The sequence below is a fragment of the Spea bombifrons genome, chromosome 11, assembly GCF_027358695.1.
Source record: "Spea bombifrons isolate aSpeBom1 chromosome 11, aSpeBom1.2.pri, whole genome shotgun sequence".
Classification (NCBI taxonomy): Eukaryota; Metazoa; Chordata; class Amphibia; order Anura; family Pelobatidae; genus Spea; species Spea bombifrons.
In genome coordinates, this window is record NC_071097.1 from 4,214,370 (window position 1) to 4,276,727 (window position 62,358).

Below are 62,358 nucleotides of genomic sequence, written 5' to 3' on the forward strand. Positions count from 1 at the left end.
TCGTTTTCCCAGGCAATCGAGAGGGATGACTGATCGCATTATTCTGCACACGGCAGGGCGGCAACGCCTTAAAGCTCAAAAATAAATAATAATAATTGCCAAATAACCACAAGCCCTGCACTTATTATATGTTGTAATATTTAATATGGGCCTTGTTTATAGTCACATTCTTTGAAAGCTGTCAGGGAGATTTATGTACTTACACACTGAGCGAATGAATCACCCGGGGGAGGGCTGGCAACCTTGTGGCCTGAGAGGCCAGGTAAAGCCCATTGGCCCCCTTGCACACATACTGTATGCACACACACACTTACACAAACATACACTAACATATACTTACTCATACTCAACACACACTTACACTCTAGTGCTAACACACACTCCCCCTCACATACTTACACGTACACATTCATGTTCACACACTTACACGTACACATTCATGCTCACACACACACTTACATGTACACATTCATGCTCACACCCACTTACACGTACACATTCATGCTCACACACACACACACACTTACACGTACACATTCATGTTAAAACACAAACTCACTTATACATACAGTACATTCTCATTCTAACATACATTCATACATACATACTACATTCATTCATACATATTCCCTCCACTGCACTCCTTCGCACTCACTCCGTCCCTCCATCAGGCCCTTACATTGCAAGCAGTTTTCCTTTTCACGCTTGCGCACTTTGCAAGCAGCCTCGCTTTTGCCTTGCGTTAGGTGTCCCTGCCTCTCCAGAATTGCTTACAAAGGGCTGGTCCGGGGCAGGTCGGACTGGCCCTTTGCGAAAAATGTTGGAATCGCCCGGAGGGGGGGGGCAATTGTCTGCCCTGGGTTTCACTTATGGTTAGGCGAAAGTATTTCATTTTTGGGGTATTTTTCCTATAAAAGCCCTGAAACGATAAAAAATCTTCAGCATATCTATCTTTTGCGTTCTTTTGTCCCCTGGACAGCGCTCTTAAGGGGGTGAGAACAGCGAAGGGTCTGTCAAATAATTGGGGAGCCAAGTCATGGCATTTACGTGTTAACCTGCCTGCCGGGAGTGATCTCAGCAGCTGGCAGCAATGTGTCGGAGTGGCTGGTTAATTGGTGAACGAATGAAAGTTTAACTTTACTGTGAGGGTTATATATAAGTGGAACAGCCTTCCAGCAGAAGTGGTAAAGGTTAATACAGTAGGCATACTACGGCCTAAGTCTTTACAGAGTGTAATTATCTCTGGTTATGCTGGATTGGTCACAGATTCCCAGCACGCGCAGTTATCCCAAAAATGTACATATAAACATATGACATATAGACAGGTGAGCTGCAATAAAACGTCCGTATGACATCACATGAATAACAGCACAAACGATGTCACGCCATTCAAAAAATGATTCGGTGTTGGCAGAAATGTTCCGCACAATCACAATGACTTCTTCCCTCTGAAGGTTTAATCGCATCATCTTTTAATGAAACCTTTCCAATTTCCATGGCAACGCCCTATCAGTGCCTGCTTTTGTGTCACATGACAAATTACGTCTTCCTTTAAAAATACAAATGTGACAAATGTTACAAGATCATATTTACACATTCCTCCAGTATGACGTGCTGTTACCTTGTTGAAGTCAAAAAAACAGGTTGGGGAAGGGGAAGGAGACCATCTGCCACACAACAAGGAGCCATACCTGGGAACTTTGTGGCTTTGGTTACCCAGAGCCCACTCTTGTGGGATGCGGGGTCCCGCTGACGTCAGTGAGAGGCCCTGTGATGTCGTTGTGAGACGCACGCAATTGTGAGCAGGGACCGGGAAGTCCGGCGACCCAGAGACTTCCTGTAGTGACATGGAGAAGTGGCTGCTCACCTGGGGCCTTACCCAATGGCAAAGCCTCCATAGTTTACTTCCACCCGGCGCTGCACGTCCTTAAAAAGAGGAGAGCAGGGATATGGAGCTTCCCTGAGGGCAGCACTGATGTCAAACATGGCCCTGATAATTACATGTAAGGGGAACCAGTGGGTCCAGTGGGAATGTCCCTGGCCGCCATTGCTGCCTTCTTTGTATTGAAAGCTGGATACAAGATGGGTAGCCGCTGCGGTGCTCGTCTAGGGAAAAAGGGTCTCCCAAAGAACCGGACCACCAGTCACGGCGCGTCACACCAGTCTCCTGGTTCCCGTAACCCTGCCGTTCATCTTAATTTCGCCTGTGACCCCCCTCCCCGCCGCTGTCTTGCTATTTGCTGTCACGATATGACATCATATTCACACATATTACACAGCAAAACTATTTAGCCCTTTTTTTGTGCTAATGGGCCGGTTGGGAAGTCTTGTTTTTCAACCAGCCTTTTGCTGATTCGCAGGGAGCCTTGGCTCTCCTGGACGTACCGCCCTGGGCCTAGCTGGTCTAGGCCACAAACGCTAGGTTCCAGTCTAAAAAGACCCATAACCATCCACCAGAACCGCCATGGTTATCATACCATCAATGCCAATCACACAACCTAAACCAACTGAACCCAAGAAAAACCTATGGTAGAACTCCCCCCCCGCCTCCAAATCATCCAACCAATCCGAGATCACTACCATCATCAGCTATAGATGGGGACCTCTTCCTCTGTCCGCCAAAAACCCTATCCCTTCAGAATCATACGTTCTCCACTCCTAATCCAGGCCGGACCATGCCACCCTTTCCCTTGTGCCTTCACTTCCTTCCCTTTCGAGCAAAAAGGTTCTCTCCAGGTTTCGGCCAGACACTCCCTGTGAATTACTGCTCCTCTGCGTCTCCGGGCGACCATGGAGAAACTCAGGCCCACTTCCCCTCCAAAAACCTGCAGCTGTCAGTGGGGCCAGCCGCCGACGTCAGCGGGACCGCCTACTCGCAATTTAAGGCCTTCTCTGGACACCAACAATGAGGCACCTGGGTGGGAGGAGAGGCCGCTCAACTCTAAAGTTTGGTCAGAACCTGCAAAAATGCACCAAAAATATACAAAAATAGGGGGGGGGGGCGCACAACCAAAAAAAGCATAAAAGGTTCAGATTCCCGGGTTCGGAGCTAAAGAATGGGCTGAAGGATTTACGACACGCTCGCAGGATCATGCATCAACCAGCAGAGGGAGCTGTGGATCTTCGACCGGATCAATCAGAAATGTCGGCCATCTTAGGTCGGTGATTACCTTGTAGAGCAGGTACGGTTGGATGCTTTGGCCTCCTTTCACACACGTTATACGAGAGAAAAAAAAATGTCTTTGTTGTCTTTAATTCCTGGAATTATTTCGGGGAGTGGACCTATTCAACCAGAACGGAATTAGACTTAAATGAACAGATAATAATAACTAAAAAAGTCGAATTTGAGCGATTTCATATTTCATCCCTGCATGTTTTTCTCTTTTTACTCCACTAAGAGGGTGGTAGATAAGTGGAGCAGCCTTCCAGCAGATGGAGTAGAAGCCAATACAGTGAGGGAATGTAAACACGCATGGGATAGAGACCAACCACTGATTAAGGTCTGAGTCTTTACAGGCAGACTAGGCCCCGAATAGGCCGGATATGCACACCAATAAGGAATAGTCATGGTCAATAAACGACTGTGAACTGTATAGCTGGGGTTAGCAGAGCTCGTCCGGCCCCTGCATTCTATAATACCGGCTTTCTTAATTTCACGGGGGATAAACTTTGGAATAGATCGTTCCGTTACATGCGCTGACGCGGCTTCCAATGTTTTATGATAAAAGAGACACGGATTACGCTCGGCTTCCGGGTGATCGGTGGGCAATCAATACTGCAGCGGCTTCCGGGAATGAAAGCTTTAAAGATTTGACCTTGAGAAAGCCTTTGCTGCACTAATTGGTTTTAAGGAACCCTCCGGCCATCAGATACTCAAGGTTTCCATGATTACAGCCATTTTGGCGAGGCTCTTCATGATGGGCTACTAAAGGGTTAATATTTCAAGAGTCAGGGTCAGCTCATTTACAAAGTTCCCATGTATGCTTATCATGTGACACATTACATTCCCCCCCCCCATCTATCCCGCGTGTAGTATTAACCAGGCCTGGACTGGCCACCTGGCACATGAGCGGGCTGGTGGCCGTGAAGGTCGTATAATTGTTGGGTGGTCGCGCTGACGTTGGCAGGTGGTCCACTGACAGTGGTTGGCATACCTGGGAACTTCTGAACTCCGGCTACCCAGAGCCTTCCCTTGCGGGACACGGCCAGGACTGCACACTGACGTCAGCGGACGGTCCTGTGACATCACGGGAAACACCTGCATTTAAAGGATAAATAGGTGGGGAGCGTTGCGTGTCAAGACCCCGCTCCCACGACCCGGAGGATTCGGGTGTTGACCAGGGGAACCGAAGAACGCGTGCTTCCCCCGGGTCAAATCCGGATTGGTTCCCAGGTATGGTGGGTGGTCTACTGACGTTGGGCGGGGCTAGCCTCAATCACATAAAAATTGAGAGTGGTAGGAGGGGAAGTGGGCGGGGAATGGGCGTGTCTACCGGAGATTCTCAGCAGTGACCCGGTGATCAATCAAGAGCCACCGAGCCACCCGTGATCCAGGAAGTACTCCATTTATATCCTGCCGACATTTAGGGATGAGCGCTGGCCGCCTGCGCATTGCACCGTGACACTCAATAATGACATCATATGTCACTGTGAGGAGATAAATGTCTGAGCTCTGATGCGTTCGCCAGACTGAACGATTCCGCGCATTTCTGTCTATGCAGCAGTTCTTCGGCTTTAACTAATGATCATCGAGCAGAGAAATAAAGACATACCATCCATCAAAAGATAACACACGCATGTTATACAGTGTCTGGGGCTACACAGGGTTAAAAATCAGGCTGCATTTAGATAAGTGCATTAGAAAAGAACAGAGTGATTAACCCAAGCCTGTCTGGAGTGGTTAATGTAATGGGGAAGGGTTTTACTGTCCATCTTATTAGAAGTCGAGGTCCCACGAGAGGGATCTGCTTTCTTCTATGACATCACTCTGCACCAGATAATAGCAATGGAGTCTTCAGTCAGATCGGGGGAGGGGTTAAAGGGGAAGTCCCACGGAAAAAATATCTTCCTCCTTGAACATAACCATACCTGGGAACCAAGCGCTCTATACGGTAATAACCCCCCAGCGCTGTATACAGTAATATAACCCCCCCGCGCTGTATACAGTAATATAACCCCCCAGCGCTGTATACAGTAATATAACCCCCAGCGCTGTATACAGTAATATAACCCCCAGTGCTGTATACAGTAATATAACCCCCAGTGCTGTATACAGTAATATAACCCCCAGCGCTGTATACAGTAATATAACCCCCAGCGCTGTATACAGTAATATAACCCCCAGCGCTGTATACAGTAATATAACCCCCCAGCACTGTATTCAGTAATATAACCCCCAGCGCTGTATACAGTAATATAACCCCCCAGCGCTGTATACAGTAATATAACCCCCCAGCACTGTATACAGTAATATAACCCCCCAGCGCTGTATACAGTAATATAACCCCCCAGCACTGTATAGAGTAATGTAACCCCCAGCGCTGTATACAGTACTATAACCCCCAGCGCTGTATACAGTAATATAACCCCCAGTGCTGTATACAGTAATATAACCCCCAGCGCTGTATACAGTAATATAACCCCCAGCGCTGTATACAGTAATATAACCCCCAGCGCTGTATACAGTAATATAACCCCCCAGCACTGTATACAGTAATATAACCCCCAGCGCTGTATACAGTAATATAACCTCCAGCGCTGTATACAGTAATATAACCCCCCAGCGCTGTATACAGTAATATAACCCCCCAGAGCTGTATACAGTAATATAACCCCCAGTGCTGTATACAGTAATATAACCCCCCAGCGTTGTATACAGTAATAACCCCCCAGAGCTGTATACAGTAATATAACCCCCAGCGCTGTATACAGTAATATAACCCCCAGAGCTGTATACACTAATAACCCCCAGTGCTGTATACAGTAATAACCCCCAGCGCTGTATACAGTAATATAACCCCCAGCGCTGTATACAGTAATATAACCCCCAGCGCTGTATACAATAATATAACCCCCAGCGCTGTATACAGTAATATAACCCCCAGCGCTGTATACAGTAATATAACCCCCCAGCTCTGTATACAGTAATATAACCCCCAGTGCTGTATACAGTAATATAACCCCCAGCGCTGTATACAGTAATATAACCCCCAGTGCTGTATACAGTAATATAACCCCCAGCGCTGTATACAGTAATATAACCCCCCCAGCGCTGTATACAGTAATATAACCCCCCCAGCGCTGTATACAGTAATATAACCCCCAGGGCTGTATAATAACCCCCCAGCGTTGTTCCAATAAACTCCCTTTATCTGCAGACCTGGAGCCGCCGTTGCTGTCAGTCATGTGATATTTTGAGTGACTTTTCCTGCTCAAACACCACACTGAGCTGATGCTTTACGGCAATGCTAACGAAGTCCGTTCCTCCATAGACTTTCACTAGTAAGTGATTAAGACTGAGCCATTCTATTGTTCCCCACAGGCAGTATGATAAGGAGTCGGGGTGTTTAGTAGATCGGGGGTCAGATAACAGAGAGAGAATCATACAAACGGCTGATAGGCAGCCGCCTGAAATGTTATATTATGTAAAAACATACTTTTGATCTGTCGCTAGTAATCAGTGGCATAGTCTGGTCTCTGCTGCCCCTCTGCTGCAAAACAGGGATCCAGTCGCCCTATTGGACGATCAGGCTCCCTGTAGCGCCATTGCTCAATGGGCCAGTTAAAAGAGAGATCACCGATCTCCTCAACCGACCCATTAACTCTACGGAGGGCCGTGCTGCTGAGCCAGTCCCACCCGGCACAGCCTCTCTTTAAAAAGTGGAGTGCGGGATATGATGTCATACATCAGCAGTAACTACAACAGCACGGGGGGGGGGGGTTGGGGGTTTGCTCGATGCCATCCAAAAGCAGCCGACAGCCCATGTTGTCGGGACTATCCAGGCAAAATTCGGGACTGTTAGCACCCCCCCTAAACGACCCTGACCCATAAGTATTTTTTTAGGATCAGCTATCATTTGGCCCCCCCAGCAAGCGCCCACTCAATAGTACCCAATAGCACTAATAGTAAGAAAATGCATCCCTTTCTCTGGCCAATAAAGGGTTAATTCTGCATTGATAACGTGCACTGATACAGAGCCCTGGCTGCGGTGCATGCATTTTTGTCGCATGCCATGCAATTAATCAGAAGCCGCGCTTGTGTCCTAGAGCCCCAATGAGATGATTGTCCGATGACCGACCCCCTCCCCCCCCCCCGGTTATTTGAGAAGCTCGTTTTATTCTATTTTAAATTTTTTTTTGCAATAAAAGATTGCGACCGCCTGCGGAATATTTCCTACGGATCACATCTTAAGGCTGGCAGGTTCTGCGTGCGCAGCATCTCCCCACATCCGCTGCTTGTCCTTGAGTGGATGAAGTATAATGCAGCAAAGCTCGGGAAGTGGCTGGATCAATTACGGAGTCCCTTTTTTTTTGCATGTCCTCTCCCACCCCATCTGTTCTCCACATCTTCGACCTCCTCCTCCTCCTCCTTCTTCTTCTCCAGCCCCCATCCCAACTTGATGTACCACTCACATGCATATCATTAATATTTTAATGCTGGTTGCCGGCCCTCATTGGCCAGACTGCAGTGCAGCAATTTGATAAGAAGCTGGCTGAGAGTCTGATCTAGCCACCACCCAGCAGAAGACCTACGACGCAGCAGACCCTCCAAGCTCTGAGCCCATACAGCAAGCAAGCAAGCAAGCATGGACGTCTTTAAGAAAGGTTTCTCCATTGCTAAGGAAGGCGTGGTGGCTGCGGCAGAGAAGACCAAGCAAGGTGTGACCGAAGCTGCAGGAAAAACCAAGGAGGGGGTCATGTATGTAGGTGAGTGCAACCTCGAAACCACGAAGGGAAGTAGGACCTTGAGAACAGGGCAAGTTTTTCAACGCCTCACCTTCACGCGGCGCTCAAAGTCACATCCCTGCCCTGCCCAAAGTTTCTGGGTAGAAGAACACGGGCAGATTAGATGACCTCCTGTCCTACTCTCGGGTTTAAAAAAATATAGTGTCCTCGATACATTAAAAACAGTAGAAGACCTTAGAACCGGTGGGGGGAGGTCACACTGGATGGAGAGGGTCTTCTAGGTAGTAGAGCCGTATTGGTCCAAGAGAAGACCTTTAGTTGAGGTTGAGACCTTTTATTGGACCAACATAGGGTTTTGGGAACTCAAAGGTCTCGTCTTCAGAAGGATAGATTCCATCTGAAGAAGAGACCTCTCTGGCCTAAAGTAGAGAGAACATTCCAAAGCTTAAGGAGTCATCTGAAAGTGATAGATCTGGGGCTGTAGGTCTCCTACAGCCACTTTTAGGGAAACAACCCCAGTTAACGGGGGAGGGGGGCAAAAGAAAATGATGGGAGATATTGTTGATGTTGGTCGTTGATTGACACGAGCTCTCCATGGTGCTGATCACTCTATTAACCCGTTAGTGACTGTGATTGAGTATTTTGCATACTGGGGTCTCTAGGAGGACAGTAAAGTCAGATTTGAGTGAATAACCTCTTAATTGTATATATAAATCGTGTCCTGGGCCATAAACGGGGATAAACGACGCAAAGTCATATTTTTATTAGCATTTTAGCTCCTCTTTATTTAAAATAGGTAATCTTTCGCAAAAAAAACATCCATCGGAGTCACATTCGTTTTGATGCTACCACTTCTGCTGGGAGGCTGATCTTGGCACATGCGACAGAAAGAACTTATTATTTGGAATAGAACCATGAAAGCGGGTTTCTAACTGAGTTACAGGAAACAGAATTACGGAAACTTTTTTTCATTTCAACATTATTTCTGGATGTTGTTTCGTCTATTCCGACAAAAAAATAAATAAAAATAAATAAATAAATAAATAAATAATAAAAAAAAAATTTTTTTGCATTACGTAAGATGCTGGCATGTTCTTTTAGGTCATTGGGTGTGGCAGCTCATCAATAATGACCGGTTTAAGAGCGGGTGTGCCGCGAAAAAAAAGGGCGTATGAGCATTTTCTTCTTTCGGAATTCGAAATGAAAAATTTCCATCGAGAGGTTTGAACCTCAAAGGTGAACGCACTCAGAGCAAGACGTTCTAGTGAAAAATAATCTAAAACTAGTGTTGAAGGTGGTAGATAAGTGGAACAGCCACCCAGCAGAAGTGGTAGAGTTTAATACAGTGAGGGAATATAAACATGAATGGGATAGGCATGCGGCTCCTGAATCTAAGAAGACAACGGAATAAAAAGGGCCGACTTGGCGGCCAGAATCAGGCTGATTTGCCACCAAATTCCATGTAGAGCCTTAAAGTTCTCTTTATTTATATTTTCAACGTTTTTTGGGAGAATTTTGTTCATTCGCCTACAATATCCTCCTTTAAAATCTAACTTTTCGTAACATATAATTAAAAAAAAAAAAACAACTAAAGTTTATTGGGCTGAAAAATACATTTTTTTTTTCCTTTAACAGATTTGGAAGTAAATTTTAAAAGCGGCAGGAGATGTAAGGGAAGAAAAATAGACTATATTCCCCTAAACTTTACTAAAAATGCTATTTTTGTACCTGGGGTCTAAATTCACCTTTGACTTGGGTGTGGCAAATCAAAACTGCCACCGTCTCCCCCTAGTGGCGGAAGATAAAAGTGCAAGGAAGATTTTGTTGTGCGTAAGGATAAAGTATTTTTTTTTTTAAAGGTTTTTAGAACTATTTATTTATTTATTTGAAGTTTTAAAAATGTATTTCATCAGAATTACAAAATATATCAAAAGAAGAAGAGAATAAAATACTGGTAGCTTTGGATATACATCAATGTATACAGAAATGAATACATGAATTATATTATATTATTATAATATTATTAATATATCAGTTATACAAATGTTTAAAAAGAAGAAAAAAGGCAAAAAGAGAAAGAAAAAAAGGAAAGGTTTTTAGAACTATATTATGACAGGCTTATATTATGAGTTTTTCATCATTTTTGAGCCATGGTTTTAGGAAATAGAGGGTCGAATAGATCCGTGGCCCCCTAGTGGCCGTTATTATGTACAGCAAGTTTTCTTAAATTGCTGTCTCATTGCAGCTATCGCTTCTCTCGCCTCTTCTTCATATCATTTGTTTTTTTTTCTCCCCATTTTTGTTCTATTTAAGTAGCTGCAGGTTTTCCATAAATTGTAAAAATCCCCAAAAATGTATTTATTCTATTAATATAAAATATATTTCCTAAATATGGTATATTTATATAAATAAATAAATAAATATGTATATATTTCTTTTTTTTTATCAGGTTAGTAATAAACAATGCCTGCAGTATTACCATTTAACCCTGTTTAACTCTTTCACTGCCAGGGTGTCTTATGATGACGCATGAATTCCGTATAACTTCCGTATACGGATGGCTTCCGTGTAACTCCAATATCTCCGGCTTAATGCCTTAAAATAATTTCAAGGATTCCAGAGAATTTCTATAAATATAATAATATTTTGGTAAAAAAAAACCCAAAAAACGTAAGAATTCTCCACTATATATATCAATTTTATTAGCGTTATGTTATTTTTTTTTATAATAAACGGTCTAGTGCGGAATGGGTTAAATGCAGCATTCTGTAGCTTTCCGACAAGACCGAGCAAGTGATCTTTGGCGTCGTCAACGTCCGTTTGCAATCGAGAATTGGGCTGAATCGTGGGTGCGGCTCGCATGCCCCGTTTCGGTAAATTATCCCGCCGCGCCTAAAGAAAGTCTGATTGTTCTGTGGAAGTAGCGCAGGGCAGGACCTGTATGTAGGAGGCATGTATGCCAACATCTTGAGACATGTTCCACCTTAACACGTGACACAGGTCATGCCAAATTCATGCCAGTTTTAAAGAAGGCATTTGTACTGTTGGCCTGAAAATGTCAAATTTTGGACCAAATTGACAAGACCAACGACTGATTAAGACTAGATGGCTGGCTAGCGTTGGCCATGTGCCCAGTTACTTATATAAGCGGTAATGTACTGTCGTTAACTATACGTGGGAGCCTTAAACATTCTGTCACTCTAATACTCTTCAAACATAAAGCTTTTAATCGTCAATCAACAAATCTGTTCTAGAAAATCACTAATGGTGAACCTTCTGGCTCTAATAATGGTCTTTTTGAAAGCCATGACTTGTAGTAAGTTAAAACCAGCCCCCCCCAACCTCAACAGCTAGTCTGTGCCATCATTGCCCCCAAATAACTCGTCTGTGCCTTCTTTGACCTTTGCTACCCCCCTTCCAACATACAACATACGTAAACACACAAATCACACATACTCACTAACACACACACTCCATCTCACCCCACTTACAAACACCTACACATACATGCCTGCACACACACACACACAATTACACATCCATGCTCACACACACAAGTACACATCCATGCTCACACACACAATTACACATGCATGCTACCACACACACAAGTACACATCCATGCTCACATACATATAAAAATCTATATATATATATATATATATATATATACATACACACATATACATACATCCCACCGCCCGACCCACGCATACCTCTCACCGCTCCTGCAGCTTCCTCTCGGGCTGCTCACACACTGAGTGGGCAGCCTCGGTTTCAACACGGGGTCATGTGACCCCCCAATATGCTCCTCTCTCTGCGTGCCGGTTCAAAATAGTTTAGAAAAGGTCCCTTCCGACCGGGTGTGATTCACCAGTCGGGATAATCTGATGTGATTAAAATCAAAGTAGAATATGAAGGAGCCAGCTCACGTGGAGACTACTCACCTCAAGACCCGAAGGTTAAGATAAAAAAAAAAGCCTTAGAGTTCCCAGGTACATCAATACAGTTTAAAGAGTTTTTTGGGTTACTTTCATGCTTATTTAGTATAATTTAAGAAAACAGACAAAAAGAACATAGAAGTCAGTGTAGGTGGTACTCAAAAACAGGTCAATGTACCATTGAGTAGTTATTGGTAGATCTGCTTGGTTCTATGATATTTATGTTTTTATTTGTTTTTAAGTCGTTTCTTTATATACTTAGGTTTATTCTGCTACACTGACAGAGTCCCCCCCTTTCTTCTGCATTTACTGTCCAATCTACTCTACATATTGCTATAGATACGTCGACGACGCTTTGGAAATGTTGGCATCTCATGATGAGTGTTCTATGTGATGACACTGCATGTTTTGTCAGGTTGCATAAAAAATCCTGTGTATTCAGGTTATTCTACTAATAAGGGCTGTTATCCCAAAATTATATCCAAGTTGTGGTATCCAGAATTTCTACAATTGAGCAACAGTGATGACATTGTATCCAATTTTGTCCCGTAGGTGCCAAAACTAAAGAGGGAGTGGTACAGAGTGTCAACACAGGTAAGGAGCGGTCCTTACGGGAATGGTCTTTGTTCAAGGTAGTTGATACGTGGCGCTGAAGCCATTCTAAAGAGAGGGGGCTACGTTTCAGGTTGAGTTATTTGGAATACAGAAGGGCGAGCGGGAGTCGAAGTAAATTATGGGAAACGTTTAATGGAAATTATAGTGTTAAATGGAACAATTTCTATATTTTTATAAAATATTATAGATTTCTATGTCTTTAAGAATTTATAATATGAAGAATAGCCTCTTATCGTAAAGTAAGAGTCAAATATATACATTAAAGGCCAATTTATCCAATAGTATAAATAGTAATCCATCGCTATGGAGTCATCATCTTAACATTCTAAAATAGAATGTCGGTGCAGCCAATAGGAGCAAAGTCGATGGTATGTCACGTTGATCATGTGCAGTTCTGGTGATCTGAGTAAATTCAAGGCAGAAACATAAAATAAAAAATAAATAAATAATAAAAAAAATTTACCCTAATCCCTAAAAAAATATCACATTTTCAGTAAATGAAATGGGAAAATGTATGTTTTTTTTGTGCAGTTATTGGTGATAATTATTGATGCAATGAGAAAATGATTGGCACAGTTTAATAATAAAATAAAAATAATAATAATATTGATAAAAAAATAAAATAAAAAATAATAATGATTATAATAATAATGAAAATAAGAAGAAAAATACAAAAAAATAATAATGATCATAATAATGATAATTATAATAAAAAAATAAAATAAAAATAATAATAATGATAATAATAATGCTAATAAAAAAATAAAATAATAATGATAATAAAACATAAAATACAAATAATAATGATGATAATAATAATACAAAAATAATAATGATAACATTAAAAAAAAAATTAAAATTAAAATGATAATAATGATAATAATAAAAATAATGGCAACGTAGATTTCAAATGATGTCTTCGACATTAATAAAGGAAATTAGTAATAGACACAACATAATTTACGAGAGGAATACACTGCTGTGCGGAAAGGAAGCCTTTCTAAAAATATTTACTGTTTTCATGTTTTTTATCGTCATATTTAGTCGCTGAGAAGACAAAAGAACAGGCGAGTGCGGTGGGAGGCGCGGTGGTCACCGGAGTCAACCAAGTAGCTACGAAGACGGTAGAAGGCGCTGAGAACATTGTCACCACCACCGGCATCGTAAAGAAGGTACACTTTGAAAGGATGTTTTTTTTTGGGGGGGGGGTATTTTTGGATACAGAGGGGTTTGACTCGTCAAACAAAAACAGATCCAGCCTCGTCACGAAGCTTCCACCCATAACAAAGGAAGAGTATCAAAGACCTAGTAGGCTATCCGTCGGAATTCAGCCAGACGTTTCACGTCAACAAAATGCCACCCGTGGTCGCGTTCCAATTACGGATGAGCTTTAATCTATTTAGAAGTCCTTTGGCAGTTCGGCCCCATATGGCCCCCGTCTAGTCGCCCGTTTCTCCTGCTGTAAAGACTCAAACCTTAATCAGTCGTTGGTCTCGTCTTAGATTCAGAAACCATGTGCCTATCCCATGCATGTTTACATTTCCTTAGTCTATTAACCCTTTACCACTTCTGCTGGGAAGCAGTTCCACTTATCTATCTTACACATCCCATGTGCTTTTATGGTGTATAATAAGAAACTTAGATAACCCTTCAGCTGTTACTGGATCACAGCTCCCATTATTCCCGGCCATCTTTTGTTACGTTGTGGATGATGGGCGTTGTAGTACAGCTGACGTTAGACCAAGGTGAACAGATGTCACCAATTTCAGGAGAATTTGGGGCGTTTGACCCCATTTATTATTTGTTTCTACCCCATTAAGCCTAAAGGTAAATTATATTTTAAGGTAACCAGGTATGCAGCCTAAAGTGGCAGGGTCGGGGGGAGGCAGCCCCTCTGCCGCAAAACAGCAGGCCAGTCTCCCTATTCACTTATTCCATGAGGCAGCGATATGACATCACTTGTTCCAGAAATGACATCGCATCAAATTGCTGCTCCCAATTAATAAAATCCTCCCAATGATTGGAATAATAATCTTTACACAGTTACCAAAGTTTGTTAACTGCATAAAGGCTAACTTTGAACTAGGGTGACATAACTGCTCACTGCCACTAGAGGGCAGCATTGCAATGCGCCAGATCCATTTATATTCCGCACAGTTTTCGGTATTAATTTAGGGAGGTTTATGTTAAATCATCCCATTGATCTCTCTATGCATTATGCAGGGCCAGCTCAATCCACCTTGCAGGAGATGGCTTTATGATCTAAAACGTTAAGCATTAGAGGCTTAGATGTAATGCAAGGAAGTTTTACATTGCTGAGAGGGTGGTAGATAAGTGGAACAGCCTCCCAGCACAAGTGGTAGAGGCTGACGCAGTTAGGGAATAATAATAATAATGATAATAATAATAATAATAATAATAATAATAATGATGATTATTATATGATAATAATAATAAAAATAAAATAAAAATTATAATAAAATAATAAAATAAAAATTATAATAAAATAATAATAATGATAATAATATTAATGATTATTATATGATAATAATAAAAATAAAATAAAAATTATAATAAAATAAAATAAAAATTATAATAAAATTATAATAATGATAATAATAATAATGATTATTATATGATAGTAATAAAAATAAAATACAAATTATAATAAAATAATAAAATAATAATAATGATAATAATAAAAATAATATGGCTCCAGGATCTAAGAAGAGCCTAAAGATAGATTAAGGAAGATGGGCAGACTGGGTGGGCCAAATGGGTTTTATCTGTCATCAAACTCTATGTTCCTGTGTTAATCTAATAATAATAATAATAGTTTATAAAATGGGAAGATCAACTGAATGGATTTAATGGATCTCAGTCGTTATAATGCTGCCGGCTTTAAATCTGCCTCTCCCTTAAAGAGCAATTAAAATACTTTTATTTCCAGCTTCACAAAACATTTAAAAGCCCCCTTTCCTATATTAAAAGTGGCTTTTTTCCCCCTGTTAAAAAAAACCAGTGGATTTAATAAAAAAATAAAATAAAAAAAATAAAATATTCCTGGAAGATGCCTAGAGATGCGTGTGCGGTCATGGCTGGTACCTTTATGGTCGGTGACCAACTTTGCCCACCAGCAGCACTAAGAAGAAGACACTTTCCAGGAACTGAGCATAAACGTGCGTTATTGATGCTTTTTTAAATTACATTAATTTACATTTTTACGGGGCCCCTTTTAATATAATTAAGGGCTGTTTAAAGATTTTAGGAAGATTTGGTGGCTCTTTAGACAATCCTTCAGTCGTTGGTCTCGTCTTAGATTCAGGAGCCATATGCCTATCCCATTCATGTTTAATCCCCTCACTGTATTAGCCTCTGCCACCTCTGCTGGGAGGCCATTCCACTTATCCATCACTTTCACGGTAAGGCACTGGTCCCGTACGAGATACTACGGGACAAGAATTTGGCCAAAAGAGCGAAAATAAGTTGAAAGAATGGGGAGGGACAAATAAACCGGGTATAGATCGGGGAGGACCAAGACCAGGAACCAGACAGATGACTAAAGGAGATCTAAGGACACTTAAAAAACACAGACACGTCGGTATGTTCAGAATGAGCCTCCATAAATCAGAGCTAGCGATGCCGCCTGTCACTTTGCGGAATCCCCGGTGTGACATGTCATTAAGACGTGTCTGTAACGTGTTCCGCGTGGTACACGCCTGTGTTTGTCTTCACTAGAAATGGCACCTAGATTACAGAATGAAAGAGTTCTCGTTCCTAGCCTAGTGCGGAATGCCTTAAACCGGCAGATTGACGGATTCCGCTCCACCTGCCGAGCAGCGGCCACTCGGGAGAGCGAGAGGCGAGAGGGGGTGGTAGGAGGACAATGATTGCGCAATCTATTCTAGGAGCAGGAAATGCGGACGTTAATAGGCTTTAAAAATGTCACATTAATCCATCAGCAATTTTGTGGTTAAAGTTTTAAAAAAAAATAGCCAAAATTCTAAAAACCCAACTTTTTCTCCAAAAAAAAAAGAACATATTTACTTATGTCTCAAGATAACGTTATTTTGAAAGAAAATCTTTAGTCAAATTATATTTACTTTAGTCTAGAAGGTGGCCGAGATGGCTTTCTTCCTTTAACCCCTTAAGGACAATGCATTGTAAGCCCGTACGGGCTTTGTCGTGAACAGGGGCGGGCTGGGCCGGGGGGGGGTGGTTGATTGCCCCCCAGGCCGCCCTAAATGTTAGTAAAAAGGCCGGCCGAGTGGCTCGTCCAATGTCATTTGGTCTTCACTACATGGAATATGCTATAAAACGATGTCCCTACATGACCCATGATGTACCCGGTATGTCACAATAGGAAATTAGATTTAGGTTTAGGGTTAGGTAAGGGTTACATTAAAAAATGTAAAAAAAAAAAAATATATATATATGTAATTTAAAAATTTTAGAAAACTAAATACAAATAAATTCCAATCCGCAACACAACAAGGTATCATCAATATAAAAAAGGGGGGGGGATCCCAGTTTTTAAAAATCTTTTATTGAAAATTTACTTTTTTTTATTAAAAAAAGACAATAATCATCAATACAAAAAGGAAAAAAAAACACTTTTTATATGAATATGGTTTTTTAAAAAACAAACTCCTCCAAAACAAAAACAATATATATATATATAATTTGTGTATAATTTATAAAATATATATACGCAAAAAGAAAAATTACGGTTAAAGAAAGTCATAGCAAAAAACATAAAAATGATTTGGTCCTTCAAGGGGTTAAAAAATTGTACATGACCTGTTGACCTGTAATCCTCTTCCTAACTGTATATTTACATTGATTTGTCTATAGGATGAACTTGCGCGCCAAGCTGAAGACGTTGCTGCAGAGGAAGAGCCAGCAGTGGAAGCTACAGAGGCAACCGAGCAGGTGGGAATTTAAATGGTTAAAAATAAAACTAGAAGACGTTTCTCTATAAAGAAATATAACATTTGATGGCATAGAGTATGCCTATGCCATGCATGTGTAGAATCCCTCATTGTATTAGCCTCTACCACCTCTGCTGGGAGGCTGTTCCACGTATCTACCGCACTTTCAGTGCAGTAAAGTGTTACCCAGATACAGACATTGCTTTCCCTGAATAACTCATCACATACTGTGCACACATTTCGCTACGGTAGATACGGCGACAAGTCGTTTTCTGCTCTCGAACCAAATTTAAAGGAACATCGGTTTTTTCTTATTTGTATGTTTATTTTTTAATATTTAAGAGAATGACTCAGTCTTAATCACACACCGCTGGACAGTCTGGCTGCTTCCAGGTCTGCAGATAAATAGAGTTTACTGTATACAGCGCTAGGGGGGGGTATATTACTGTATACAGCGCTGGGGGGGTTATATTACTGTATACAGCGCTGGGGGGGTTATATTACTGTATACAGCGCTGGGGGTTATATTACTGTATACAGCGCTGGGGGTTATGTTACTGTATACAGCGCTGGGGGGTTATTACTGTATACAGCGCTGGGGGGTTATATTACTGTATACAGCGCTGGGGGTTATATTACTGTATACAGCGCTGGGGGTTATATTACTGTATACAGCGCTGGGGGTTATATTACTGTATACAGCGCTGGGGGGTTATATTACTGTATACAGCGCTGGGGGGTTATATTACTGTATACAGCGCTGGGGGTTATATTACTGTATACAGCGCTGGGGGTTATATTACTGTATATAGTGCTGGGAGTTATATTACTGTATACAGCGCTGGGGGTTATATTACTGTATACAGCACTGGGGGGTTATATTATTGTATACAGCGCTGGGGGTTATATTACTGTATACAGCGCTGGGGGTTATATTACTGTATACAGTGCTGGGGGTTATATTACTGTATACAGCGCTGGGAGTTATATTACTGTAGTGTATACAGCGCTGGGGGGTTATATTACTGTATACAGCGCTGGGGGGGGTATATTACTGTATACAGCGCTGGGGGTTATATTACTGTATACAGCGCTGGGGGGTTATATTACTGTATACAGCGCTGGGGGTTATATTACTGTATACAGCGCTGGGGGTTATATTACCGTATACAGCACTGGGGGGTTATATTACTGTATACAGCGCTGGGGGTTATATTACTGTATACAGCGCTGGGGGGTTATATTACTGTATACAGTGCTGGGGGTTATATTACTGTATACAGCGCTGGGGGTTATATTACTGTATACAGCGCTGGGGGGGTTATATTACTGTATACAGTGCTGGGGGTTATATTACTGTATACAGTGCTGGGGGTTATATTACTGTATACAGCACTGGGGGGTTATATTACTGTATACAGCGCTGGGGGTTATATTACTGTATACAGCGCTGGGGGGTATATTACTGTATACAGCGCTGGGGGTTATATTACTGTATACAGCGCTGGGGGTTATTACTGTATACAGCGCTGGGGGTTATATTACTATATACAGCGCTGGGGGTTATATTACTGTATACAGCACTGCGGGTTATATTACTGTATACAGCGCTGGGGGTTATATTACTGTATACAGCGCTGGGGGTTATATTACTGTATACAGTGCTGGGGGTTATATTACTGTATACAGCGCTGGGGGTTATATTACTGTATACAGCGCTGGGGGTTATATTACTGTATACAGCGCTGGGGGTTATATTACTGTATACAGTGCTGGGGGGTTATATTACTGTATACAGCGCGGTGGGGGGTTATATTACTGTATACAGCGCTGGGGGGTTATATTACTGTATACAGCGCTGGGGGTTATATTACTGTATACAGCACTGGGGGGTTATATTACTGTATACAGCGCCGGGGGTTATATTACTGTATACAGCGCTGGGGGGTTATATTACTGTATACAGCGCTGGGGTTATATTACTGTATACAGTGCTGGGGGTTATATTACTGTATACAGTGCTGGGGGGTTATATTACTGTATACAGCGCTGGGGGTTATATTACTGTATACAGCTCTGGGGGTTATATTACTGTATACAGCGCTGGGGGGTTATATTACTGTATACAGCGCTGGGGGTTATATTACTGTATACAGCGCTGGGGGGTTATATTACTGTATACAGCGCTGGGGGTTATATTACTGTATACAGCGCTGGGGGTTATATTACTGTATACAGTGCTGGGGGGTTATATTACTGTATACAGCGCTGGGGGTTATATTACTGTATACAGCGCTGGGGGTTATATTACTGTATACAGTGCTGGGGGTTATATTACTGTATACAGCGCTGGGGGTTATATTACTGTATACAGCGCTGGGGGTTATATTACTGTATACAGCGCTGGGGGTTATATTACTGTATACAGTGCTGGGGGGTTATATTACTGTATACAGCGAGGTGGGGGGTTATATTACTGTATACAGCGCTGGGGGGTTATATTACTGTATACAGCGCTGGGGGTTATATTACTGTATACAGCACTGGGGGGTTATATTACTGTATACAGTGCTGGGGGGTTATATTACTGTATACAGCGCTGGGGGTTATATTACTGTATACAGCGCTGGGGGGTTATATTACTGTATACAGCGCTGGGGGTTATATTACTGTATACAGCGCTGGGGGGTTATATTACTGTATACAGCGCTGGGGGTTATATTACTGTATACAGCGCTGGGGGTTATATTACTGTATACAGTGCTGGGGGGTTATATTACTGTATACAGTGCTGGGGGGTTATATTACTGTATACAGCGCTGGGGGTTATATTACTGTGTATACTGCGCTGGGGGGGTTATATTACTGTATACAGCGCTGGGGGTTATATTACTGTATACAGCGTTCGGGGGGTTATATTACTGTATACAGTGCTGGGGGTTATATTACTGTATACAGCGCTGGGGGGTTATATTACTGTATACAGCGCTGGGGGTTATATTACTGTATACAGCGCTGGGGGTTATATTACTGTATACAGTGCTGGGGGGTTATATTACTGTATACAGCGCTGGGGGGGATATATTTTTCCATGTGGCTTCTTGTTTATTAAAATCTTTCGTCCTTTAGGCAAATATAACTTACGTTGACCTGGTTGTTCCGGATAAATTATGATATGCCAAGGCAGAATGCTGAGCCGGAGATCTGGCATGGATCACGTTATTCTAAAACATGCGCAGCGACGCGAAGAATGTCTCTGTTATATCGGCGTATAATTCGGGGTTTTTTCCCGTCTTGCCTGCTCGGCACCCATAAGCCCGACGTATATACAGAATATGATTGCTATTTATCCCCCCTGCATGCATCATGCAATACAGAACCAATATTTGTATTCACCGAATCTATATCATTACAGGGTGCAAATAATATGCGGTTTGAAATGATTAACCCTTTAGGATCTAATCAGTGAATTACACCCAATTCACCACTCGGATTTCCCACAGAAAGGCGTTTTCAGTTAGCAAAATGAATACATAATATAATAATTAATATATAAGTGGTCCAAGGAAGGACAGGGCCATGGGCGGCCAAGGCTGGCCTGTGGGGCCAAATCCAACGGACGAGCTGCTGAAAGAGTTAATGCTGGTTCTGATAGAAAGGCGTCAAATCACTTCAAGAGGTATTAGGCCAGAGTCTCCTTAATAATTAAATTAGGCATGTTTCGGGGCCAGATCATGCCTTAAAGAATGAATCGTATTAGTATTGCCTGTATCTTTATTATATTTTTATGTCCAGGAAAATCGTACATTTAATAATCTAATTTTTTTTTTTCCTCAGGCCGCTGAGGGTGGAAATGAATGAAATCTTTGAAGAACTCGTCTTGCTAAGACCATGGCTGGGGAATCATTAACGCCACACGCTAATTACGGCTTAAGCCGTCACCGCCTTCCATTTACCGTTTGTCATGTATGTGTATGTCTGCCATTCATGCCCTGACTATGTATGTTCATCTGTGACTATCACGCATTATTCTATTTATATATATTTTTTTATATATATTTTTACTGTCTGTAATTACGGTTTATTTATATATTTTTTATTTTAACTTTTTTCCATTCGGCTCAATTCTTTTTATGTCACATAGTGTATTATCTTTATTATTTTTATTATTATTATTATTAATATTATTATTATTTGTCTATTTTCATATTCATGTTGGCACTTTAATTCCCTACTTGGAAATAATTTTTTTTTTAATAACAGAAATAAAATTGTGTTTCAGTTTTATGTGGATTTTTTCCATTGGTTATAAGGAAATTATGAAATTAATATTGTATTGAGCACAGAATAGTGCAAAAGTGACAACAGCAAATAATTTGACCCATACATTCGTTTTCAGGAACAATGCTTCCCTAGGCAAATCTAATGAGGGTATGGCTAATATGGAGTTATGGACTCTGTCCGACCATTTTATTTTGATGTAGTGGTCGCTGACCATTTCTGGTGCACATCAAGGCATGCTCCGGTCTACCGAGAGTCTGTGATATATTGTGCTGCCCGTTGGGTAGGTGAGGGACTAATGGTCCTAGAAGCAGGGGGAATGGGAGTGGACACTTGAACGGGGGAGATTGGGTTCATTAGGGTATGGAGTGCCAACTGGTAGAGTGGACAAGGTCAAATGGACGTTGGGACAGAAGATGGGGATGATCATTGGGACAGGTCCCATAAGCAATCAATCTATTCCAGACTGAAAACATCCAATTGCTTGGTTAATTTTATCTTCTCATAAGCTACCCTTAGCCTCCATGAGCGTGTACAAGTCTAGTAATAACCAGAATATCAGTCCCCTGGGGTAATGATGGTGCACTCACTGTTTGGGCCATACATGGAGTGGAGTGTAGTCTGTTGTGTCATGGTGTTCCTGGCGCTTTAAGGCTGACAGCCTCCTAATGAAGTAAATACGGCCATCGCCCCCTTTTATGGTTAGCACACAGCCAGGCTAGCCGATGGCCGCACACCAGAGCTTGAGTGGCAGATCAGGTGAGTATGGAGTGCTGGTGGCCAGATGGTCAGTCCAGGCCTGGTTACTAGTATCTTTTATACAGACAGGGGCTAACGGTCAAATGATCATCCAGTCACTTTCCTACAAATCGCACGGATTTTCTCCGGACCCTCTGCAGCTTCACAGGAGTCATCTTAGGACTTCTAATGACTCATTATATACTTTATATGCTCCGGTATTATTTATCCAGGCCTCATCGTCTATTAGCAGGGAGAGGAGTCGCGTGTCAGGCTCCGAGGCCTACACTCTGGGAATAGACAGCCATAGAGGATATCTTCTCCATTCACATCCATCCTTTAACATCTGGACTGTAACAGCAGAGGGAGAGGTCCAACCCTACCCAGTGCTCTATGATATCCAGTGTATCCATAGTAACTGGAGGTATATCAGATACCAGGAAACACATTTCCCTGCTAGTGACTGCTTAGGCCTAAAAAAAAGGGAATTCGGCCACAGCTTTATTGATAACCCACGAGAGACGGACAACCTACAAGCTGCAGAGCCTTATGACCATACCAAGGAACTTTATGGCTCCGGCTACCCGGAGGCCCCGCTGACGTTGGTCGGCGTTCCTGCCGACGCCGTGGGACGCACTGCTGTTTATGGGGGGAAATGGCGGGGGAGTGGGGTGAGTTTTTGGGCGAAAATTGGAAAAGTTTCCAGACAAGTGAAGAGTCCCAGCTCTATTGAGGACATGACTCCCCAATCCCTTCCTGGCAAGCACCTGGATGGAGAAATGTATCGGCGCTGGCCATGGGGGAACACAACAATGTCTTGTCCGGGAGCATTAAAACCGTTTAATTTTCTACATACAGGAAAGGCAACCAGAAGCTCTTCTCCGGCTGTTGTTGAACTACATTATTATCTACCTTCTTTCTAAGGCTGACTAGGAATCATGGGAGTTATAGTTTAGCAACGGCTACTGCCGTCACCGAGCATTTCCACTTCGGTTGGCAATGAATGAAGCCTTCAGCCATTGATGAACATGCCACCCAACAGGCAACTCCTCCAATCCAAGCCTCGCCTTAGATTCAGGAGCCCTATGCCTATCCCATGCATGTTTAAATTCCCTTACTGTATTAACATCTACCACCTCTACTGTGAGGCTTTTCCGCTTATCTACCACCCAGACACAATGCCTGAAAAAAGTCTAAATAAAGACCCATCTTCTAAGAGAGTTAGTAACATCCGCATGAATGGCGTGACCCAGCAGAACATATATATATATATCCGTGTTATTCACTTCACCTGTCAGTGGTCATAATGTTATGGCTGATCAGTGTTTATATATCAATAAGTGACGCAAATAATATTATGAGGTATACCGGATTATATGATCTTGCTCATTGCTATTTAATTGACACCTTTTTATTTCATAAGCGCTAATAAGTCTGAATAAGTACATGTCTGTTTCGGGGAAAAAAAAATAACTATGCACATTATTAGGAATAATTATAGCTAATGAGGTCTTTGACAATTATTGCTCAGTTTTAATGTGCGGCCTTTGTGTCATCGCGGGTGAAACGTGTAAAGGTGCATTTCCCCTTACACATCAATCAAATGTTTACCAGGGTTTTCCAGCGGCGTCCCAGAGACCCCGAGAAGCGATGCTTCTCCGAGTCTGAGGGGGACCCCGAAAGAGTTCCCAGGCATGCCTATCTGTGCCTGCTTTCGTCACATGACAACATTTTTTAGTATGAAAATAAAATTACCTGAAAAACATGTTCTGGGAAGGGTGGAGGCCAAAGCGCAGCCATCAGAAGGGTACAACCAGTACCCTTGTATGGGGCCCATGCAAGCAGGTGGGCCCAGCCTTCGTGATTTTCATAGCCTGGGTCTTCACAGCTTGCTACCTGTTTCTGGGCCCTTGTAGGCGTTAGGACCCAAATCTCTGGAGATTGGCTCCTGATGGCCCCTTTCCAGACATTAGAGTGTCTCGAGGCCCCATTGCAAGCTTAAGGGCCTGGTGGGATCCGATAGAGTATGGGACAAGGTGGCAATAGGAGCACAGGTAGGGATGGGGCAGAGGAGTCATCATTAAGTTCAAACCGGGCCTCAAGATGTTGGATGGTGTCCCTGGTTGCGACCTTCAGGAACCCTAGGAATGATGTTTCTAATGCTGGGGTTTGTCTCAAAAATGTTAAATTCAACAGCACTGTTAACTTTGAATCTTAAAATGACACAACCTCGAAAATAAAGCGGTTAAGCATTTAGTTAACAATACAAAAAAACCAACAAACCTTCAACTAGCTGGAAGCTGATTCCATAGAGTTCGCATGAGAGTAACATCTTTATAGTAACATCAAAGGACGTGTGTTTACCGCATGTCTTTCTCATAGAAGTATAAAAATCATAGCTCATTAAAAAGCAGTGTGTAATAAGAGAAGACCGAGGTTGTTCTGAGAAAACAAATAAAAAAGTTCTAGTTCCTTCCTAACGTCGTCTGCGGTAGGTCCTCGCTAGAACGGTCATGGATTTTAAGAGGTTCAGCCTTTGATGTCACCTCCAGAGCGTGTGATTCAGGACTTGCTATATAAACGTCTAGCGGTGAAGGTCCAAGCACATTTCGCAGAGCAACATTTAAACATCAGGTTTAGCCGACGCGTCAAGGTATCCCATCACCATGTCTGAATCCAGGAATGGCCAGAAACACTCCAACGAAGGTCGTAAGGCTGAGGATCCTTGCAAAAAGAGTAAGCTATGTCTATGTCGTACCACTAATGGCTTTCTATATTCTAGAGATCTCAACTGGGTATAGCTTGGAGGAGAGAAGGGATAAGATAGAAACATTTAAAGCAGTATAAAGGAAGAGAAACATTAGAACATGAGTTCATAATCTAAAACAAGATCAGAGGCCTACATGTAGTGTCCGGAAGTTTTACTTTACTGAGAGAATGGTTGACAACAGAGGATTCCGTAGCGCTTCTCCCCAGACGCTCAACTTTGTTATTTAGAACAATCTCTTTGGTAATTTCTCAAAAAGGGCTTACATGACATGTTTAGGTTGGGATTATCTGTGGTCAATGAGTAGGAAGTTAATTGGTTTAACATTTTGAGGACCTTTCGTTCTGCATGGTTTGAAACACAGTTGTCCAAAATGTATTTTGTTTTGTTGGGGGGGGGGGGGTTGGTAGAAGTCAGCAAGTTCAGTATCTGATGAGGCCATGTGGTTTTACTGGTCATCAGAAGTAGTATGGCCAATTTACTGACGGAGTGAAAAGCAGAATGATATAATAATAACATGAAAGGAGCTAGTAGAAGGCCTTGTTGTCTACTTTGTCTACGTCAGCAGCAACGTACCAGTGCAAAACATTGGTAGATATGGAGAAGATATACTTCATGCATCTCAAAGAATATCATGTCCCAAAGAAACAAATCTATTGGGTTTATTTGCTTAACGTACTAGAGATGGTTTGTAGAAGTGAAATAGCAACTGTAATAAACATGTGTCTATCGATTAATATAGCTAGTTAATGTATGTGTCATTATCCGCTGTACTTTTGTGCATAAGAGTGGCCAACTGGCCATCATGTTTTATTATGCCTTATCCTGCAGGGCACACGGAGGAAACAGAAACATAGAATTAGACTGGAGATATGAACCATTTGGTCCATCTAGTCTGCCCATTTTTCCTGATGTAAAAACTTAAACCTTAGTTTCAGTCCTACATCTTGCCTTAGATTCAATATATTGCCAGATGCCTGTCCCATGCATGTTTACAAAATGCTGGAGGAGACATTTCACATGGACCTTTTAAAGTCATGGGCTGCTAGGTTTTAGAGACAAAATATTATCTATCTAACCTCCGAATCTATGCAATAAAACAGTGGCTTTCTGACTCCCACATAGAGGCATAGTTCTAAAGAAGGAAAGACTACCAGTGGGGTCAGTCTTGTGGATTGCAATCTTTTTGGGGACATGTTCTATTTAATACATCTATCTACTAGTCATAATACTGATGGAAATTTAAAGGGATAGAAATTCTAAGTAAGTCAACCAAACGACTACTATATTCCAAAAACTAGTATTGATTTGGTTTCAAAAACTGTGAAACTGAAAATATATGTATATATGACAAATAATTGGTATAATTAATGCCTATTGGTTTTTGGGGGTTGTTTTTGGCTGCAGGCCACACACATGAAGAATATCATCCTCAGCAACACAAATGTGGTCCCCAAGAACATTCCCAGAAAGACAATAAGGCACATCGAGAAAATCAACAGCAACAAGAACATCCACAAAAGCCAAAAACAGGCTCCCAAGAACATGGAATCATTTCTCTTGACCACTCTCAAGCACAAAAAATAGATCACAAAGAAGGTCCACAAGAACAGAAGAGTCTTCAAGAACATCCTAAAGAACAAAAAACAGATCACAAAAACAGTATCCAGGAACACAACAAGGGTCACCAAGAACAACCTAAAGAACAAAAAACAGAACAAAAAGAAACTTCCCAGCTGCTCAACAAGGGTCAACAAGAACACCCAAAAGAACGAAAAATAGATCACAAAGAACCTTCTCAGGAAAACAAGGGTCACCAAGAAATACCTAAAGAACAAAAAATAAACCACAAAGAACCTTCACAGGAAAGCAGGGATCACCAAGAACATCCAAAAGAACAAAAAGTAGATCACAAAGAACCTTCTCAGGTACACACTCAGAATCAAGAACATCCCAAAGAACGAAAAATAAATCACCAAGAACTTTCCCAGGAAAACAAGGGTCAACAAGAACACCCAAAAGAACGAAAAATAGATCACAAAGAACCTTCTCAGGTACACACTCAGAATCAACAAGAACATCCCAAAGAACGAAAAATAGATCACCAAGAACTTTCCCAGGAAAACAAGGGTCAACAAGAACACCCAAAAGAACAAAAAATAGATCATAACGAACCTTCCCAGGAAAACAAGGGTCACCAAGAACTACCTAAAGAACAAAAAACAAACCACAAAGAACCTTCCCAGGAAAGCAAGGATCACCAAGAACATCCAAAAGAACAAAAAGTAGATCACAAAGAACCTTCTCAGGTACACACTCAGAATCAACAAGAACATCCCAAGGAACGAAAAATAGATCACCAAGAACCTTCCCAGGAAAACAAGGGTCACCAAGAACATCCAAAAGAACAAAAAACAGATCACAAAGAACCTTCCCAGGAAATCAAGGGTCACCAAGATCAAACTAGAGAACAGAAAATAGATCACAAAGGCAATGTCCAGGAAAACAAAGGTCTCCAAGAACTGCCTAAAGAACAAAACACAAGACATAAAGAACCTTCCCAGGATCACCAAGAACAAAAAGTAGATCACAAAGAACCTTCTCAGGTACTCAACAAGGGTCACCAAGAACAAGCTAGAGAACAGAAAAACGACCCCAAAGGCAATGTCCAGGAATACAAGGGTCCCCAAGAACAAGCTAAAGAACAAAAAACAAACCACAAAGAACCTTCCCTGGAAAGCAAAGATCACCAAGAACATCCAAAAGAGCAAAAAACAGATCACAAAGATCATATCCAGGAACACAAGGATAACCAAGAAAAACTTAAAGGACAAAAAACAGACAACAAAAACCATATACAGGAACAGAAGGATCACCAAGAACATCCTAAAGAACAAAAAGCTGATCACAAAGAATCTTCACAGGAAAACAAGGGTCACCAAGAACATCCTAAAGAACAAAAATCAGATAACAAAGACCATATCCAGGAACAGAAGGATCACCAAGAACATCTTAAAGAACAAAAAACAGATCACAAAGACCGTACTCAGGTACACAACAAGGGTCACCAAGAACATCCTAAAGAACAAAAAACAGATAACAAAGACCATATCCAGGAACAGAAGGATCACCAAGAACATCTTAAAGAACAAAAAACAGATCACAAAGACCGTACTCAGGTACAAAATCAGGGTCACCAAGAACATCCTAAAGAACAAAAAGCAGATCACAAAGAATCTTCACAAGAAAACAAGGGTCACCAAGAATATCCAAAAGAACAAAATACAGATCACCAAGAACCGTCTCAGGTACACAACAAGGGTCACCAAGAGCATCCTAAAGAGCAAAAAACTGAACACAAAGAACCTTCCCAGCTGCTCAACAAGGGTCAACAAGAACACCCAAAAGAACGAAAAATAGATCACAAAGAACCTTCTCAGGAAAACAAGGGTCACCAAGAAATACCTAAAGAACAAAAAACAAACCACAAAGAACCTTCACAGTCGCACAACAAGGGTCACCAAGAACAAGCTAAAGAGCAAAACCCAGATCACAAAGACCATGCCCAGGAAGACATTAAGGGTCGCCAAGAACAACCCAAAGAACAAAAAACAGATCACAAAGAACCTTCCCAGGAAAACAAGGGTCACCAAGAACAAGCTAAAGAGCAAAAAACAGATCACAAAGACCAGGCCCAGGAAAACAAGGATCACCAAGAACATCATAAAGAACAAAAAACAGAAGACAAAGATCCTTCCCAGGTGCCCAATAAGGGTCACCAAGAGCATCCTAAGGAACAGAAAATAGATCACAAAGAACCTACTCATGAAAACAAGGGTCACCAAGAACATCCTGAAGAACAAAAAGCAGATCAGAAAGAACATAAAACTGCAACTCAAGAGCAGCCCCAGGGCCATTTCAAAGAACAAAACAAGGGTCAACAGGAACAACCTCATGAAAACAAAAAAGATGCCCAAGACTCTAAAAAAGGTCAAAAAGAAGCTCCTAAAGGTAGGATACTTAAAAAAATAGATAAAACAGATATATTTTATTAAGATATCTGTAATATGGGCAAAAATATTGAGACACCTGACCATTACACCAATAGGGGCTTACATTCTAAATACATAGATACAAGTTGGTCCCCCCTTGCAGCTATAACGGCTTCCACTCCTCTGGGAAGGCTTTTCACAAGATTTTGGGGAGTTTCTGTTTTTTTGCCCATTCATCCAGTAGAGTGTTTGTGAGGTCAGGCACTGATGTTTGAGGAGAAGGCCCCGCTCGCAATCTCCATTACAGTTCATCCCAAGGTTGTTGATGGGGTTGAGGTCAGGGCTGTGTGCGGCCAGTCAATTTCTTCCACATCAGACTGCGAGAAGGGCCTTCTCATTCAACATCAGTGTCTGACCTCACAAATGCTCTACTAGATGAATGGACAAAAATGCCCACGGAAACACTCCAACATCTTGCCTATGTCTATGTCTATGTCCAACACTTGTTGGTGTTATGGTCAGGTGTCTCAATACTTTTGCCCATGTACTGTATATAATCAGCAACTGTGATATTTCTTCAGACCATGTTAAGCTGGGAACTACCATATTCCAATTAAAAGGATCTTCGTGAGTTGGTGGGCACTGCTGACCTAAAACATCTGGGTATTCTTCTGGTGTCTTGTAGAACTCAAATGTTGCAGTTCTCCATTTTATCCTCCTTTGTTTTTTTCCCATTGCCCTTTGTCTTCTCTGATTACGGTTTTGCTTTTCCGCACTACAATATTTTTTTTCCAGTCTTTAATCAAGAGAAGATAAAGATGAAGGATTTTTTTGTAGACAATTGTCCATTAAAAACATTAAAACGAAACACGTTAAGGAAGATTAATAATGCATCTTCTTTATTTTTGTTTCTTCAGACAAGGATCCATCACACGCCGGGCCCACCTCCAAGTGCATCGAAGACATAAAAAAGTGAACTCCGACAGCTGGGTGGCTTTCTTTCTATATGCATAGATGACCTATATCACCCATATGTATCTCCTGCAAGAACTCAAAGTGTCAACGTCACTTTAACGGCATCTTGCTACCTTTCCAAAAGTCTTTAATGCTTTTTCTCTCTTAAATATATTAAATATTGTTTTCAAAAGCATATCTTGGCTGATGGCTGCAATTATTATCACCAGACACCAGGGATCTTGATTATTTATTCATAGAATAAATGGACGCGCCTTCTTTTAATGTGTATTGTTACATCCATATCACACATAAGTCAAACAGTATTTGTTTTTAAAGGGGTTTATTCCCCAAAAACACTTTTGGCCACACCCACTCCCCACCCATTTCCCCTCCCATTCCCCGCCCATGTAAGACGTATGGGGTTAGCCAATCTCCCATGTACAATGAGTGCTGCCCCGTGCAGAGCTAACCCTGACCCCCTCTTAAAGTTACTACCTTAGAATAGAGAAACCTCAGGATTGCCTACCTTGGGTGGTTCCCAGGTTCGATAATGGGATTGGCCATATCTAAAGCAAGCTGGACCACACAACTATAGCAGTGTCCTCTGGGCCACCTTCAGGACTGGTGACCAGTATAGATGCCTGGGCCCTCCATCGAGTTGCAATCACTTCTCTTTCCCAGTCCCTTACTTCTGTCCCTCCAGTTTCCTTGCTTCTCCTCTCCAGAGTTCATACCCCTCTGCTACCCTTTCCTCCAGTGTCCTTGCCTTTCTGCCCCCCTCCCCATATCCATGCCTCTCTGTGTCTATCTGGGGTCTCTATCCACTTTGAATTGGAATTAAGGGTATGCCATGATGGTAGAAGGACTCATAAAGCAGTGTAAAGAACGCAATACAGAACAGCCATAGTAAATGAATAAACAAGCAAAAAAATAACATTAAATACCAACAACAAAAAACATAATGCTTAAAATTCCATTTGCGGTGTAATACAGCCTTTCCAATATTATTTTTATTATCATTTATCCTATTTGTACGGCGCCAACAATTCACTTAAACCTTCTCACAGTGCATACATTGAAAGGGTCGGACAAAACTAGAATTGACAGATGAAGACTTTAGACGATACATTCCATTATTATGTACTTTGTACACTTTCATGAAAAATGGATTCTGGGGTTTTCTTTTGAATATTGAAGGAATGGTGAAAGCCTGAGGTGAGGCGGAAGTGAGTTCCAGATCTGCATTATTTATTATGCAACTTAACCCCTTAAGGACAATGGGCCGTCCCTAAACACATGCACAGGCTTTGTCATTAAGGGGTTAATGGGGAAAAAAACAGTAATTCTACTTCCGCCTTCAGATGTAAATCAGCCTTTTGTACAAATTGCCTTCTTCCATTTAAATTCTTCGTTTGGCACATATGTGCTCTGATTTCTGTGTCAACACCATCCAATGGTATCACAACATACATTGCTTTAGAATCACACTGGAGTAATTAAGTGATTGGCTAATAAAGGTTAATTCATACCTACTATAATTTGCCTTTAAACAATAGTAATTATTACTAATAGCTAGCTGCACAAAAATCTACGGATCGTTATTTCATTGCTAACATAATGACGTTGCACGCATACCTGGCGGGGTTAAAGATTGTTTCTATGTAGATTGCATCCAGGTATGAGGACCACCTCTAAAGGAATGATAGTCCTTGTCACCCTAGATATTGTCGTCACATTAGGTGGGGGGTAAAAGAAAAGCACACTATGTCTGGCAGCTAATGTTGTGTGGAGGGAGGGGTGCTGCTGGACAATGTTGTGTGCAGGGGGATACAGACCTGTCAGGTATTGTTATGTATGAGGAGGGCAAAACACTGAGAGAAGAATAAGAAAGCTAGAGGGAGAGACAGAGAGATAGAGGGAAGAAAGGAATATAAGGAAGAGCATAAATATTAGGGCAGGGCTGGGTTAATGGTAGAGTACATGGAGCAATTGCTAAAAGAGCCCCCTGAGAGCCCGTGCACCAATTGCTCCTGGCCTTAGCAGTCTGACGAGCGCATACCTGTCCCACGAAGTGGCCATCGGGTCCTGTGACCTTCGGTAGTCATCCTCCCTCACAGACGCTGGGCACTTGGTAAAGACATCACTTCTCGGTGCACAGTGTCAGTAAGGGAGCTACAGGCCACAGGGGTCATACTGGCAAAATAAAGAACAGAACCGAAGGAAAAAACGCTACAAGAGGCAGAAAGCAGAGAAAAAAAGGGAAAAACAGGTTCCTAAAGGCAGGAAATCCAGAGATTGGCCCCTTCTGTATAATTGCTCCAGACCCCAAAGCACTTTCATTTGACCTTGTATTGGGGATACATTACATCAAAGTACCCAATCTTGGGGAGTCCTATATAATCCTTACTTGCCTATATTCCTGAATCAGTGACACTGCGTTACGTTCTAACCCTCTGAGACAATTTAACCCCCCTTTCTGACACCACTAATGATCTGTCTTAGGTGGGGTGCTTAACCCTAAAGTCCGGTCGAGACCTCAAAATATACACTAAAAACGCAAAAAAAGGGACACACACTCTAAGAATTTACTGATTTGGGGGGAGGGGGGGTGCTGAAATGCCCACTCAGCAAATACCACTTAAAAGCACCTAGTACAGACTATAAATATAAGGAGGAAACATAATTACTCCTTTCAATAGGTGTTGCCAAAATGTCACGAAAAGGCTATAAAAATCGTCATTTTACAACGACACGTCCTAAATTCAATCAACACAAAAACGTGAATCATCTTCCTAGGAGGGATGTTATGGCGGTAGAACAACGCGCTTATACTTAAAATAACAATTTTTCAAAAGGTATTTTTTTAATGTTTGCTCATTTTTAAGGGTAAAATAAATACCAGGGAAAAAAAAAGGGTAAAAGTGAGCGAAGGTCATATCAAGTGAGTTCTGCAACGGAATCGGGATCTTTGACCTGTTCCAAACAGCTTTAGGCTAGCTTTAGGCCAGTGACCATTGTCAACCAGACGGACTGGCATACCAGGGAAACCAGGTTCAGGTCGCGGGATGGGGGCCCTGACACGCCCCACTCTCCACCCATTTCCCCTCTTAAATGGGGGTGTGTCCCACAACATTGGCGGAAACGCCCATGACATCAGCGGAATGGCCCACCGATGTCAGTGGGACCACCCGCGACGTCAGCGGTTACTCTTGGCCGCATCCCGCAACGGTAGGCAGACCAGACGGGGCCAAAATGTTTTTTTCTGCCGTCACTTTCCTTGTTTCTATGTTTCGATCTGACAATATAAAAAAGAATATACCATGTCTGTTAAAAATAAAAATAAAAACACTATTGCACAAGTGAAATCCATTAAAAGAATCTAAGCAAGTCTGGAATGTGGATTTCCACAAGACACACCCGGTCTTCAAGGGAAAACAAACTATTAGATGCAAATTTGAATTCTGATGTCACATGACTCTTTTATATAAATATGATCCGTTTAGACACCAAGGACACAGCTGACATACTCTTTTGCCTCCTACGCTCCTCGTGAACGCTACCAAAGACAACCATGTCTGGAGTCAAGGGACAGAAGAAATGCCCAGACCCATGCCCAGACCCATGCCCACCATGTCCTCCACCACAACAATGCCAGGACCGTAAGTAATGTTTCGTCATCATAGTCTTTCTTTCGTAAAGCTTAGATTAAAATATAATTACCATGGCGATCTAGACAATACCGTTGACCAAATCTAGCGACTCAACGGCCAGGAAGACCTACAATGACCCAACCCACCGAGGAAAATAATGCTCAGGTTTTTTTCTAATTAAGAAATGGGTTGATATGGGAGGGATAAAAACATGAGCTGTATGTAATCACCTTTTTGTATGAATAATATTTTCTTTTGGAACAGAAGAATGATTGTGTTTTTAGATGATCTAATGATGTACTTGGCTTAGGCTTGCAAGTCCTATCAAGACATCTTCAGTTGAAGCCTTACAAATTATAACATCTGTAAAGATTAATTACTCAATCAAACGCTACAAATAAGCTTAATTAGAACAATTAAACCTGGCAATCTCACCATATCTGAATAAAAATGTCAAACTTCACGTCGCGTCATCATAAACAGTTATAAGAACATTCTATGGAGGTTTCAGCTTAACCATCGGTGAAATCTTCTTCTTCTTTTATAGCCTGCAAGCCATGCCCTGAGCCTCCAAAATGTCAAGGTAAGTTTGTCATTTAGCTGGTATGTCTCATGCTACAGGAGCTTAAGAAGACCAAAATTACTGTTTTTCCCCAATAGAGAAGACACGGTATTAGGGTTTTTTCATTAATGTATAGAACGTCTGGAATGTGATCTGGCTTTCATTGTGGCAAGCTGTTATTCAGGCTGGATCATTATGGAATGTTAGATGAGATATCTTCACCCCACTGAGAATGTAGACAAAAGAGATTGAGATTAGAAGAGATTAGAAGAGCCAAAGGGCCATCTTGAAAAAGGATGTTCTTCACAGTGAGGGTCTGGAAAGCTCTGAAATGCACTACTTAGGAAGGTGTTGATGAGCATAATTGAGAACTTTCAAAATGAGCTGAACCTGGGACTCTTTATATGGCCAAATGGCTCTAATATTGGTCGTAATGGAAGATACACTTAATTGAGTCACCTGCATTCAAGCAGGGATATCAACCATAACATACTGGGAGCAAAAAAAACCCTATTTGGGAGTCTTAGATATCATCACCGGTTCTTAAGAAGATATCTTGGAGAAGTTGACTATTGGACTATTAAATATGTATGTAGATAGCCGTATTAGTCCAAGATGGGTATGATTCCATATGATTGAATGGCCTCTGAGGTCCTAAAAGCTATGTTGGTCCAATAAAACGGTGTCAACTTTGACTCATAGACTTGCGCTGGAGATTGGAACGGTTAACATAGTGATTTGAACATTTGTGAGAATTTACCGTTGAGGTCTCATCGTAGTGTATCCACTTGCTTTTTTAGATCCTTGCAAACCTTGTCCCCCGCCGTGTCAGGACAAGAAATGTGTGAAGAAGTGAAAATGACATCAACGAAGACAACGTTGGAAACTACAATGCTGGGCAATGGCCCCCAACTGGATGATCTAAACACCTCTCTATTTAATAATTATATCATGGCTTTTTTTTCTGGTTTTCCTGGTGACAAATACACTTTGATATTGCTTTCTGAGATAATTAATTAAAATTAAAAAGCAGCGTGAAAACATACTTTTTTTGGTATTTTTTTATTTAAATATTGTCTCCTTTATCTTAAAAATCGTTATGCATAGAATAGGATGCATCCAATTTTCTAAAATGGTGGTACTGAGAGCATCGAACATTAGATAGAAAATACCCCATGGCGGACACAGATTCAATGTTGTGATGTTCCTTATCCACCGTCTGTGGGGCATCTGAAGAATTAATGGTCAAAGTGGTAAGAGGTGCCAATATTATGGAAGGAGTCCTTAATAAATAAAGTACCCATGGGGACATGAAGCCACCATATACTCCATGTCCATGAAGATTGGTGTTAAGGTCCATATAACCTTCCCCTGCACTGTGGGCATAAACAAGGTCAACCCTGCTTCTGGGCACCTAAAGAAGCTAGAAAGGGGAAATAGAGTAAGGGATTGCCGTTGAAGGACAAAGGAGATTAGGAAGTGACAGGTGGGAATAGCTTGTCAAAGGACTAAATCTGTAGTATGTGAGATGTTTTTTTTTTGTTGTCTGATTGGGTGGAGAGAGGGCTTTCTAGGGCTATGCACCGACCATAGAAGATGAGCAGCCTCCTTGTTTTTTCTCCCTGAGGGCGAGTGGAGGTCCCTATTGGAAGAAAATCTCTTGTGAAACTAACGGTCCACTTTTATCTAGTGCCTGGTGCACCATCGTTGGTTGTTTGGTTGCTTCACCGGTAGTCAATGCGGTTTCCTTAATTCAACCGATTTTCAATCATCTTCACCTGAAGCACTACATTTGGAGGAACCCTTGGAAATGGAAAAGGTGCAGGCTTACATTTTCAGGAACATGCTCGTTTTGCATCATACACTTTGATGATACACAGGGAGCATGATAGAAAATAGAAAATGTGCAGATGAGAGTTCTTCTACATCCTTCTATGTTTTATCTGCTTCTGGTTTGCGTATGAACCCCAGGAAGATGTCAGCTGTGACAGACTGACTCTAGGCCATGGATCTTAAGGTTGTTCTATGGTTTTGCTAACAATTAGTGCAGATCTTCAAAACTAGTGACACAGATGTCAGCTTTGACCCATAAAGGAGCAAATCATCAGAATTGGTCCCCTGAGGCTCACGTGGCCTTTGGCCATCTTATAAAAGCATTAACTTTTGCACCTTTTGATGAATCATTTTATTGTGGAAGCTGACACTTCTGAACAGGGCCAAGACTGTTGAGCCAAGTTGGATCCCCCTCTACGTCTCAAACGAATTCCCTGCTAAAGAATAATGATCTTGAGAATAGGGAATATCTAGGAATCAAATGGGCCATGGAGGAGTGAAAACATATTTTTAACCCCCAATATCATACTTATATATCATAAAGAATAAAAATATTCTTGATGAGAATAGGCACCCAAGGTCTTGTCAAGCCAGCTATTCTCTTCTCGATTCAACTTTCAAATAACCTAAAAATTATCTAAAAACCTAAAAAAATCTAACCTAAAAAAATCTAAAAATCTCAAGGCAGGGCCTGCTTCTGACATTCACTAGAACCAATCTTTCTTTTGGGACTTATTCTGGGTGCCTTGAGTACTCAGAAAAGGATTCTATCCCTTGAGTCATTCTACTTCGTTCAAAGTTTGTTCTACCATTCTTTTACAGGGGCATTCATTACCCATGAGAGTTTGCTGTTTTCAGCAACTGCGACCCCCCAGGGTTGCATTGCATCTACAAGTCACTGGGGCCATTGGTGTAGAAGAATGTATATATACAGCCAGCAGGGGCGTTACTAGAAGCCTCAGGGCCACGGTGCGAGAAGCTGTTAAGGCCCCCCACCCCCAACCCAATCTACCCCTTCTCACTTCATCTACCCCCTTCTCACACTATCTACCCCCTCTCCCTCCCTTCTCACTATCTACCCTTTCCCTATCCCCCTTCTTACTATCTACCCTGTCCCTACCCCCCCTTCTCACTACCTACCCTCTCCCTAACCCCCCTTCTCACTATCTACCCTCTCCCTACCCCCCTTTGTAGGTCATTTACCATGCAGTCCTTTGGCGAGGGCACGAGGCCTCTGTCTCGCTGCTCTGCCGCGGTGCGCACGGCTTCACTTCTGAGCGCCGGCATATGACGGGGCAGTCGGGGCAGCGCTGAGGCAGGCGGCAGCAGAGGAGACAGAAGGGCGCCGAGCTGTTGCTGAAAACGACCGCTCGGCACCCCTTGGGCCCCCCCTGACTGGCAGAACTCCAAGGCCCGGTCGCCACTGACAGCCAGCTAGCATCTATTTTGGATGATGATTTGTTAGTCTGCCCTTGTGGCATCTGGGGGTAGTTGGATGGACCTCATCCCCTGAACAAAGTGACTTAGAGATCAAGGGGTAGGGTTGTTTTTTTACAATGTATTGTTTTTTTAACGTTTTGTAACTTCGCTGTCTCCATCTCAAGGGGGCTTGATATTTTTTATCCCCCTGCCCTTGAACTCCGGCTTTCTTAATACAGCCTCTCTTGACTACTCTGCGCCTGTACCCTCGAGTCTGTCCCCGGTCTCGGTGGACCCTCAGAAAGTCCCACAGCCGCTCGAACCCAAAAGGCTCAACCCGAGGGGGAACCGGTTGGAAGGCGAAGACCTCTTCTGAGACCAACGGGCTTTCTCTTGTGGACGCCATGTCCTACCCTGCAACAACATCTGCCCTGGCACGCCGGGCATGACACATAAACCCTACTATTAGGTGGCATTCTCAAGTGAATCACCCAGTACCAATCATACATTCTCCTCTCCCGAGTTGGATATGTCTACATAGTGAATATGTAATAGGAATGTAGCTCTATATGTAGAAAGGTATTATGAGACACATTAAAAAGTCATTAGCATTTATAGACACAATCCAATGGTATGACACCACACATAACACATCTATGTTATTTACTAATAAGATATAATTCCTGCCTATTGAAGTTGGGGATTAGCCAGCAGTAATTATTAGTAATTAGCTGCACCAAATTACAAGCATATCATGGAAATTATTACGCTGCCCACATACCTAAACGGGTTACACTGCATATAATAAATACTCTGAGGACCAGGCATTATTAATTCAAACGCAGGCTTGGTATTTGTTCAACGCAGGCTCTCCATTATATTTATCATCGATAGATTCTGATGGAATTAGCAGTTTTGGGGCTCCACATGTGACCTACTTGATCCAGTTGGAGATGCTGGAATTATGATGGAAAATAAGGCCGAGCTCAGGAAAAGAGCCATGTTTTCACCAAGTTTTATATATATATATATAGATTAAAAAATAAAATAATCAAATACAACTGGGACGCTGTTATCGAATAGTGATAAGGAGTGTAACCCCCTACTTTAACCTAAATAAAAGTAAAAATAAGACTCAGTTCTATGTATTAGTCATTATTTTAATATGCATGAGGTACCACCCTCCACAGCCCCCAATCACCCCTCCATAGCCCCTTATTTACATCTTGGAGCAGTTCCTGTTGCAAGCTAATAGATAATTTTTTATGACACCAGAGAGACTTGCAACAGAGAGTGAGGGGCTCTCACACTAACATACACATACAGAAACTCACACTAACACATCCAAACATTCACGCTGACACATCCAGACACTCATGCTAACACACGCAAACATACTAACACACATTCCCAGAAACATATAACACACCCACACACACTAACACACTCGCACAGACACTTACACTAACTCACACAGACACTCACATCAGACACTCAATCTAGCACGAGCACTAACACACATGCATAGACAGTCACACAAACACATTCATACACTTGTGCTAATACACTCAGACACTCACACAAACACACTCATACACCTGTGCTAATACACTCAGACACTCACACAAACACATTCATACACTTGTGCTAATACACTCAGACACTCACACAAACACACTCATACACCTGTGCTAACGCACTCAGACACTCACACAAACACACTCATACACTTGTGCTAACACACCCAGACACTCACACAAACACACTCATACACTTGTGCTAACACACTCAGACACTCAGGCAGTCACACAAACACAGTCATACACTTGTGCTAACACACTCAGACACTCACACAAACACATTCATACACTTGTGCTAATAGACTCAGACACTCACACAAACACATTCATACACTTGTGCTAATACACTCAGACACTCACACAAACACATTCATACACTTGTGCTAATACACTCAGACACTCACACAAACACACTCATACACCTGTGCTAACACACTCAGACACTCACACAAACACACTCATACACTTGTGCTAACACACCCAGACACTCACACAAACACACTCATACACTTGTGCTAACACACTCAGACACTCACACAAACACACTCATACACTTGTGCTAATACACTTAGACACTCACACAAACACACTCATACACATGTGCTAACACACTCAGACACTCACACAAACACACTCATACACCTGTGCTAACACACTCAGACACTCACACAAACACACTCATACACTTGTGCTAACACACCCAGACACTCACACAAACACACTCATACACTTGTGCTAACACACTCAGACACTCACACAAACACATTCATACACTTGTGCTAATACACTCAGACACTCACACAAACACACTCATACACCTGTGCTAACACACTCAGACACTCACACAAACACACTCATGCACCTGTGCTAACACACTCAGACACTCACACAAACACAGTCATACACTTGTGCTAATACACTTAGACACTCACACACACTCATACACCTGTGCTAACACACTCAGGCACTCACACAAACACACTCATACACTTTTGCTAATACACTCAGACACTCACACAAACACACTCATACACATGTGCTAACACACTCAGACACTCACACTAACATACACAGACGCTAACGTTAATGTACCTACCCACATACGTGCCAACGTGTCCTTACACACAAACACTAATCACAATTATCAACATTATTATTATATATGTGGGAAATCTTACTTCTGTAGTAAGTCCTCTGACCCAATCTAAGTGGGTGTTCTAGATTCCTGTTGGTGGCAGACGGCGGGCACGGTCACGCCATTCCTAATAATGTTCTCATGGCATGTGGTACCTCTACAGAAGGACCCTCTATGCGTTATACAGGATCAGCTCTTCCTTTCTTCCTCGATAAACGCACCAGGCCTGGGCCTCCAAAAAATTTGCACTTCAATATGCTTTCAATTTCCGATGCCACTCAAGATCTTCACGTAGCCAAACTGATCAAGGAAAATATCATAATTTTTTATTTTAATATATTTAACTGTGTAGTTTGATAACATTGGAAAATATTGTGATAAACTGTGTTTAAATTACATTAAATTCACACAATCACTAATTATTGTCTTTTTACAGTCATTTTTGTTTGAAGGCACATAGTGCTGGAGCTGAAGGCCGAAACCGGCCTAGATTTCCATTCTACATGTGCATCATCTTCTCTTTGTTTTATCTCCAAAATAAGTAGGACGAGTATTTGTGAAATTTCAAGGTAATACGGGGTAAATATGTAATAAAGGCGCTATTGCGTAAAAATCCATCCAAATATCTGGATCATCAGGGATAATAAGGAAGTCGGGAATGCGGACTTTCACAAGACACACCCGGTCTTCAAGGGAAAACAAACAAACTACTTAATGTAAATCTAAATTCAGACGTCACATGGTTTTGTGTATATATATACCATCATTTTAGATGCCAAGGACACAGCTGATACTCTTCTTGCTTCCGAAGCTCAAAGCGAACCCTTAAGCTACATCGAGCAGAACCATGTCTGGCGTCAAGGGACAGAAGAAATGCCCAGATCCATGCCCAGACCCATGCCCAGACCCATGCCCGCCATGTCCTCCACCACAACAATGCCAGGATCGTAAGTACCAATTTTCTATTGTTTCATTGTAAAGTGTGAGATTATAATAAAAGTATAATGTGGACCTAGACCATACAGTCGATTTGGTTGACTTTGTTCAACGAGTCCAAGCCAGGAAGACCTACAATGACCAGCCCGTCAAAGGAGATAACGCTCAATACTTTTTTCTCGTTAAAGAATGGGTTAAGTAAGGAGGATAAATATGAAGGAACATAAACATCGTCTAATTATGTTTGTGTAAGGAGAATAATGTTTACTTCGGAATAAAGGAAAGCTTGTGCTTGGATATGATGCAATGATGTCCTTGGCTTATAGCTGCAAGCCCTATGATGACATCTTCAGTGAAGTCTTACAAATTATACAGATGCATTACTCAATTGGATCAAACCTGGGTGTCGCACTAATGCCAAGAACAAAATTTCTTCTAAAATGTTCCAAAATTCTTCTAGAATGTTCCAAAATTCTCTGTAGAATGATCAAAAACCAGTATAATCACCTGTAAAAATTTGTTTCCTTTTTTTATAGCCTGCAAGCCATGTCCCAAGCCTCCAAAATGCCCAGGTAACCTCAGAAATCATCATTCTCATGAACCTCTTTCTTTGACTCGCTGATACAGCCAATAGAAACATAGACTAAGACGGCGGATGAGAACCATTTGGCCCATCTAGTCTGACCATTTTTCCTGCTGTAGAACCTTAATCAGTCCTTAAGAAGAGTATCAGAGGTGGGAAGAGTATCACCTCAAGAGGCGATACTGTAGATCTAGTTTATCGAAGGTCATTCTTTACAGTAAGGGCAGTAAAGCTTTAGAGTGCACTACTTTGGGAGGTGGCCAAAAAACTATTTTTAAGAATAAACTGGATTCATTTATGGCAAGAGCAGGTATCTGGGGGGGGGAGGGGGCTTGCACAATTATTGATCCAAGGTTTGTGGAAGGGATATAACAGCAGATCTAAAGTGCGGATGTCTCATCGTACTCTATCCGCTTGCTTTTTAGATCCTTGCGACCCATGTCCACCGCAGTGCCAGCAGGACAAGAAACACGTGAAGAAGTGAACGCAACACTAACGGTTTTGGAAGCTGCCCCCTGCTGGACAACGGATGCCTACCAGCCCATCTAAATACCTCTCTTTTTAATAAGCGTATTTATTTAATACAATCATACCTTTTTCTGCTTGGCTTGAAAACAATGATCTACTCAGCTAAAAAAATGCACTTTGATATTGCTTTCCGAGATAATGAATCCTGAATAAAATAGAGCATGAAAACATATGTTTATCCATAATTTTTTTAAAATATTTTATTATTTTACTTAAGAGTAAAAGTGAGACATTTTAGGACATGTTTTTTTAGCTCATCCAATATTCTAAAATGGCACTACTGAGAGCATACATTTCACGGTCTACTAACATGTAGGGAAACGTTTACAAATGGGATAGGACGAGTGGGATCGGCCAGGGCAGGACTAGCAATGGTGGGGCGTCCATAGCACTTTAAGACCAGATGCAGACGGTTGACGTAGATGAGGTTTCTATGATCATGTAGCGTGTGGCTGGGCATATCCGGTCACTGGAGTATCCGATCTGCTGCTGGTGTGGCGATGTTGGCCACTGGCCCACTGGGCATTTGTCCGCTGTACCAGATGGTCAGTCCGGACTTGTGATGTCCATCTGATGGTGGAAAGATCCATTGGATACTGACCACCATACAGTATTACAGTAACACAAGTAGAGTTGGTAGTGCATGGCGGTAGTCCTATTAACTTCTCGCCGCATGCGTTCTACACATGAAAGGTAAAGCAATTCAGAGGGATGCTATTGATACATTTGCTACTAATGTAAGAAATGTCAGGTTCTATTGAATAAGAACTTAAGTGGCCAAGTTAAAGGTGGTTTGTTAGCTTGTGACCAGGATGGTTCTTGCCTTTCTCCTGCTTATGACCGTCGCTTGTTCCCGACTACAATTCCTTCCTGGCCCAGTTCATGGTTGGTGTTCTACTCAAAAAACACCTATCTGATGCATAAATATTGAGGATTCCGTCACACTATATGACCACTTATTACTCAGCCCGGCACCACGTCACAAAGAAATCCCAATTTATACAACATTTTTTATAAAAAACAGTGAATGAGACAGAGAGTGAGAATGAATGAGTGAGAATGAGTACAAACAACAAACTTCCGAAAACAAATGGGCCAAACATGAAATGAAAACTTTGAACAAATTGTTTTTGGTCCACGTGCACAAATCTGGCTTCTATCATATCTTCCCTCTCGTTCCTCTCCCCCAAGCTGTACATATTGTGTTTTTCTGATCATTTTTATCCTGCAAACAATTCACCATATTTGTCTCCATCCTCTGGACTCTCTCAGGAACGTCAATATCCTTCTGGAGATGGGGTCTCCAGAACTTTACCCACTACTCTTGATGAGGCTTGACCAGAGATCTGTAAAGTGGGGGCTTTGTGAACTAGCGATAACTATTTATACAATTAAGGTATAAAAGTAATTGGCTTTATTCATACAGTTTTCTGCTGTTTGATAATGTGATACTGTGAGTGTGTGGCTGAGCATGTTGTGTATGTTGTGTACGTGTGTTTGATATAGGGATGGCACCTAAATGTTTTGCTTGGGGCCACCAAAACAATCTAGAGCCAAAATTGTTAGTAGAGGGACAGATGAATTTGGATACCAAAGAGAAGCTACCCATCCTTAATGTGGACACTTAACATGGAACAAAAAATGTTTAGAATCTACTTGGTCTGTATAGCTGAATGCTAACAGTAATGTGTTGGTGGCTTTTAAATACTCATAAAGACATCTGCAAAACTGTCTTGATTGGTGAGATGATCTAAAAGCTTATCTCGACTGGCCACGCTCTACTGAGGTCAACGTTAATGCAAAACCACTTGTGTATTCACTAGGGATACAACCTTAGATTTTGTAAGTTTCAGGAAAGGGCATGCAAGTTCAAACTCAGAAAATAATAATAATAATATATATATATATATATTTTATGAATACATGAAATGGGGGCAAGCATTCCACCTCAAAGGATATTTTCTTTATTTTAACCTACTCATGCCCCTGAGCATGCCCCTGAGCAGCTGTTACTAAGCGCTATTACAATACAGGGACAATGTATATTAAGTGTATGATTAAAATGTACAATACCCAATTGGACGGTAACATTAATGAATGACAGATTGATTTAGACATACAGTATCTATATGAGTTACTAATAAGAGATAATCCCTGCCTACTATAATTGTGAGTTAGTCAGTAGTAATTATAAGTAATTAGCTGAACCCGAATCCTATATGCAAAAATCATTACGTTCCACACATACTCACAGGCGACGAATGTCTGGCATAAAATAAACACATTCAGGCATGAGGACCACGCATTATTCATTCAAATTGTTTGGTATCAAGCAGGTCTGGAAGGGCAATGACGATGCGGCCATTCATGTCCAGCTGTGTCGCTTGGTATCATCAGACGACGGTTGGTACTCACTGGAGTTGCAGATCCAAACAGTAGCCGTCTGATGTCCAGCTTCTGTTGTTTGTCTAGAAGGTACTGTGGTTCTAAACATATAATACGTAACATTTCATAGAGCCAGGTATATGGAGTAAGTTAGGAAGTATTCAGATGTAAGCTCTTGAGAGCTCTACGACTCACACTAAGAATGTTAGTCCATTCAAAGGTATATTTTTGAGTAGAATGTCTGGGAAGAATACAGCCATATTCATTACTGTATAGATTACTAGAAATTAAAATATTCAATGGATTATAAGATCATTGAAAAATGGTATCTCAACTAAAGACACCATTTTCTGTAAAGAGAAATCTAACAATTTTGGTTTTAAAATATATACGATTTAACCTACTCTGCTATTATACATTCACTATATGACCAAACCTATGTGGACACCTGACCATCACACCGATATGAGTTTGTTGGACACTCTTCTGGGTAGGCTTTCCACAAAACATGAACAAATATTCAGCCAAAAGAGCATTTGTGAGGACAGGCACTGATGTTGGACAAAAAAGTCTGTCTCGCAATCTCTGTTCCAGTTCATCCCAAAGGTGTTCGGTGGGGTTAAGGTCCGGGCACTACCTTGACAACTTGGGTTACTTCAAACCAAACTTGTCAAACCATGTCTTTATGGAACTTGCGCCCTGGGGCACAGTCATGCTGGAATGGGAAAGGGTCTTCCCCAAACATTCAGATTCATCTTTCCTTCAGTTATAGAGGTCAGTTACAATTTATACTCTTTATACATTGCATCTTGCCTGGTTTCCAGATTCTATTCTACCCCTTCCCTGGTGATGACACATTATCAACTCATGGTATCGTGACAACTCCTAATATTGTTTCAATCTGCTACACCTAACCTGATGAAGTAGTCACACTTTTTTTTCCCAAAAATCTTACACAACTGAGGACTGAGTGTTCCTTACTAAACGAGAACCCACAACAAAGGACGAGGCGGGTTAAACAACAGACCGTGTTCTTGTTTTGAGGAAGAAGGAAATAGTCTGCATGAAGGGCATATCCAAAATGTTTAAACCTTCAACAACTATCACTAATAGTCCATGGCCCAGGCTGGCATCTTGCTTGTTACCCGACATCAGCTCCTACTCATAGGACCGGCTGCTCCAGCATGACGAGACCATCGCCAGTCCGGTCCAAATTTATAAAATATTATTTAGGATAGATTCTGTACCAAAACTCCCATGCCTGAGTGTATCAAAGTTATAAAAAACACTATACTATACTAAAATGTTTATTTCTTTATATTTTATGTACCATCACTTACATGTGCAGTATACGTGTATGTACAACTACGTAATGAGTGCTTGTGATGATGTATTTGATATTTTTGGAAAGTTTTTGGAAACTCTGCCACGTAGTGGAAGACCACGTAAAACTGGGGCCACCAAGTGCTTTTATCATTAATATTAACATAAAAACTATGTTGCAGGGGCTAAATGGAATGGGTTTCCATGGCCGAGCAGCTGCATGCAATCCTCACATCACCAAGCGTTGGATGAAGTCACCACTGGACACGTGACACTTCTCTGATGGGCGAGTCTGGGTTTGGCAGATGGCAGGATAACGTTAACTGCCTGACCGCATTGTGCCATCTGTAAAGTTTGGTGGAGGAGGGATAATGGTCTGGGGTTGTTTTTCAGGGGTTGAGGCCCCTTAGTTCCAGTGATGGGAAATCTTAATGCTTCAGCATACCAAGACATTTTGGACAATTCTCTTTGTGGGAACAGTTTGGGTAAGGCTCTTCTCTATTCCAGCCTTACTCTGATCCCATAAAGACATGGTTGGATGAGTTTGGGGTGGAAGAACTTGACCGGCTGCACAGAGCCCCGACCTCAACCCCATCCAACACCTTTGGGATGAACTGGAATGGAGATTGCGAGCCAGACCTTCTCCAACATCAGTGCCGGACCTCACAGACACTCTATGTCTATGTATTTAGAATGTGATGTCATCAAAGTCCCTGTTGGCAGGGGCGTACCTAGAGTACTTGGCACTGCCTGTGCCACCTCTGCCCTCCACAAAAAAAATAATGTTCGCAAGAATATTTATTTCACAAATTTGTAAACTGTATGTCAACTGGAAAAAATAAAAATCTGGAAAAAAAATATTAACTTGTAATTAAATTAAATAAGTTTAATTTAATTACATTTACTGAACAGATATTGTACAGCATAACTCCTATCACTATATACTGAGCCAGACATTGATGATGGTACAGCATAACTTCCATCACTATACACTGAGCCAGATATTAGTGCAGGCATAACCCCCAACACTATATATTAAGCCAGACATTGACGTGGTAGGCCTCTGCCCCAAAACGGCCTGCCCATGCCAACTCTGCCGATAAAATAGCCTGCATATGCCACCTCTGCCCCCTTAAACAGCCTGCCTAAGCCACTTCTACCCCCTAAACAGCCTGCTTACGCCACCACTGCCAGTGAAGCAGCCTGCCTGTGCCACATCTGCCCCTGAAGCAGCCTCCTTGTGCCACTTCTACCACTGAAGCAGCCTGCCTGTGCCGCTTCTGCCCTCTTAACAGCCGGTCTGTTCCACCTCTGCCCCTGAAACAGCCTGCCAAAGCCACCTCTGCACCCCTAAATAGCTTGCCTATGCTACCTCTGCACCCTTTAAACAGCCTGCCTGTCCCATTTTCACTGGTCCGAGGGTTGGCACAGGGGCCGCGGAGATGTCTATGTGGCCTGACGGCTGCCTTACACGGACCCGCAGCTTACGGCTGTGGAGCACACACAGTGTATCCTGTAACCTGCGTTAGGTGGCAGTCGGGCCACATAGACATCTGCTCGGACTGCCCCCCCATGGTAGGCTACTGCCTGTTGGTGTAATGGTGAGGTGTCCGTATAGTGTAGATAGATAGATAGATAGATAGATAGATAGATAGATAGATAGATAGATAGATAGATAGATAGATAGATAGATAGATGGATAGATAGATAGATTGATAATCATTGCCCTGAGCATGGGAGAGACAAAAAAGGTCTCCACCCAAACATTAAGGAAGAGACAAACAATTACCGAGATCATTTACCTAACATATTTCCTAATTATGAGGGGTTTTCGAGTAGCAGAGATGACTGAACAATTACCCAACGTGTGTCACAACCGATGGATGCGTCACCCCTGCCTATAAAAGCTCCAGACTCCCCGAGACACACACAGTGCGCTGTTTGATCTTCGTTTATCTCTGACGGACCATCTGCAAAGCTCTATCTAGAACCATGTCTGGAGTCAAGGGAGGACAACAGAAGAAATGCCCGGAACCCTGCCCGGAGCCATGCCCTCCACCCCAGCAGCAATGCCAGGATCGTAAGTTTCACACATTATATATATATATATAATAAATCATTTTATAGCTGTAGTGTATTCTAGGTTTTCTGTAATACATTTTTATGGTGTTGTCGTCCATAGTAAAATTAGCTTATAATCAGAGACCGTCTTTAAAAAGCCATCTGCTTGATATGATCTCAAATCTTAGGCTTCATTTAATAGGACCCATGTAAGACTATGTAAAAAAAAAAAAGTCTTTCTACTCATAACTAGAGCATGGGAAAAAAATCCCTGCATCCTTTGCTTTTAATACTTTAATACTAAATTAACAATAAAAAAAGGCAGAAGCCGCTGCAGAAAGGTGCGGCCAGGTACATGGTGTTAGTTTTTTTTCTAAGCACAACATTGCGCAACAGTCTTACAAATTGCTTCTAAGGCAATTAAATTAAATGCGGCATAAGAAACGTAATGTATGCTACCGTTGTATGCCCAAACCTTTAATTCTTTAATTAGGAAAAAAAAAATATTCCTATTTTTTTGCGGGGAAGAATTAATCAACCAGTCTCTGATAGAGCTTTGCCAAAGAAACTGAAAAAAAAAATTAAATTGTATTTATTATTTTTTTTATGTGCCTTATGTTTAATTTGCTTAACATACCAGGGAGTGCAATTACTGTTTTGTCTAAGTGGAACTGCACCTTTAAACATCCATTACGTAAATAACCATTGTTAATTTCTGTTTCTGTTCAATTTCAGCTTGCAAGCCTGTGTGCCCAGAACCCGTGCAAAAGTGCCCACCACCACAAGGTAAAAAAACATAAAAAAAAAACAAAATTACAAAAATAATAAAAAAAAAAATTACAAAATTAATTAAAATAATAAAAAAAATTATTAAAAAATAAAAAAATGTATATATACTAATAACAATTTTACCTTTTCGTAGTTATGTTAGTTTTGTATTAGCAGACTTCAAAAAGTCTTAAGAAAACACAAAATGATCAATGCAGGCAATGATTAAGTAGATGATCAGCCTTGAAGCCTTATATATAAAACGTACGGTGCAAAAAAAGGCTGCGTGTTTTATTTAATTTCCACTTAATTAACTAATTTAACGCAATTTTACTAATTCTATCACGATTTTATTTCTTTAGAACCTTGCAAGCCAACCCCACAATGCCCACAGGACCAGCAGGAAAAGTGGGTGAAGAAATGAAAATCCAGAAATCAGATTTATTTACGTAATTTCTGTTAATGAATGGAACTAACATCACGTAAAATGAAGAGATTCGGAATGGAACGTGTATTCTAAATAAAAAATACTAAATTTCATTTTCTCTCTGGTTTTGTTATTGTCGATAAAGAGGTAAAATTCAAAACAGAACACGGCAAATTCATACCAAGTTACATCGACCAATAAAAGAATATTCACTGGTTGATGTAGAAATAGACACCATACTTCTGAGATGGACTCCATACGCTTATCTTATCGGTCACAATAAAACCATAAATCGGTCATAATCTAAAACTTAAGGGTCTTAGATTTAATATGAGGAAGTTTTTTCTTGAATAAGAGTGGTAGATAAGTGGAACAGCCCCCCAGCGGAGGTGGTTGAGGCTATGTTTCTGTGTTATCTATGAATACCTAGCCCCAAAGCCTCTTAGTAGGTGGAGAGGGTGAGGGATGTGGGTGGCAATAGGAAGGAAGCGGATGTTATAAAACACCGCTCCCAGCCCAGAGTAAAAAAAGAAACTAGCCTGGAGACCAGGGAAGCAGGCCTCCGCCATGAGAATCTGGGTCATACCAAGTTCTAGTCAGAAAAAGTAGCCCCAGGTGACCAGCCACATGAACTCTTTGGTCCTTGGGGGACTGGTCCCATGGAGACAATTCTGGCCAATCAGAATTCAGTATTTTTCTGTAAGCTTGTATAAATATAATACATAGTGGGTTTCATACTCAGTGTCGGAGGCTTAGGGCCTGCCTGTCTGCGCCAGTACGGAGTAACCAGTGACAAGTCCGGTCTGTTGGCAAGAAGGGCCCAAATGAGCTTGCAATCTAGAGCTTGTGACAGGATGGAGTGATGTGATGGGAATACATGTGCCCAGTTGCATACAATAAAGGCCCATCCCCAAAACTAATACAGAGAGGATAGAAACTGCTCCCATTGGTCACCCTTCCCCATAGAGTAATATTAAAAGGTTAGGTCCCCAATTCATTGGTTGCCACTTCCTAGAAAGTGTAGGCGGCCCTCTGATTGGTTGCTGCCAGAAAGGACTCTTACACCACTGGCTGCATTTTCCCCAACCAAAGGATGTGTTAATACACGCCCACCACTTTTCATTGGTAATCGTTTATTGGTCATTATACCAAATTGGAGTAATTATCTGTTTATCATTCTCCTTTGATTGTTAGTGGATAAAAGTTGTGTTTTTCACCTAATAACCATGTTTTGGCTGGTTCTTGGATACAAGGGTTCGCAAACGCACGCGCCATGATACAGGAAGCACTAGCTGCTAACGTTCCTGACAGGAAATGGAACAAACCACATGACAAAGGACGGGGGAAGTTAAATGAATTCATGTAAATTTCCCTGAAGTTTGTCTTCCTCTATTCACAGAAGTCAGCCGGGTCATTAAAAGTCATGCACCATTGTTGGGGTTGTGGTTAGAGGTGGGAAAGGAAGCATCCCTAGAGGAGGGGGGTGGGACCAGGACCATTTAATTTGCAGCCACCTCATGGGAACTTTATGGCTCTGGCTAGCCGGAGCTCCCCCCCTTGTGGAACGCGCGTAGGAAGTCCCGCTGATGTCAGTGTTTGTTCCCGCTGATGTCGTGGGACATGGTGCTGTTTGAAGGTGAAATGGCCGGGGAGTGGAGCGTGTCAGGACGCCGTTCCCGCCACCTTGATCTTTCTGGCGGTGACCTTGAGAAGCGGTGCTTCTCCTGAAGATTTTGGGCGAAACCCGGAAAGTTCCCACGTATGATGATGTATTGAAGCAGAGCGCCAGGATATGACATCATACACCAGCTCTACGCTTCAATAAGTAGTAGTTTAGCCACATAGGAGCTGTGATTGAGGTCAGCGGTGCAAAAGCACACACCTTGATAGTCAGCTTGATCAAGTCTCTGATTTTCCGAAATGGTCCATGATTTCCACTTCCAGCCGAAGCAGTGGGGTAGCCCGGTGGCACAGCACCCTACGTCAGAACTGTCCTGCTTAAGGTGGGATACAAGCAAAGCATCCTATTAAAGCCACCTTTTCTTACCTTATAGTATTTGGATTTATTGTTAATATAATTCCCTATTTCTATTCTTTCTTCCTTGTTGGTGGAACACTCCCACCCCAACCCCCACTCCTCTATTTTATGAGACTCATGCGTTCTGTCTCATACTGGTAGCAGGGTGCAGCATGTTCAAATTTAAAATGAATGCATAACTCGGAAACTCCCTGGTGACCCACAGTATTGTTTCTAAAAACACCCCAGGGCCATGATCTACCAGTGTACCCCGAGCCGGACTAAGAATGACTAGGACGCCCTGTCACTTTAAGGCCAGCGGCCGCTGGCTGCCCACGCACCCGTCGCACCTTATGCTTTTATATTCACTCAGTATTCCAGACAGCAGCCGCACTCTGCAGTTGGCCAGCCCAGACTTGCTTTTTTTTGGCCTGTAACACCGGCTACAATGGAAATCTACTTGCTCGAACATTTGTCAGAATCTTAATATCTTTAAAAATACACAACCAGTCACTTTTGGCAGACAAAGAGCGTATAGGAAGGGATGCCTTTAGTAAAAATTAGACTTGGGCGCCGGCCAAGTCTTCATGTTCGTCTTCTATTGCCGTTTTTTTTAGCAGGGGTTAATAAGGGGTTAACGCGGTAACAATACGCAGCAGCTTTGGCGCCAGGATTTTAAAAGCCTGTAAGAGTGGCTCTATTGGTCGCCGGCAGGGGGCTCCTCTTGCATCAATCAATGAAGGGCAGCTGCTCTTCATTGGTTGATGCCAGACGAGCCCCCTGGCGACGACCAATAGAGTCTCTCTTACGGACCTTTAACTCCTGGCGCCGAATCCATTAGTCTCCCCAGGCCAAGTTACTCCAAGGTGTAACTTGCCCTGCGCTTTGCCAGGAGGACTCAAATCCCTGCAATTCTGAGGCCAAGTTGTTCGAAGCGGTTTCCCTCTCCCGTTAACCCCTAAGCTGTTTATGAGGCTGTCATCTTAATATAACTATAGTAAGGCAACAAAAAATGGCCCAGCTACCCAGCGGGGAAAAGCGAATTATTATATAACAAAGGAAATATAGGTGGGATAAGGAAGACTTTATTTGAGGGTTAGCATAGGCAGGGGAGGGTTGGCACCTTTTGGCCCATGGGGCAGGTAACCCTGGTGGCCCCTTGTGCACCCCACAACATACACACTAGAACACACGTTTACATACTTACACATGCACACATATCCTCACAGAAGAAGGCGAAATACAATACAAGACATAATGAAATATAAAAAATATAGCTGAATAGAGATGGAGAGATAGATAGATGATAGATGGATGGATGGATGGATGGATAGATGGATAGATAAATAGATACTATAAAAGAAGAAAGGTGACACCCCACTAAAGAATATAATCATTGCCCTGAGCATTGGGAGAGACAAAAACTCATCTCCACCCAAACATTAAGGAAGAGAAAGAATTACCGAGATCATTTACCTCACAAATGTCATAATTACGAGGGGTTTCGAGTAGCAGAGATGACTGAACAATTACCCAACGTGTGTCACAACCGATGGATGCGTCACCCCGGCCTATAAAAGCTCCAGACTCCCCGAGACACACACAGTGCGTTGTTTGATCTTCGTTTATCTCTGACGGACCATCTGCAAAGCTCTATCTAGAACCATGTCTGGAGTCAAGGGAGGACAACAGAAGAAATGCCCGGAACCCTGCCCGGAGCCATGCCCTCCACCCCAGCAGCAATGCCAGGATCGTAAGTTTCACGCACATTAAACATATTCTGCATTGAATGGCGATGGTCTTATCAGCATGCAGCCGCCTCGATTCTTCCTATAATCATTACTGATAGTGCTAGATTCCTATTGTGTGTTCTAGATTTTCTATAATACTTTTTATGTTTTTTCATCCATATTACGCCATGCAGCTTCTATCACATTCAGTGATCATTTTGTAATAAGCAAATAATACAAACATGCATCTTAAGTTAATTGTGCAAAATAATTGTTTAAGTGGAAAATCACATTAAATTATGTGAATAACCATTTTTAATATGTTAATCCATGTTTTTCTTTAATTTTCAGCTTGCAAGCCTCAGTGCCCAGAACCTGTGCAAAAGTGCCCACCCCCACAAGGTAAAAAACTAAATTATATTGTTATAATACATATATATATATATATATATATATATATATAATATATTATATTATTATAATTATATTATTTTTATATATTTATTTATATGTGTGTAGATGAATACAGAACATTGTTTTCTTTTGTATGTATGTATGTACGGCCATAGAGGATCATTCCATTTTTTTTAGAATATTTTATTTTTTTGTATTCTCAGACTAGCTAATTAAAAAATCTTAAGAAAAAAACATATCAATAAAGCCAGGTTATTACCGATCAATGCAGGCAATGATTAAGTAGATATTCTGCCTGAATGACTTCCATACCCTTAGATGTAAAGCCTGTCCTGCCAAAATACCAAATGTTTTATATTTCTAATTATATGATATTTTATATTTCTTTAGAACCTTGCAAGCCAACCCCACAATGCCCACAGAACCAGCAGGAAAAGTGCGTGAAGAAATGAAAACCGCCATCCAGAAATCAGATTTATTTAAAGAACCCCCCGGGGGTATATTTATAAAATTCTGTTCATGGATGGAACTGATGTCACATTAAATTATCTAAAAACTGCTCTGTGAAGCAGCGATCATCATTACTGAGATCATTTAAATCATGGATTTCTTCCAAATAAACAAATTATCTTAAATTTCATGTTCTGTTTTTTTTCCGCCATTGTGGTATAGACTGAAAATTCAAATGGGTCACACATTAGTTAAAACCAAGATATATCAAGGGTTAAGAATATACCTTTCCTTATATCCCTGTGTCCCCTTTTCCTCCCCTGATGCCCCTCTTTTCCATGAGCTCAGAATGTTTGCTGGGTATGAGGTCATCGCAGGGTTCTACGGCCCTAAAGCTCCCGTTATTGTGTATAGAAAACGGCTTTATAAATTAAATCGTGTAAATAAAATACATTGCCCTTTTCCTAAATAGCCTTAAGAAGTTACGTAAATAGATTTTGATTGGCCAAAAAGTAATACTAGAAAGGATTGGTTGAATCCCACCCCCAGCCACGCCTCCAACCACACCCCTAAAATAAAAGACTTCTGATTTGAACATTTGAAATGTTTAATGTATGATATTCAGCGGTTAATATAAACGGTAACAATAAAATCATACACGGTGCGTTAAAAGCCTCATTACACATTCTAGGGCCGTTTCACTCTTTTGTTGTGATGTCATCACAATTCTTAGTATAAACAAGGAGTTTTCTTAAATGGGAATTCCCAGGAAAACATATTTTTCTCCTTGAATATAAACCCCAGTGATTATAGCGCCGACAATAGAGACTGAAGGGCGTTCTCAGAATTTTTTGTATTATTCGGCAAATCACTTCAGTCTGTTCCTTCCAAACTCACCACGGAAGATCATGAGACAAAAGTAAGGGAGCGTAAAAACAACGTATATTGTAATAAATCTCGTGATCCTTATGTTTCGTCGGTAGTAGTGAGCTTTATGTATCCAGACTCGAAAGTGTGAGGCAGAGCAAGACTTTCTATTGCAGCTGGGTGCAATCACGGAGTTAATAGGAGAATGGTCAGAAAAGATAGTAGAGCGGACATTAAAGTGTTAATAAAATTGTGATACCGTCACGTCGTTGGGATCTGTTGCTGACTGGCAGCTGACATGCGGTTCGATAACTTGCTCGTGGTATGTGGGTTCTGGTCTCAAGATGTGATCTTGGTTTCAGTATCTCAGGGTGCTTCTGCTCCTTCTATATCCGCTGGGTTAGGAGCTACTCATATGATCGGGACTCCTGCTCCTGTTCCACTTAAAACTCCAGCACTTTATCGGTATGACGGAGAACCAGAATCCTGCAGGGGGTTTCTGAGCCAATGTTTAATTCACTTTGAACTCACATTCCCAAGTTCCCATCTGAGAGGGCTAAAGTGGGGGGCCTCATCTGTTGGCTTCTCCACTCTGGGAGAAGGATTCTCTATTAGCGTATAATTGAAGGCTTCCAAAAAACATTTGACCTACCTGGAAAGCAGCCACAGCATCCTTGTCTCTATTGTCGCCGAGGTGAACTGGTCCAGCGAGGCTCTCATTGCTGCCTTTTATGAAGATCTATCTGAATGTCTCAAACATGAAATGTCTACCAGAGACCACCTTATGTTTCAAGAACTCCTATTAATGGCTCAACAATAGGATGAGAGAAGGCCAAAAGGTCTGAAAAAGTCTATTTTCGATTTCCTGACTCATGGCGATTCCTAGTCCACTCGTTGCTGTTTCGGGATACGAAGAACCCACGCAGTTAGGGGCTATCAAACTATCACTGTCTCAAAAGGCCTGCAGAAGATCGGAGGGTCTTTGCCTCTATTGTGTTCAGAAGGGTCAAAACACCAGATCTTGTCCTACCAAGACAGAAAACTACCGCACGCCGGCCAAGTAAGGGAGACTCAATTCCTAGTTCCTGTCTCCATAGAATGGAAAGATATCTCAGTGTCTACATTTACCATTCTTGAGTACGGAGCCACAGGCTCTATCATTGACTCATCTTTTGTCTTTATTTAATGCCTCTCATGCCTGTCATTTAATGCCTCTCTCCAAGGTATTTCCTCCTATTAGTAACCCTGCTATTAATAGACAACCCCTGCTTCTGGCGATCATTACCCAACAAACCTTTCCGCTACTCGTTTGTGTGGGACTACTTCACCAGGAATCAATGACATTTTATGTAATTTCATCATCCAGATGCCCCATGGTTTTGGGCCTCCCATGGCTGCAACGGCACAACCCTACAATCAACTGGCAGATGGGTGATATTACTTCCTGGGAAAATTCCTTTACCTCATATTGCCCAGAAAAGGTCTTAGTCAAATCTACATCTATTTCCTCTGCCACCCCCTCTACCTTGCCCAGTTAATATAAAGAATATGCGGATTTGATTAATAAAAAGCAGGCTGAAGAACTTTCACCTCATCGTTCCTATGATTGCTCCATTAAGTTAAAGCTCAGACCTTCGGCCTGCTCAAACGATCCTTTACCGCAGCACCAGTTCTAACTTCTAACCCACCCAGATGTTTCCAAACCATTTGTGGTTGAGGTGGATGCCTCCGAGATTGATGTGGGACCAGTCCTGTCCCAACAAATAGAATTTTGTGGCAATCTACACCGGTTTGCTTGCTTCTTTAAGAAATTCTAGTCTACCGAATCCAACTATGATGTGGCAACATGTTTCCGAGGGGGCGAGAAACCCTGTAAATAATCTGACAGATCACAAGAATTTGGAATATCTCAGCAACGCTAAAAGATTAAACCCTAGACAAGCATGTTGGTCATTATTTCTTTCAAGGTTTGATTTCATATTGTCCAGGATATAATAATATAAAACTTTATCAGTTATCAAGGCAATTCTTCACAGTTCCCATTGATAAAATAACTCCTGAACCAATCATCCATCCTTCTGTAATAATTGCCTCTGTTATAATCCAATCGTCATCCCCGTTATTCAATAGAATTCTGAAGTTCCAGTCTAAAGCCCCCGTTCACAGTAAATGGCCAATCAGCCCTATGCTCATTCCCGCAACGGAGACATGTAATGTCCTGGTATGGGCTCATTCATCCACTCTGGGCCCCCCGAGTGCTCGATGCACGCAGGATACAGTTTCCAGGGCCTTTTGGTGGAAGGGATACGGTCCTGAATAAAGGTCATGGGTCTCAATGACCTCAGTGACTTGCATGGCTTGGCTCTCAATGCAGACAAACCGGGGAAGTTTTGACCTTTGTTCGACCTCAAAGGGGGGGTTAATGTAAGGTCGTCGGTACCCGTTACTGGCAGACAGCTGTACTCACGCCGTGTACTCATCCACATTGCCGTTGGGTGGTAATACCTGCAGACGTGAAGTAGGGGGAGATAGTAAGGGTTCTTCTGTTCCTCATGCAGGAGAATTTGTCTACTTTTTGTCTGCCTCTAGATAACCGCACACGGGATAATAAAATATAAATAATATATCTGCTTATAGATGGAGAGATGATAGAGAGGTAGATAAATAGAATGAATTCATCTGATATGAAACTAGAAAGGCCGCATTTTTTTATCTTACACTCCATTAAGGAATTTTATCATTGCCCTGAGCATGGGGAAGAAAAAACTCATCTCCACCCAAACATTAAGGAAGAGAAAGACGTTTACCGAGATCATTTACCTAACAAATGTCATAATTACGAGGGGTTTCGAGTAGCAGAGATGACTGAACAATTACCCAACGTGTGTCACAACCGATGGATGCGTCACCCCGGCCTATAAAAGCTCCAGACTCCCCGAGACACACACAGTGCGCTGTTTGATCTTCGTTTATCTCTGACGGACCATCTGCAAAGCTCTATCTAGAACCATGTCTGGAGTCAAGGGAGGACAACAGAAGAAATGCCCGGAACCCTGCCCGGAGCCATGCCCTCCACCCCAGCAGCAATGCCAGGATCGTAAGTTTCAGGCACATTAAACATATTCTGCATTGAATGGCGATGGTCTTATCAGCATGCAGCCGCCTCGATTCTTCCTATAATCATTACTGATAGTGCTAGATTCCTATTGTGTGTTCTAGATTTTCTATAATACTTTTTATGTTTTTTCATCCATATTACACCATGCAGCTTCTATCACATTCACTGATCATTTTATAATAAGCAAATAATACAAAAATGCATCATAAGTTAATTGTACAAAATAATTGTTTAAGTGGAAAATCACATTAAATTATGTGAATAACCATTGTTTATATGTTTTCTTTAATTTTCAGCTTGCAAGCCTCAGTGCCCAGAACCTGTGCAAAAGTGCCCACCCCCACAAGGTAAAAAAATAAATCATATTGTTATTATATATATATATATAATATATTATATTATTATAATTATATAATAATTATTATAATTATATTATTTTTATATATTTATTTATATGTGTGTAGATGAATACAGAACATTGTTTTCTTTTGTATGTATGTATGTACGGCCATAGAGGATCATTCCATTTTTTTTAGAATATTTTATTTTTTTGTATTCTCAGACTAGCTAATTAAAAAATCTTAAGAGAAAAAACATATCAATAAAGCCAAGTTATTACCGATCAATGCAGGCAATGATTAAGTAGATATTCTGCCTGAATGACTTCCATACCCTTAGATGTAAAGCCTGTCCTGCCAAAATACCAAATGTTTCATATTTCTACTTATATGATATTTTACGTTTCTTTAGAACCTTGCAAGCCAACCCCACAATGCCCACAGGACCAGCAGGAAAAGTGCGTGAAGAAATGAAAACCGCCATCCGGAAATCAGATTTATTTAAAGAATCCCCCGGGGGTATATTTATAAAATTCTGTTCATCGATGGAACTGATGTCACATTAAACGATCTAAAAACTGCTCTGTGAAGCAGCGATCATCATTATTGAGATCATTTAAATCATGGATTTCTTCCAAATAAATAAAATATATTAATTACATTTCCTGTTCTGTTTTCTTTTGCTTTTGGGATTTGGGATTGAATTCAATAAGGGTTAAAATGAAGATATTTCAAGTATTAAAAATATACCTTCCTTTTCTAAATCCTTTCCTAAAAAGTTCCCTTTTATCCTCCCGTGATGTCCCTCTTCTCTTGGATTTGAGAATGTTTGCTGGGTATGATGTCATCACAGGGTTCTAGAGCCCTAAAAGCACAGATAACGGATGAATAAAATAAAATACATTGTTCTTTTTCAAAATAGTCTTAAGAAATTACATACATCAGTTGTGATTGGCCAGAAAGTAATCCTAGAAAGGATTGGTTAACTCCCATCCGCAGACACGCCTCCAACCACACCCCCTAAAATAAAAGTCTCCCGCTTTGATCACTTGGAAATGTTTCATATAAAATGGGCAAAAAATATATAATACGGTACTTTTTTCCCAATGTGTGTTAAAAGCCTCATTACACATTCGAGGTATTTTGTAATTTACGTTATCAATTAGTTACAATCTACACGATCTGTCATAATTCTCAAATAACCCAAAATGCACCCATGTGGTACAATCTTACCCCAGCGCTGTAATAACCCCCCCAGCGCTGCATACAAAAAACGTAGGAGTCCTTCGATGACCAGCACTGCCGCTAGTAGACAAATCTCCTCCAAAAACAGGAATCAGAATGACTGTACAGGATTGAGGAAGTAGTCTCTAGCTGACATTTAGATCCAGACGAAGGTAAGGTAGATAAGCCACTTGACAAGGCAGACACGGCAGGAACCCACTTGCTGGGCAGACACGACTGGTACAGGTTCAAGCACAGGCACGGTTCAGGCACGGGTTCAGGTTCAGACAACAGGTTGCCCACTTGGAGAATACTCGACCAAGGTAGCCCGGATGCAGGCACTCATACTGGGAGTCCATAGTGGGGCGCTGGCCGCAACTCAGGAAACCCTCTTTCAGGGTACACGGCGGGTTGCCCACTTGGAGAATACTCGACCAGGGTAGCCCGGATGCAGGCACTCATACTGGGAGTCCATAGTGGGTCGTTGGCCGCAACTCCGGAAACCCTCTTTCAGGGTACACGGCGGGTTGCCCACTTGGAGAATACTCGACCAGGGTAGCCCGGATACAGGCACTCATACTGGGAGTCCATAGTGGGTCGCTGGCCGCAACTCCGGAACATGACAGGAAGCCCACCGGAAGGGGCAAGCTTGGCAGGAAACCCTCTGGAAAGGGCACGCTCGGTAGGAAGCCCTCTAGAAAGGGCAAGCTTGGCAGGAAACCCTCTGGAAAGGGCACGCTCGGTAGGAAGCCCTCTGGAAAGGGCAAGCTTGGCAGGAAGCCCTCTGGAAAGGGCAAGCTTGGCAGGAAACCCTCTGGAAAGGGCAAGCTTGGCAGGAAACCCTCTGGAAAGGGCAAGCTTGGCAGGAAACCCTCTGGAAAGGGCACGCTCGGTAGGAAGCCCTACGGAAAGGGCTCACACATCAGGAAACCCTACGGAAAGGGCACCCTCGGTAGGAAGCCCTACGGAAAGGGCTCACACATCAGGAAACCCTACGGAAAGGGCATGCTCGGTAGGAAGCCCTATGGAAAGGGCTCACACATCAGGAAACCCTACGGAAAGGGCACGCTCGGTAGGAAGCCCTATGGAAAGGGCTCACACATCAGGAAACCCTACGGAAAGGGCACGCTCGGTAGGAAGCCCTATGGAATGGGCTCACACATCAGGAAACCCTACGGAAAGGGCACGCTCGGTAGGAAGCCCTACGGAAAGGGCTCAAAAGTCAGGAAGCCCACCGGAAGGGGCGAGCTTAGGAGGAAGCCCACCGGAAGGGGCGAGCTTAGGAGGAAACCCCTTTTGATGGGGTGCACACGACAGAAAACCCAGTTTGGTGGGGTGTATGATAGATAGCCCTCTGGCCGGGCTGGAATGCTGCAGACAGGTACGGAGGCCCACTGGAAGGGCAGACGGATACGGAGGCCCACTGGAAGGGCTGACGCTGCAAACTCCACTCCGCGAACTCCTGGCCTTTTACCTGCGGCCATGTGTCACGGACTAGGTCCAAGCTGATGGCTGGAAGGACCCAGCGCGCCCGATGGTTGTTTGCAGGAGTCACGATGCAGTAGCGGAGTCTGGGGCAGGGCCTGGTTGCAGGGTGACCACACTCCCCCAAGCGTTGAGCACCTAGGATAGTGCAGCCAAACACCAGCGCCCTGATATGGCAGCAGATGAAGTCCAGAACAAAACGAATCCTGCAGGCACCCTGGAGCAGGCATGAAGCATATCACTGGATCACGTGCAGGATGCTGCAGGCTGGGAGAATGAAGGCTAAGCAAAGGGTTAATGTAGCAGACACAAAACACAGCAAGGGAAAGGGAGACCAGGCAAGAAACATGATATGAAATATACACGAGAAGTGGCTAGAAACATGACATGAATAGCGTAAAGTATAAACAGGCACAAGACAAGGAATAAACATAACCAGATAAGACATACATGTTACAGGGCACAACAAAGGACAGGGAAGAAGGCAAGGAACACAGGGGAAGGAGTGAGGAGCCGGAACCCTCGGACGCTTCTCCTATAAGATAGGATAGGACATATTAACAGGGACATGGGGAGAGGAGAGAGGAACCGGAATCCTCAGATGATTCAAGGAAGAAGGGCAAAGGTACATAAGAGACAGACAAACATGAATACAGAAACTAGCCTAGGACTACATGATAACTATTGGAGATTTAGTCACATGATATGGCCATAGTATGCTTAGCCCACCACTACGCCAAAGTACTCCAATGACGGTGGGTCCTAACGCTAATCCCTGCTGACAAAGATACAAAACAAACCACACATGGAAACCAAACACATAGCACTGAGACATACCTTAGACTGCAGACTGAGACAAACAGAACACACAGGTGGGGCACACCTAATAAAGGAAGCAGAGCTGAAGCAAAGAGCCGGAGCAGAAGCAAGGAATGGAAAATAGAACAAAGCAAAAGGAAATCCAGGAATGGATCAAAGCAAAGCAGAGAAACTACAGCAGGACAGATATGCAGCTCCGCAGCCTGGGCAGACCGTGACAGCAATATGGCTGGCTGAATATTATTGTAGAAGCAGTCAACAAAGATTAGTGTTTATACCGTAGACGTAGTGTTACCCCACCACCACCACCAAGCCCAATCTACGGTTACCAGCTACTAACTAGCAATGTTACTGGCTCAACATCATGGGAGTTGCTCTTTGATGCACACCAAGCATTCTGAGGTCTCAAAAAAGAGGGTAGTTAGAGGGCAGTAACAAAGGGACATAAAGGAACCAAAATAGGAGACGTGGTAGTTTCCCAGCAGTTGTGGTAACAATTAGCACTCAAAGTTGTGTTATTACATTTCTCAAAATGGATGGCTTAGGATCATGAGATGTGCATTCCACAGCAGCTGCAGT

General features: G+C 42.0%; 2 protein-coding genes and 2 long non-coding RNA genes across 4 annotated transcripts; all 4 read left to right on the top strand.

The window, feature by feature from the left end:
- The first annotated feature begins 7,590 nt into the window (after positions 1-7,590).
- On the top strand, positions 7,591-21,679 carry SNCG (synuclein gamma). The gene is made up of 5 exons (XM_053451126.1): positions 7,591-7,926; positions 12,399-12,440; positions 13,506-13,633; positions 17,316-17,393; positions 21,230-21,679. Exons 1-5 carry the CDS (start codon positions 7,806-7,808, stop codon positions 21,251-21,253), a joined length of 393 nt encoding a protein of 130 aa, XP_053307101.1. The 5' UTR covers positions 7,591-7,805; the 3' UTR covers positions 21,254-21,679.
- Positions 21,680-25,022: 3,343 nt separating this feature from the next.
- LOC128469309 (involucrin-like) lies at positions 25,023-30,320 on the top strand. The gene is made up of 3 exons (XM_053451128.1): positions 25,023-25,147; positions 26,586-29,189; positions 30,088-30,320. Exons 1-3 carry the CDS (start codon positions 25,078-25,080, stop codon positions 30,144-30,146), a joined length of 2,733 nt encoding a protein of 910 aa, XP_053307103.1. The 5' UTR covers positions 25,023-25,077; the 3' UTR covers positions 30,147-30,320.
- A 3,380-nt stretch (positions 30,321-33,700) lies between these two features.
- Positions 33,701-35,380, top strand: LOC128468573 (uncharacterized). The gene is made up of 3 exons (XR_008345870.1): positions 33,701-33,786; positions 34,325-34,360; positions 35,140-35,380. It is a non-coding gene; the product is annotated as an uncharacterized LOC128468573 (long non-coding RNA).
- A 12,596-nt stretch (positions 35,381-47,976) lies between these two features.
- On the top strand, positions 47,977-49,430 carry LOC128468571 (uncharacterized). Its single transcript, XR_008345867.1, has 3 exons — positions 47,977-48,141; positions 48,858-48,908; positions 49,253-49,430. It is a non-coding gene; the product is annotated as an uncharacterized LOC128468571 (long non-coding RNA).
- Positions 49,431-62,358: the final 12,928 nt, after the last annotated feature.

What these genes read in the sequence shown, in the direction of transcription:
- LOC128469309 (XM_053451128.1), top strand. Translation starts at nt 25,078, where the DNA reads ATGTCTGAATCCAGGAATGGCCAGAAACACTCCAACGAAGGTCGTAAG. An exon ending in TGAGGATCCTTGCAAAAAGA is followed by an intron (nt 25,148 to 26,585) that starts GTAAGCTATGTC and finishes TTTTGGCTGCAG; the next exon opens with GCCACACACATGAAGAATAT. An exon ending in TCAAAAAGAAGCTCCTAAAG is followed by an intron (nt 29,190 to 30,087) that starts GTAGGATACTTA and finishes TTGTTTCTTCAG; the next exon opens with ACAAGGATCCATCACACGCC.
- SNCG (XM_053451126.1), top strand. Translation starts at nt 7,806, where the DNA reads ATGGACGTCTTTAAGAAAGGTTTCTCCATTGCTAAGGAAGGCGTGGTG. An exon ending in GGAGGGGGTCATGTATGTAG is followed by an intron (nt 7,927 to 12,398) that starts GTGAGTGCAACC and finishes TTTGTCCCGTAG; the next exon opens with GTGCCAAAACTAAAGAGGGA. An exon ending in CCACCGGCATCGTAAAGAAG is followed by an intron (nt 13,634 to 17,315) that starts GTACACTTTGAA and finishes ATTTGTCTATAG; the next exon opens with GATGAACTTGCGCGCCAAGC.